The 72,089-nt window shown below is 44.4% G+C and overlaps 1 protein-coding gene across 3 annotated transcripts; it reads right to left on the bottom strand.

The window, feature by feature from the left end:
- Window positions 1–14,450: 14,450 nt before the first annotated feature.
- On the bottom strand, window positions 14,451–61,041 carry B4GALT5 (beta-1,4-galactosyltransferase 5). 3 transcript variants are annotated; one of them, XM_073682631.1, is made up of 9 exons: window positions 59,094–61,041; window positions 26,510–26,647; window positions 24,998–25,111; window positions 24,751–24,872; window positions 24,505–24,621; window positions 22,658–22,845; window positions 22,434–22,556; window positions 22,085–22,186; window positions 14,451–16,374 (listed from the first exon to the last, which is right to left on the bottom strand). In XM_073682631.1, exons 1-9 carry the CDS (start codon window positions 59,212–59,214, stop codon window positions 16,227–16,229), a joined length of 1,173 nt encoding a protein of 390 aa, XP_073538732.1. In that variant the 5' UTR covers window positions 59,215–61,041; the 3' UTR covers window positions 14,451–16,226. The 3 variants fall into 3 exon arrangements, with proteins under 3 accessions (XP_073538732.1, XP_073538734.1, XP_073538733.1); XM_073682633.1 differs by lacking the exon at window positions 59,094–61,041 and adding an exon at window positions 55,720–55,843; XM_073682632.1 differs by lacking the exon at window positions 59,094–61,041 and adding an exon at window positions 29,575–29,698.
- Window positions 61,042–72,089: the final 11,048 nt, after the last annotated feature.

Raw genomic sequence — 72,089 nt, 5'->3', positions numbered from 1 at the left:
TAAATCGGCCATGGGTTCCAGGACACTTGTTTACCCAACATCATGCCATGCTTGCTGCATTAAGCGCTTATCGCATTTTTTTAGCATTTTGCAAGCATGGTCTCGTACTGTTGGTCCATGGGGACGGATCTCCCATTACTGAATTTCAATCCCTTTTTTGACGTTGTCTTGTAGCCACTGGTTCCGATCCCTGTTTTGTGGTACTTTTTTAGAATTGGAGCTGTCAATTATTATGCATGATGAAAAGACTTGAGTAGTCTCGAAAGCTTGTGATATGTTAACATCTTTTCAGTCAGCCATTAAAAGGTAACAGCCACTGAGGACTCTCAAATTTTAATATTTTTCCATCTACTGGTTAACACTGTACTTAGATATATATTTCCTGTATTTTTATTTAATAAGCAAATGAGGCTGTTTCAGTACACCCTTGGCATGGCTTATACGTTGATGCACTGTAAAACCCTTCAATTTGCATGTACCGCCATTCCCTTGTCTGGATTGAAAGCGCTCACTTGGTAAGAGCGAGTGCTGTCTAAAATCAATACTTGTGCACTGACACTGGAGGAGCCCAGCTCACAGTGTCACTGCGATTGTGCACACAATGTGGTTGCAGGCACACTCTGACGCTTGTCACAAGTCTTCAAGTCATCCTCCGTAAAGTTGCTCACTTGATACCCTTCCGTGTGTAAATAGCGATGGTCACAGACAAGCAAGCGCCAGGTGTCAGAGCTAGGACTGATTTTTACTCTCTTAATTAATGGGTAAAAGCTGTCTTCATTGATATCCATAATGGATAATTAGTAAATCACCATCCTACACCCCGATGCGCGTTTCGACCAAGCTTCATCCGGAAGTCCTTATATTTTCATATATTTGGTTCATATTTGTTTTTATTACTCTCATGAGGCTTTGACCACTTATTTAAATATTGTCTCATTTTTACTGTGCCACCTAGTGGTTATACTTTATATTTGCATCCTATATTATCTGTACTTATGCCACTGTTTTACATCAGCCTTTTTACCTCTCTTTCTTGAATTGATTTTAATTGTTGTGCTATGTTTTATTTCTAATAAATGACATTTTGCCATACATTAATGTACTAGTTTGTACATAATTAATAAAAGGGGGGTATTTTGGGAGGATTGAGGTCTTATTTTTTTTTTGGCCCATTCTGAAAGCCTTATCTACATCAATATATTTCCAATTCTACAGTTTTTTCTTCAGTTCTGTCACTGATTTACCTGAACACAGTTTTTCCCCTTCCTTGACTTAGTCAGCCATTTCTTCCTCTTCCTTGACTTAGTCAGCCATTTCTTCCTCTTCCTTGACTTAGTCAGCCATTTCTTCCTCTTCCTTGACTTAGTCAGCCATTTCTTCCTCTTTTGAAGTTTTTTATATTATGTTTTACAACTCCGTCAGCTTCACTTCTACTTTTTATCATACCTTTTATTTTCAGACTTCTTTTTTATTACTGTTTTTATCATAGTCTATAAAATTACAACCAGGGCCGAGAGGAGTAACCTTATCAATGTAGCGTTATATGATAGCGGGCAATAAGAAGGGATTGTAATGTAAATCGACCTATAGCTTAAGCTCTTTAATTGGCACCTGAAAATAATTATTTATTATTATAGCACCATTTCTTCCATGGTGCTTTGTATGTGAAAATACGTAGTATAAGATATGATGGTGTGAGTACAGTCCGTGCTCCTCCGTGTACAGATGATGATACCAATGAATAAGGTTACATCTTTTATTTAATGGCTTAAAATACAACGCGTTTCATGGACGTCCTGTCCACTTCATTAGGTAAAAAGCCGATCACAAAAGTATGGCTCTGTCTCTATATATACACACCTTAAATGAAAAAAATGGGCGCCAAACAGACTTGGCTCCTCCCAGCGGCAGTTACTTTTGCAAAAAAAGCAAAAAAAAAAAAAGGAGAGAGAAAAAAAAGAGGGGGGAGAGGGGAAAAAGAAAAAAGAAAAACAGCACTATTTTATATTGTTATCAAACATGAGAATTATTACATATTTGTTATCAATATTGAGTAGTGATGAGCTCCCGTGTGCATGATTTGCAACTGTTTGACAGCTTTATTACATGGGAGGAATGTCTATTTCTTACACATTCCTCACATGTATTAAAAATGTCAAACAGTTGCAAATCATGCACACTGGAGCGATTCAAACATAACACCCGAGCAGCTATAAATACTCGGTGCTCGCCCGAGCATAGTCGGCGAAAGGGTTAACAGAACTTACTCGCTCATGACTAATATTGAGGGCAATTATTAAGCAACCCCGTATACTTATTTCTTTGTTTGTGAATATATTACCTTAATAAAACTTACTCATTCTGAATGGGATTGAACCTGTTAATTATTATTCTTTCTCTAGTTAAAGGGCTGTGTGGACATAGACCGCTGGGCTATCAAACCACATTCCCTGTTGTGTGTGTAAAATGCCTTCTAAGAACCTATATTCTTCTTACAAGTTAAAAAAATATTACATACAAGATACCCTTATAAAAAATTGTCCAAAAGAATTAGATGCACACAACAAAACAATATTTAAAATGGATTAATAATGAATTTTGGAAAGACCTACTGTCATTTTTTGATAATGAAAATAAAATAGCTAGGGAACATCCTTTGCTCTTTCTCATGGTGATTGTAATTGATCAAATTCCTGTTAATCCTTTGCATTAAATCATGAGCTCATCTATAAAAATTTGAAACCTATATGCAAAAAAATATATATAAAAAGTGTTGCATCTCTATAAGGTGAACACTTGCTATATGCAATACCGTATACTGCCGCTAGATGGTAATCTTTTCAGTTTCCTATTCACCATTATATAGCACAGGGTGGTTCAGAAAATCAATCAATCTGATTTTACGTGAACACTTCCGTGATCTCGTTAAGACCCTCTGGCTTCAGAGTGTTCAATTTATATATCCAATAAACCTCTTTACAGTTTAAGGATTGGGCTCTGTTAGTGTTCTCGATAGAGACATGCTCAATGGATGATATCTTTAAACTCAAAGTCTTTTCCGTGGTGTGTAAGCATGTGTCTAGATAGACCATGTTTAAGAAAGCCAATGGTCACATTGTGTCTATGTGAATTTAACCTTTTATGCAGGGGCTGAAACATATTGTTTCGGGCAACTACACTCAATAACATAAATGATAAAATCAGTTTCACAGGTCATGTGGCTTGTGATATTAAAATTCTCTCCAGTGGCCACTGAAGTGAAACTGTCGATATTATGTGTTATAGATTTACAACACATTCATCCTCTTTTTCTGCATTTGATGATATTCTTTTTGACCCTATTGTCATTATTTCCAGAATAAACATAGGGACTGCGCAGTTTACTGGGGGCTACAATGTTCCTTAATGTAGGGGCTCTTCTGAAGATAAGGGACAGGTTTTTAGGTAAAATCTGCAGTAAAATTGGATCATTCTTAAGGATATACCAGTTTTTCTGTAAAACGTCTCTGATTTCATTATGTTGTTGGTTGTAAGTTCTGATGCACTTTAAGTCATGTTCAAAAGCTTCATTGTCCTTTTTAGCAGTACCTGTAAGAAGAGAGTTCTGATTGCTGTTTTCTTTGACACTCAAAAAGTGATTTATGTGCCAAACCTCTTGGGTATTTTTGTTTTAAAAACCTCTGTTTCAGAATGTTAGATTGTTCTATAAAATCTGTTTTCGTAGTTCAATTTCTTCTGATTCTCTGGAACTGATTGTCAGGAATATTATTAAGCCATTTTCTATAATGATCACTGCTATAGTGAATATAACTATTAGCATCCACTCCTTGAAGAAGGTCTTAGTATAAATTTGTTCATCTTTTACAGAGTTAGGTCCAAAAAGTTAATTTTCTCTTCGTTGATATCTGAATTATGAGTTATGCCCCAATTGTTGGTGTTTAAAAATCTGATAAAAGATATAGGGTCAACAATGTCCCTATCTATAATAAAAAATAGGTCATCAATATATCGTTTATAAAAAAACGATGCCCCTATTAAAAGCCCAGTCTTGTATAAATATTTTTTCAAACACCCCCATAAAAATATTTGCAAACGAGCCCATTGCTTTGCCCTTCACCTGATGGTATGTTTTATTTATAAAATTAAAAAAAATATTTTTCAAAACAAAGGATAACCCAGCTAAGGGTATGTGCACACGATGCAGAAATGAAGCAGAAAATTTCTGCATCATTTCTGCATCTCCCTGCCAGAAAAAACGCATGCAGATTGTGCATGCATTTTTCCTGCAGAATACATGCGGATTCACATGTGTTTCCACATGCGTTTCCGCATGTGGATTGACAAGCGCTTTCCAGGCGATTTTAGCATCACTTGGAAAGTGCTTATGACAACCAGGTCACACTATATAAATCCATGCAACCGGCATGGATTTATATAGTGTGACCCGAGAGAGTGGTAAAAATAAAAAATAAATGTATACTTACCCTCCGATGGTCCGCGCTGTCCTGCTCAATCCGTTCTCCCTCGCCGGCAACTTTGAATTGAAAGACCTGCCGACGTCAGCGGCACGTGACCCGTCACATGACTCTGACGTCAGCGCAGGTCCTTCAACTCACTGCAAAGTGCCGGGAACCAAGCAGGAGCGGAGCGCGGGCCGACAGAAGGTAAGTATACATTTATTTTTTATTTTATTCATTTTTTACAGCGTTTTTAATGGTACCTGGGTGTGGATGAGACTCTCCTCTCCTCCACACCCGGGTACCATCCGCACATTAGAACACGCCAATAACGCAAGTACAAATGCAGTCTTGCAGAATTGGTGCGTTCTAATGCAAGTCAATGGCGGCGAAAATGCCGCGTTTACGCATAATTAATTGACATGCTGCGGATTTTTGAGCGCAGCATGTCCGCATCATGGGCACAGCACATGCGGATTTCAATTGGGGAACATTGCTGCCCTTCTACCATGCGTTTTTAATGCGTTTGCGCGGCGTTTACGCAACTGCAAAAACGCCGCGGAAACGCATTAAAAACGCATCGTGTGAACTCAGCCTAGAACAAAAGATTTATGCTTGGAAGACAAACATTCGTCCCTGGATATAACATACTCAATGCACAGCAAGCCGATGTCCAGTTCTGTATTAGTATCTTGTATTAGTATCATCCAAACTTAAGAAAACATACTGTTTTTTTCCATTTAATGTTATAAATTAGTTTAATAAGATGGCTGGAGTCACGAAGGTAGCTACTAAGATTTTTCACATGTAGTTGCAAGAGTACGTCCAAGTATTCCGCTAAATTGCTGGTGACAGAACCGATCCCTGATATTATTGGTCTCCCTGGAGGATTTAGGGGATCTTTATGAATTTTCGGCAAATGATAAAAAAAATGGCATACTAGGACTATGTGTAGTAAGAAATTTCTTTTCATGTTCATTTAGTACATAATCTTCTACTCCCTGTGTAATAAGTTTCTTGTATGCAATTTTTAGTTCTGGAAGAGGATTGAAAAAGATCTCCTTGTAGTAGTTGACATCACTTACTATTCGATAGGCTTCCCCCACATAGTCACAATAATTCTGAATCTCTATGCCCCCTCCTTTATATTAATCTATATATATATTCTTTGCATGTGAAAAGGCATATACAGTATAGACCAAAAGTTTGGACACACCTTCTCATTTAAAGATTTTTCTGTATTTTCATGACTTTGAAAATTGTACATTCACACTGAAGGCATCAAAACTATGAATTAACACATGTGGAATTATATACTTAACAAAAAAGTGTGAAACAACTGAAAATATGTCTTATATTCTAGGTTCTTTAAAGTAGCCACCTTTTGCTTTGATGACTGCTTTGCACACTCTTGGCATTCTCTTGATGAGCTTCAAGAGGTAGTCACCGGAAATGGTTTTCACTTCACAGGTGTGCCCTGTCAGGTTTAATAAGTGGGATTTCTTGCCTTATAAATGGGTTTGGGACCATCAGTTGTGTTGTGCAGAAGTCAGGTGGATACACAGCTGATATTCCTACTGAATAGACTGTTAGAATTTGTATTATGGCAAGAAAAAAGCAGCTAAGTAAAGAAAAACGAGTGGCCATCATTACTTTAAGAAATGAAGGTCAGTCAGTGCGAAAAATTGGGCAAACTTTGAAAGTGTCCCTAAGTGCAGTTGCAAAAACCATCAAGCGCTACAAAGAAACTGGCTCACATGAGGACCGCCCCAGGAAAAGAAGACCAAGAGTCACCTCTGCTTCTGAGGATAAGTTTATCCGAGTCACCAGCCTCAGAAATCGCAGGTTAACAGCAGCTCAGATTAGAGACCAGGTCAATGCCACACAGACTTCTAGCAGCAGACACATCTCTACAACAACTGTTAAGAGGAGACTTTGTGCAGCAGGCCTTCATGGTAAAATAGCTGCTAGGAAACCACTGCTAAGGACAGGCAACAAGCAGAAGAGACTTGTTTGGGCTAAAGAACACAAGGAATGGACATTAGACCAGTGAAAATCTGTGCTTTGGTCTGATGAGTCCAAATTTGAGATCTTTGGTTCCAACCACTGTGTTTTGTGCGAGCAGAAAAGGTGAACGGATGGACTCTACATGCCTGGTTCCCACCGTGAAGCATGGAAGAGGAGGTGTGATGGTGTGGAGGTGCTTTGCTGGTGACACTGTTGGGGATTTAATCAAAACTGAAGGCATACTGAACCAGCATGGCTACCACAGCATCTTTCAGCGGCACGCTATTCCATCCGGTTTGCGGTTAGTTGGACCATCATTTATTTTTCAACAGGACAATGACCCCAAACACACCTCCAGGCTGTGTAAGGGCTATTTGACCAAAAGGGAGGGTGGTGGGGTGCTACGCCAGATGACCTGGCCTCCACAGTCACCAGACCCGAACCCAACCGAGATGGTTTGGGGTGAGCTGGACCGCAGAGTGAAGGCAAAAGGGCCAACAAGTGCTAAGCATCTCTGGGAACTCCTTCAAGATTGTTGGAAGACCATTTCCGGTGACTACCTCTTGAAGCTCATCAAGAGAATGCCAAGAGTGTGCAAAGCAGTCATCAAAGCAAAAGGTGGCTGCTTTGAAGAACCTAGAATATAAGATATATTTTCAGTTGTTTCACACTTTTTTGTTAAGTATATAATTCCACATGTGTTAATTCATAGTTTTGATGCATTCAGTGTGAAAGTACAATTTTCATAGTCATGAAAATACAGAAAAATCTTTAAATGAGAAGGTGTGTCCAAACTTTTGGTCTGTACTGTACATAATGAAAACAAGTACAATAATCATGAACAATACAAGTCACCGACTAGAACAGAAGGTGAGATGACCCTCCCAATCTACAAGGGATGAGTGAGGATACAGTAGGTGAGGGTAGAGGTGGTTGTGCAGGTTGTAGGCTTGTCGGAAGAGGTAGGTCTTCAGGTTCCTTTTGAAGGTTTCCACGGTAGGAGAGAGTCTGATGTGTTGGGGTAGAGAGTTCCAGAGTAGGGGGGATGCATGGGAAAAATCTTGGATGCGATTGTGTGAAAAGGAGATAAGAGGGAAGTAGAGAAGGAGATCTTGTTAGGATCAGAGATTGCGTGTAGATAAGTAATGGGAGACTAGGTCACAGATGTATGAAAGAGACAGGTTGCGAATGGCTTTGTATGTCATGGTTAGGGTTTTGAACTGGAGTCTCTGGGCAATGGGGAGCCAGTGAAGGGATTGGCAGAAAGGAGAAGCCAGGTAATAGCAGGGCGACAGGTGGATTAGTCGGGGAGCCAAGTTTAGGATAGCTTGGAGGGATGCAAGATTGTTAGAAGGGAGGCCACAGAGCAGGAGGTTGCAGCAGTCAAGGCAGGGGATGATGAGGGCATACACTAGTGTTTTTGCATATTTTTTGTTAAGGAATGTATGGATCCGGGAAATAGTTTTGAGTTGGCGTCGGCAGGAGGTGGAAAGGGCTTGGATATGTGGTTTGAAGTCAAGAGCAGAGTCAAGAGTTACCCACGAGACAGCGGGCTTGCGGTTCTGGGGAGAGTGAGCAGCCATTGACTTTGATGGATAGGTCTGTTGAGGGGGTTGAGTCAAATTAGGGAAAGATGATGAATTCTGTTTTGTCCTTGTTAAGTTTTAGAAATTGAGCAGAGAAGAATGATGAACAGACATTGTGAGATTCTGGTGATATAGGATCCAGAGATATAGGAGGTGATATAGGGTCCAGAAAGGTAAATCTGTTTGTCATCAGCATAGAGATGATATTGAAAGCCGTGGAACTCTACAAGCTGTCCCAGGCCGAAGGTGTAGATGGAGAAGAGCAGAGGTCCTAGAACTGAACTTTGAGGGACATTGACAGATAGGGGGCGAGATGAAGAGGTGGTATGTGAGTGGGAGACGCTGAATGTCCAGTCTGTTAGGTATGAAGAGAGCCAAGATAGGGCCAAGTCTGTGATGCCAAGAGATAAGAGAATCTGTAGTAAAAGGGAATGGTCCACTGTGTCAAAGGCAGAAGACAGGTCCAGGAGGAGGAGGACAGGCTAGTATCGCTTGGCTTTAGCAGTTAGTAGATCATTGGTGACTTTAGTTAGGGCAATTTCAGTTGAATGACGTGGTCAGAAGCCAGATTGTAACTGGTCAAAGAGGGAGCAGGAGGAGAGGTGCGGGGAGAGTTCGAGTTAGACATGATGTTCCAGTAGTTTTGAGGCATAGGGTAGAAGTGATATGGAGAGATAGCTAGACACAGATGATATGTCAAGGGAAGTCTTTTTGAGGATGGGTGTGATTGGGGCATGTGTAAAGCATGGGGGGAAGACAGTTGTTAGTGATAGGTTGAAGAGATGGGTTACGGTTGCGATGAAGACTGTGTTGAGATTTGAGATGAGGTGGGACGGGATCGGGTCAAGTACACAGGTGGTGAGATGTGATCTGGAGAGTAGAGAAAGTGTTTATCTTTTGTAATGGCAGAGAAGCTGGTTTTGGAAGAAGAGGGCTGAGTACTTATGAGGTGAGGCTGTGGGGACTGTAGGCCAAAGCTTTCTCTGATGTAGTCAATCTTCTGTTTGAAGAATGAGGCAGTCTTCAGCTGAGATGAGAGGGAGTAGGTGCTGAGGGACGGAGGAGAGAATTGAAAGTGTTGAATAGCTGTTTAAGGTTTTAATACAGGGAGAATATGAGAGATGACAAGTAGGTTTATTTTGCAGCAGTAAGTGTGGACTTGAAATTGGTGAGGGACTGTTTGTGCTTAGCAACCCTAGAAGCCCACCTCATTTCTTCAGCCAGGCTGGTGTGCCAGGGTTGCCTGTTGTTTGTTCAAGCTTTGGTATGTGTGAGGGGGGGGGGGGGACTGATTTGAGAGCTGCAACTGCTGTGCTGTCATATAAAGTGGCAGCAGCATCTGCATGGTGTAAGGAATCTATGTCTGCCAGAGGGAGAAGGGACTTAGAAAGTGAGTGTAAATCAAAGCGTTTGAGATTTCTACCAGGGTGTGCAAGTTTGTGGAGTGGGGATTGTACACTTGGAAAGGAAAGGGAAGAGAATGTGAGTAGGTTATGGTCAGATGGGGAGAGGTGAGTTAGAGAGGGCAAAAAGGAAACAGAGGCGGGTGAAGATGAGTGACTGCGGACGACCATTGAGAGAGGCCGAAGGAGGAAGTGACTGTTAGAAACCTAGAGACAGCTGAGTGGGAAGTGTCAATGTTGAACTCACCCAAGATGATAGTGGGGATGTCAGCAGAAAGGAAATGAAGTAGCCAGGTGGTGATGTGGTCAAAAAAGGTGATGGCTGCCAATGGGGGTGGTACATGACAGCCAGTTGGAGGTTGGAGGGGGAGTAGATGCGGACAGAGTGAAGCTCAAAAGAAGGGAGAGTAACGAAGGGGGCAGTGAAATTGGGGTGAAGGAGCAGTAATTTGACAGGAGAAAACCAACTCCTCCACCATGCTTGTTGCTGGGCTGGGGTGTGTGAGAAAGATGGAATCCATGACTTCTTTTTTTTTACTATAGCACTTACTTCCCTAGTTAACCATTGTGGTTTCCTCATCACTTTACTTCTGCTGATTTGGTAATTTATATTAGCTTCCTCTGGGCTGTGTTATCTTATATTTTAAACCCTTCCCAACATAGGACGTATTATTAATTCCTATGTGGGGTGTGGGTGTTGTGGTAGATCGACTCACTTGGTTGCAAATAGAGGTACACAGGAACACTGTCTCTTTAAATCTTCTGCTGAGTTTATTAAGATGACTGCATAAACTACAGCAATGTTAGCAAAAACAAACATGGCCTTCCTGGCCTAACAGAAAAAAACAAAACATAACCATAACGTATGGCGCAGTCCTTGTTGCTTCAGGAACAATCAATCCCAGGTTTGTCTTTCCTTCATATGACCATAACAGATAAGTGCTTTCACCTCCAGGCCCACCCCACTCCAAATGAACTGAAAGGCTGTTATTTTATCCTCTGAGTTTCTCCCTTTCTACAGATGTTTAATCACCCTAGCACTAAGATGGCTGATTAACCCACTTGTGTGCTGGAACCTTTTTCCTATGTATAATTACTACAGCTATTAATCTCAGTGCTACATATCTCCACTCCAGTACTTTGCCAGTGACTTTGCAACAGTGTATAGAGAGGACTTAGGTGCCCCATACCCAGTAGGTGCCATCTGTGTTATGCAGCCACCAGGGGCATAACTTGAAACTTGTGGCCCCAAAGCTAATTCGCCAACATACCCCCTAAATATCATGGGGCTGTAATAGTATTGCTCCTCACTTATAGGCCAAAGGGACAGTTTGGGTCCCTTAGGTTCCAGGGCCCGGGTGCGATGATAATCATACCCCTGACAAAAAGCCCCTGACGCTCATAGCAGTGACCAGGGCTATTAACCATTTGAATAATACTGTCAATCTCTGATAGCCGCATTTAAATGGACCGTTTGCATGGCACAATTGTTGCAACGTATGTACCCTAAAATGCTATGGATAAAATGTGAGCTCAGCACATTAAAAAACAATCTCCATAAATGAAATAGTTAAAAAAACGTTTAGGGTCTCAAAAAATAGTGCCACAAATAATTTTTTTACAAAATTCAGAATTTTTTTAATTACCAAAATATGAAAAAATAACTACACAACCCTACTAATCTGGAGAACAACACTGCCAGGATATTTTTATCATACAATGAACAGGGTAAAAAAAAACTTTAGACATAATGGTGGAATTGCTGTTTTTTTCCCCCCATTTCATAACACTCGGAATTTTTTTTCCTGGTTTTCAATACTTTCTATGATGTAATGAATGGAGTTATTCAAACCTACAACTTGTCCTGCAAGAAAACAAGCCCTCGTTATGGCTATGCTGATGGAAATATGAAAAATTATTTTTTTTGGAAGAGGAGTAGGAAAGAAAATGATTCCCCCCCCAGGAAATCAGATATGAAGGGGCTGCATACCCATTTCCTTAAGACAGGAACCCAAATTGCATCCTCCCGAAATAGAAGTATTACACCGGGGGGCGGTTCATTGCTGTCCCCAACCTGTAAGCGCTCTAGAGAGAGCGGCGTCAGCCTGGATGTCCACCAGTTGTGGTCACACTGCCAGGGCAGAAGATTCTTCAACACACATAAAGATATATAAAGAAGGCATCACCAGCGACTGTCTACTAGGGAGTGACAAAACCCAACAGCAGAACTATAGCAAAAGAAAAAAATATATTTTAGGGGACCTCAAACAAAGGGATAGGCTGCTATAGGTGGTTGTTACTTATGCATTACACTAGTGGTGTCACCATTTCTACCGGATTGAGAGAAATTATCAAATATGGAAGTTGCCAATGACAGAAGAAGCCAGGGATGTCATCAAAGTCCCAACTATGATCATTACTGTAAGGAGCAGAGGACATCAGGGGCAACAAGATTTCTGCACTAACGTTTAGTGTAATCCCACTACCAGTCTGTGGAGGCGCGGTATCCAGGGCTTTTGAGGCGCTACACATTTTTGGCTAGGTGCAGCGGAGAGAACACATTTGATAGGTGGTTACACCGTTCAGCCCTCTCTCTGGCTCCAAAAGTTGTAAAAGAATTGACTAGTTTTCTGCTCATGATCACATTACTCCTGGTCAGTGGCATGGACATTAGTCATCAGTGAGATCTATCAGACCATTGCGCCCCCTCTAGGTTACTAAAAGGTTAAGGACACTGTTGAGAGGCTGAAGCCCTAGGTTCATTTCCATGAAGTTGTTGCATATTATTGCTTGTTCTGGCAGAGCCTGGAGGTGCTGAGGGGTATTCAGGAGCCTGATGGTGGGAGTATGAAGGGTTTAGATTTGGAGCTTTCATGCACCTATTCATGTCTGGCCTTCTTTTTCCAGTATTAAGACTTGTGTCTTGATGTCCATAGCGGGTACTGGCCAGGAGAGCAGCAATATGAGTGAAGCTGTGACTGCATATACATACAGTGTATACACATACATTGTGACCCTTATACACTGATATTGAGTATATACTGCATAGATGTAAACTCCACTTGTCTCTTACTGTGGGTTTAAAGGGCCAGGATTTGTGCTCATTCTCGGGGCACTTGCAGCACCACATGCTTAGTTTATGCCAGCTGATATCAGCTTTTTACCACTATGACTACACATTCATTACAGACATGGTTGCTTGCACAGCGCCGCCTCCTTGAAATATATGGTGCACATTTCCAATAAGGTAAAGGTACAAAAGTGATTTCACATAAAAAAATTACATTCGCTGAAGAATGCTTAATAAATTTACCTCTTGTCCTCCTTTTGTATGCTTCTACTTCACATCCCCCGATTCCCAGGCCTGTCTTCTTTCCCCCAAGAATTCAACAATGCTTCTCAGGCTGTTGAATATATGTTGTGCAGAGGTGGTCTTAGAAACTCCCAGCATTGGCCAATCCCATGCTGACATCTCTGCTTGAGAGCAGTCATTAGACTGGAGGGCTATTGGGGTTGTTGTAGTTGGGGCATCTTGCTTGACCCAGTGGGTGGGAATGTGGGGGGATTGAGTTGGCTGCCTGCTTCCACCAAATAATGTAGGCCTCAGGCCTGTGAGCACATCTGGATTTCTAGGGTAAGGATACTGAAGATCCTACAGCATGCAGTGTAGGTTCACAAGTCTGTAGTCACATAGAGTGACTGCAGCCTTATAGCCTAAGGCCGGACAACCTCTTTAAGGAATGTGCTCCTCTGACCATTTGGGAACATCGCAACTCAGACTCTGACCATTTGGGATCATCGCAACTCCGGACCAGAATTCAATCAGTGGACGATAAAATTTTCACAGTCCTTATCTATGAACTGTTCCAACATTTACTGTCACAACTGTTTTTTGCCACCCCATTCTGATAATTCTGCTTCCCATCACTAGTCTTATTACTGCACTATTCTATGTTCTGTTGTGTATTAGTATTTGACTCTTCATAGTTTGTGTTACACTGTGCCTGATGGAGATCAAAGTGATATGTACCCCACAAAGCCCTGATCTCAAATCCTCGAGTTTGTCTGGGGTTACATGAAGGATTGGCACAAGCGACATCTACAGAAGATCTGTGGTTAGTTCTCCAAGATGTTTGGAACAATCTTTCTCCCGAGATCGTTCAAAAACTGCGTACAAGTGTACGGAGAAGAATTGATGAAGGCAAAGGGTGGTCACACTAAATATTGATTTGATTACGATCTTTCTTTTGTTCATTCACTTTGCATTTTGTTAATTGATAAAAATAAACTACTAACACTTCTATTTTTGGAAGTATTACTCTGCAGCATTTTTACAACACCTGCCTAAAACATTTGCGCAGTACTGTATATGTAATGAGAGGAAGAAACGTTGATCAAGCGAGCGGGCTGCAGAAGACAATGCAAGTGTACCTTGCTTTCTACTTCATTTTTGCGTTCACTATTACACATGCCTGTATTACCTGATAACTTGTAATTCAAGGGCACAGCATTTTCCAGATTCCTGTAGCTGTAATATCTCGCTCTGTATGTAACATTTAATGGCTGAAATTTACAGCTTGGATGTTTATCTCGGAGATCAAGTGATCACATGTCATTAAGATAAGGCTGCTCAAGAAGCAAAGGAAAGTGAAAAAAAAAACTTAAAACTTTGGACCTGCAGGGTTAATGTCCTTCAAACCTTAGATACATCATATATGTAGAGAATACCAGCGGCCATAAAGCAGAGAAGCCGACCATATAAAATATCCGCAGCTACAAGGCTGAGAACCCGATTGTACAAAGTATGGAGCAGCGTTGGCATCCCATGAGATCACTGTATACTAGCTTTTGTTTGGGGGGCACTGGTGCCCCATCTTGATGCTCCACCAGAGAAAGGACACATCTTAACATGAATTGTTTTGTCAAAGAGAATTTTACTGAAAAACAGATACATAAATTAATTCATATAAAAATGTAGAAAGGCATCAAATAATAAGAAAAGAATATGACGACATTTTACATTTCAGTGCAAGTCCTCCCCAACATTTGTCTTTAAATGCAAATGGTTGGGGCAGAATATATGTCCCACAGGAGATGACCCCAAATGCGTAGAAGATCATATATGGCTTGTTCAAGCATCGAAGACTCTCCATGAACCTGGAGACTAACTGCATGTTCCCCTTCATTGGTCTGTGATGATATGGTGTAATGTGAACAGCACAGAATCTTCCATTATCTCATATTCCACACATTGCAAAGTCATAAAAACACCAGAAAATGTAGATGAATCAATAGCGGGAGTCACTCCGAAAGAGTGACAGCAAAACAAACCTCATGATCCTGGGGTACTGCAGCAAATGAATCCCCCAAATTCTACTACATCCAATATCCTGCTGATCTCTGTGTTTACTTAGAGCTGGGTACCCCCTAATGCCCTGCTGATCCCTGTGTTGACCCCAAATGTCCTGCTAATCTCTGCATCAGCCATTTATGTACTGCTGATCCCTTCGATCACCCTCTATGTTCTGCTGGTCTCTGTGTCTAACCCCAATGTCCTAATAAACCCTGCTTGCACCCCTATTAACCTGCTAATCTCAGCATCCTCCTAATCCATGTTTCCACCCCATAATGACTGTGTCTATCTCCAAAGTACGATTGGTCCCTGCAGCCACTTCCTAATTTCCAGCTGAGAACTACCTTCACCTCCAATATCTTGAAGATCCCTGAGTCCACCCTCAACATCCTACAGATCCCAAGCCCACTGAAAATATCTTGCAGGTCAGCCTTTCTTCTCCTGCAGTATCGTCACAGAATTATCATTAAACCTACCACCTAAGCATACAATCTCCCCAGCCGGGTTCAGGGCGGAGGCCGTTCCCTTCATTTTGGCTAGTGAAGATGGGGTTGTCCCGCTCCTGTCAGGAGGATCATTTACCCCGAAAAAAAAATAATAAAATAAATCCAATAATAACCTAACAGCACATAGGTTCATCTTGTATTTCCCATAAATCAGTGCTTCACAACCATGACAGAGGTCATGTACTCCTAATACGAGTCAGGGTCCTGTCCAGCCATATTGCCATGCAGAGGGCTCAACCGGAGCTCACACCATATATATGGTGTTCAGAGCTTCCACAATAAAACAGGCAGCACATATAAAGGATCATGACATCATTCCCTGCATGATGACATCACAGCCCCCTCATTGTGTGACTGAATATACAGTATCGGCGCTTGTCAACAAACAAGCATAAATGAGGCAATTATTTGGCATTGCACAATTTGGGCAAGGTACAAATGAAGCCCCTAATGGTTGACAGTCTCATGGAGAAGCCAAACCCATGATTGGGAATAAAGGAAAAGGAGGACTGGGGTCAGCTCCAGCATCTCACTATGTAACAGACAAAACTGGGAGGAATTAGTAGATGGGGGTCGACATCCATCCACCCAGTAGTAGTAAAATGCACCAATCCATACAATGTAGAACGAGAAGACATTAATCAGCTAGGAAAAAAAGTTTATCATGATGTTCCTCCTCAGTCCCAGTCACCCCCTCAAGTCATAAAATGAATGCGGACCCCCTAATACTGATAACTGTCACCGGACATCGGGAGAAAAAAAGCAGCATGACGTCCGTGTAAACAGCAGGGTGAATTGTCCATGTTCTGGGATTTTATAGTGATATTGCCGGGGAACAGGAGATGTTCACTCGCCCTTATCATGTCGGCACAGCCTGCAGTGATGGAGTGGACACTGTGATTTCCAGACCACGCTCAGTAATCGCTCACCATGGCCAGCTCAGGGCTCAGATCTACGGTGATATTCTTATACAGGGCGTCATACGTGATGTTTGGGGAGTAGTTCAGGTTATTGAGCCCATCCATTTTCTGACGTTCTTTGGATCTTCTCAGCAGTCCGTACCTGAGAAGAGACACGTATCACCATCATGGAAGACGAAAAATATGGACACAACCATGAGCTGCACTTTAGCCTCTACTGTATATATGGGGCCTGGTGTTGACAAGTTTGTAGAGGAACAGTCTAAAGTCTCAAACAGTAAATTCATTTTACATGGGAGGCACAGACGTAGTGGGATTGTGTGCACCACTCGTTAACTGTCAACTAAGACGTTAATTTTTAACTGATGAATATATAAAGTTACAGAATTTGTATGGTAAGAACTGCGATGTTAGATGATGCCTTGGGCCGACAGCTATTCCTCCTGCCCTAACCATACCAATGCACACTCACCTCACCTGGCGTGTAAGTGTTGTAAGGTGGCTAATGGTCGTGTAGTCTATGGGAGGAATGTATCAGAGATGGCTGGTCTCTGTGATGTAACCCGGAGTATTTTCTCTAGTGCACACACGCACTAAGAGGAACGTTTGGTGCACATGGGACCAGGTTTCGGGTAGTTTAGAGAGATGGGCGGGCCTAGCTACCCACATACCTCACCTCATCTCTGGGTGTGGTTAACAGCCTGTTTAATGGAGGCTGTTGTTTGGCACATGGTCTGTGTGTTTGGAGGGAGAAGGCCTCCTGTGTTTGTTTGTCTCCAGACCAAGCAAGGATACTGGAGGCTACCCCAGCCTGTGTGCCACACAAGCCTGGCTGAGCAGAGACCTGCTAAGGACATTTTACTTTGTTTGCCTGATCTAAAGGCTGTTTGCTTTTCTGCTTGGTTTCTGGGTTTATGATGTAATAAACCACATGAACTTTTAAAGGAACAAGCCTCCTGTTTCCCTACCATCGCACCTAAGTGAGTAAAACCCCTAGTGTTGGAAAATATGACTAAGCTGCTGCTACATACCTCTGTTGAGGGCTTACCTTCTATGAGAGCAAAATAATTGGTAGAAAATCTTTGGTCAACCCAAGTCTAATGTGTATTGTGTCTGAAACCTGTAAAAGACAGGCAGATCTCCTGGCCAGGCACATGTGCCATTAAAATGAGCATTGATTGACTTTACATTGACAATCTACACTTGTTTAAAGGGTCAATTCAAACTGTATGGAGATGATAGTTGATAGTGCATTTTTATAAAATTATACAACCTATATGGAGAAAATATTGCGACACACATCTGACTCACTGGATTCAGACTTCTCATTCAGGCCCATTGCCCTCGGTGTATAACATCCGGGACCTTGGCCTCGGTGTAAAACATCTGCCCCCCCCCCCACTATGCTGTCCACCTATACTAACATGTGACAGAATGGCTGGTGGTAAAGAGCTCACTTAATGCCATGTAATAGAAGCCACAGGTGTAACAAGTCTGTTCATGACATTTCCTCCTCCTACATCTTCCTCCATCACCTGTGGGTGATATTACTGAGAAGTGGAAAGAACCGTGAAGTGGAGACCACGTAATGCTACAGAGCGGGTTTCACCGAGTGATGAGAGCCAAGGGCAGAAAAGTCAACAACACTCTGCTGACTCCATAACTGCAGAGTCCAAACCTCCTTTGGTATTAACATCAGTACAAAAACTATGCCCCTGAAAGGAGCATCATGGCTGAGCAGCTGCATGCAGCCTTACATCACCAAGCACAATGCCGAGCATTGGATTTAGTGGTGTAAAGCCACCACCAATGGACTCTGGAGCAAGTGAAACATGTTCTGTGGAGTAACGGATCACACGTCTCTATCTGTCATTTGATGGATGAGTCTCGGTTTGGCGAATGCAAGAAGAACTTTACCTGCCTGACTGCATTGTGAATGCTATGGGGGTGTTTTTCAGATGTTGTACTACTCCTCTTAGTTCCAATGAGGGGAAATCTTCATGCCTCAACATACAAGACATGGTGCACAATTGTAGCTTCCAGCTTTGTTAATACAGTTTGGGGAAGACCCTTTTCTGTTCCCCATAAAGGCATGGTTGTAAGAGTTTGGTGTGGAAGAACTAGAATGGAGATTGTGAGCCCGGCCCTCTCCTTCAACATTAGTTTCTGACCTCACAAATGCTCTTCTCGAAACTCTCGTAGAGAGTGTTCCCAGAAGTTTGGAGGCAGGGAAACCACATCTATATTAATGCCTGTGGATTTAGAATAGGTCATAAAAGCTCCGATAAGTGTAATGTGGGGGCACATACAGTTAGGTCCATATATATTTGGACAGAGACAACATTTTTCTAACTTGGGTTCTAGACATTACCACAATTAATTTTAAACAAAACAATTCAGATGCAGTTAAAGTTCAGACTTTCAGCTTTCATTTGAGGGTATCCACATTAAAATTGGATGAAGGGTTTAGGAGTTTCAGCTCCTTAAGATGTGCCACCCTCTTTTTAAAGGGACCAAAGTAATTGGACAATTGACTCCAAGGCTATTTCATTGACAGTTGTGGGCAATCCCTTCGTTATGTCATTCTCAAGCAGATAAAAGTCCTGGAGTTGATTTGAGGTGTGGTGCTTGCATTTGGAAGGTTTTGGTGTGAAGTAAACATGCGGTCAAAGGAGCTCTCCATGTAGGTGAAACAAGCCATCCTTAAGCTGCAAAAACAGAAAAAAACCATCCGAGAAATTGCTACAATATTAGGAGTGGCAAAATCTACAGTTTGGTACATCCTGAGAAAGAAAGAAAGCACTGGTGAACTCATCAATGCAAAAAGACCTGGGCGCCCACGGAAGACAACAGTGGTGGATGATCCCAGAATAATCTCCATGGTGAAGAGAACCACTTCACAACAGCCAATCAAGTGATCAACAGTCTCCAGGAGGTAGAAGTATCAATATCCAAATCTACCATAAAGAGAAGACTGCATGAAAGTAAATACAGAGGGTTCACTGCACAGTGCAAGCCACTCATAAGCATCAAGAATAAAAAGGTTAGACTGGACTTCGCTAAAAAACATCTAAAAAAGCCAGCACAGTTCTGGAAGAACATTCTTTGGACAGATGAAACCAAGATCAGCCTCTACCAGCATGATGGAAAGAGAAAAGTATGGCGAAGGCGTGGTACAGCTCATGATCCAAAGCATACCACATCATCTGTAAAACACGGTGGAGGCAGTGTGATGGCTTGGGCATGCATGGCTGCCAGTGGCACTGGGTCACTAGTGTTTATTGATGATGTGACACAGGACAGAAGCAGCTGAATTAATTCTGATGTATTCAGAGCCATACTGTGTGCTCAGATCAAGCCAAATGCAGCCAAACTGATTGGTCGTCGTTTCATACTACAGATGGACAATGACCCAAAACATAAAGCCAAAGCAACCCAGGAGTTTATTAAAGCAAAGAAGTGAAATATTCTTGAATGGCCAAGTCAGTCACCTGATCTCAACCCAATTGAGCATGTATTTCACTTGTTAAAGACTAAACTTCAGACAGAAAGGCCCACAAACAAACAGCAACTGAAAACCACCGCAGTGAAGGCCTGGCAGAGCATCAAAAAGGAGGAAACACAGCGTCTGGTGATGTCCATGAGTTCAAGACTTCAGGCAGTCATTGCCAACAAAGGGTTTTCAACCAAGTACTAGAAATGAACATTTTATTTACAATCATTTAATCTGTCCAATTACTTTTGGTCCCTTTAAAAACAGGGTGGCACATGTTAAGGAGCTGAAACTCCTAAACCCTTCATCCAATTTTAATGTGGATACCCTCAAAAGAAAGCTGAAAGTCTGAACTTCAACTGCATCTGAATTGTTTTGTTTAAAATTCATTGTGGTAATGTCTAGAACCAAAATTAGAAAAATGTTGTCTCTATCCAAATATATATGGACCTAACTGTACACTACCATTCAAAAGTTTGGGGTCATTTAGAAATTTCATTATTTTTTAAAGAAAAGCACATTTTTTTTCAATGAAGCTATCATTAAATGAATTAGAAATACACTCTATACATAGTTAATGTGGTAAATGACTATTGTAGCTGCAAACGTCTTGTTTTTATTGCAATATCTACATAGGTGTATAGAGGCCCATTTCCAACAACCACCACTCCAGTGTTTTAATGGTACATTGTGTTTGCTAACTGTGTAAGAAGGCTAATGGATGTTTAGAAAACCCTAGAAAACCCTTGCACAAGTAAGTTAGCCCAGCTGAAAACGGTTTGGCTGATTTGAGAAGCTATAAAATTGACCTTCCTTTGAGCTAGTTGAGAATCTGGAGCATTACATTTGTTTGTTCTATGAAACTCTCAAAATGGCCAGAAAAAGAGAACTTTCATGTGAAACTCGACAGTCTATTCTTGTTCTTAGAAATGAAGGCTATTCCATGCGAGAGATTGCCAAGAAACTGGAGATTTCCTACAACGGTGTGTACTACTCTCTTCTGAGAGCACAAACAGGCTCTAACCAGAGTAGAAAGAGAAGTGGGAGGCCCCGCTGCACAACTGAGCAATAAGACAAGTACATTAGAGTCTCTAGTTTGAGAAATCAACGCCTCATAGCTCCTCAACTGGCAGCTTCATTACATAGTACACGCAAAATGCCAGTGTCAACGTCTACAGTGAAGAGTCGACTCTGGGATGCTGGCCTTCAGGGCAAAGTGGCAAAGAAAAAGCCATATCTGAGACTGGCTAATAAAAGGAAAATATTAATATGGGCAAAAGAACACAGACATTGGATAGAGGAAGATTGGAAAACAGTTTTATGGACAGACAAATCAAAGTTTGAGGTGTTTGGATCACACAGAACAACATTTGTGAGACGCAGAACAACTGAAAAGATGCTGGAAGAGTGCCTGACGCCATCTGTCAAGCATGGTGGAGGTAATGTGATGGTCTGGGGTTGCTTTGGTGCTGGTAAAGTGGGAGATTTGTACAAGGTAAATGGGATTTTGAATAAGGAAGGCTATCACTCCATTTTGCAACGCCATGCCATACCCTGTGGACAGCGCTTGATTGGAGCCAATTTCATCCTACAACAGGACAATGACCCAAAGCACACCTCCAAATTATGCATGAACTATGTAGGGAAGAAGCAGGCAGCTGGTATTCTATCTGTAATGGAGTGGCCAGCGCAGTCACCAGATCTCAACCCCATTGCGCTGTTGTGGGAGCAGCTTGAAAGTATGGTACGCAAAAAGTGCCCATCAAGCCAATCCAACTTGTGGGAGGGGCTTCAGGAAGCATGGGGGGAAATTTCTCAAGATTACCTCAGCAAATTAACAGCTAGAATGCCAAAGGTCTGCAATGCTGTAATTGCTGCAAAGGGAGCATTCCTGATGAAAGCAAAGTTTGAAGGAGAAAATTATTCTTTCTAATAAAAATCATTATTTCTAACCTTGTCAATGTCTGGACTATATTTTCTATTCATTTTGCAACTCATTTGATAAATAAAAGTATGAGTTTTCATGGAAAACACAAAATTGTCGGGGTGACCCCAAACTTTTGAAAGGTAGTGTACTTTTGTCTATGTAGAGTATTTCCTGCTTCTGTGGGGAGATGTACTACCAACAATGATGATTTTAGGTCTCCGCCGTGTTCACATTGGCAAATGATCAGGTACGAGCCTTCTTACGAATGTTCTTTTGGGCTGATTATTGGTCCATGTACAATCTAACGCTGGGCAATATCCAATTAAGGAACACTATCACACCTGTGGCCTGGGAGGGACCAGCAATAAGTCCTGAATGAAGTCAGCAGATATCTACATGTCACACACATCCAACAACGCCTAGAGCACTTACCGTCCAAGAAACTGGACTTCACCTCGGTGATGGTGGGGGATGGACTTGTATTTCCCAATATCTCCATCTGGCCGTGACACTGTGTACCCTGCATTCTGCACCCTGCAGGTAGATGATTAGGACATCCATTAGTAATACAACACTATGACTTATTCCTATAAGGCTGAGTTCAGGTCAGGGGACATCGCGGTCTATACTTTGAATATTGGTTGTGTTAAACTGGCCTATTTCAGAGTCCTCAGTTACATTGCTCACCACTAAGAGCAGAAGAGAACATGAGAAGCTCAGAGGAAATGCTGTTTCTCCCATTAAGATAAGGTCTCAGATAATGGACACCCAATTACATTACCTGTTCCAGAGATCATCATCTTCCCCACCCCAACCCCAGAACGCATTGGGGAATCCATTAATGTTATGAAACTGCTCCACTGTAAGACCGCTAACGCCTCCAAAGAAGTCATTGTACGGTAGCCTGTGGGAGGAGAGCATGGAACATGTCAGCATAACGTCACAGCTCCTCCATCTTCTGTGATGAGGTTTTATAGGACAGTGCGCTAGATGATAGTAACTTACAGGTACATGTATTTGTCCAACTTAACAGCAAAATGTCGTGGCATGTTCTGGCAGCCATAATAATTGCGGTCGTTCTCTGGAATATGGTCGACGTCATGAAATATCAAACAGTCCCATTCGAGGTCCTTCATGGCTTCAAGGAAGCCGATATTAAAGAGCATTGCTCGATTAAATGGTTGATTCCCAGTCTGCAGAGATAAACATATAAGGAAAGCCATGTTAAATGCGAACGGCTCCCGTAACTGCGAGTGATAGCCTGAACCCACTCTCAACCCACAGCTGATCACTAAGATTAGGGCTATACCAACACTGAATGTCCAAGATAGGGATGAGACCAATACTCTTATTATTTACAGACTGCCAAAGGCAAAAGATTATCCCTTTTCAGGACTTTAAAATAAAGTAAAATATAACCTATATTAGTACAATTAATAATTTATCTTATATTTTATACATACCTTCCCGGAGAAATTTATAATCACAATTCGGGAACGATCTGACTGTAATATAATCATTAATGCATTACATGCCACTTATAGAAACTCTCCAGTGGTTAAATCTCACTGTAACTAACTATTCTGTATATATACTGGTATTTAAACACTAGTTATCATTCAAATCAGGCATTGTAGTGTTGCAGTCTACAACACTACTATATATTACTTTGCTGTAATTTTCATAGTTTAGTTCCCCTGATGGCACCAGCAGGCGAAACATGTTGGGGAGATTATGAGTGTTGTATAATAGCCTCATTCCCTTGATGACACGAGCAGGCAATACATGTCGAGGAGGTTATGAGTGTTGTATAATAGCCTCGTTCCCTTGATGACAACAGCAGGCGAAACATGTTGCGGAAGTTATGAGTGTTGTACACTAGCCTTGTTCCCCTGATGACACACGCAGTTGAAACATATCGGGGAGGCTATGAGTGTTGTATACTAGCCTGATTCCTCTGATGATGTGAACAGGCAAAATATGTTGGGAGGCTCTAAGTGTTGTTTTAAAATAATGGGTGTGACTGATCTTGAAAATGCAAAAAATGATTTGAATGATACCTGGTGTCTCAATGCTAGTATATTCACAGAATAATTAGTTATAATAAGATTTAACTATTGGGGAGTTTCTAAAAGTGGCATGTAACACACTAATGATTACTAGCAATATCTTACAGTCAGTTTTGTCCCAAATTGTGTTTTTAAATTTCCTCAGGATGGTGTGTATGAAATATGAAATAGATTATTAATTGGACTTATTAAGGTTATACTTTAATTTATATCACAGTCCTCAATAAGGGATAATGCTTTCAAATCTGAAAATAATAGTCTAAGCTTATAATAATAGTGAAAATAATAGTGTAAGCTTCTGACATTGTCTATTTTAGCAAATATTTAGATTCTACGTGAAATAAGAATTCTGGAGCTTCTTTTGTTATAATTGTGTGTTGTGCCGTTTCTCTTCGTTTCTCCTAGAAATGTATACGTTAATTTCCAAGTGGGTGTTACTATTTCCCTTTGTTAAGGGGGTGTGTCCCCTACACTGGCAGTACTGATTGGACAGTGTTAGAGTGTGTAGGGACACACGTCCAATTGGTAACACCCAGATGTCCTTTTATTCATACATTTCTAGGAGGAATAACAGAGGAATAGCATGGTTCTAAAAATATGATCCAGAATTTTTGCATTAGGAGAATACAATTAATTTGGCAGCCTCGTGGTGAAGGGAGACTTCTAGGTGGCTAGTCCTGAAATACTTGAAACATTAGGGACCAAATGACAGAAAACCTGCTGTGGCCACAAACAATAATGTTAATCTGCTCATCAATGTGAATGAGAATCTGTGACACTTACTTGCTCAATGACGTAGAAGGCAAATTGCAAACGTTGATTCTGCAGCATTGGGATCAGATGTTTGAACAGAACGGGAAGATGCTCATGACGATTCCGAAATGGGATGAGAATGGCGACCTGGATGCACAGATATGAATATCAGAGCAATACTGGATCCCTAGACAATACAGATCATGAACCCCCAACACTGCATTACTTTACAAATATTGTCACATTAACGCATCTGCCATCTTTTCAGGTTTTTACCTTCCATTGTGGAACACAATCACTTGGCTTCCAGTGACCTCCCATTTTTATAAAGTCCTTGGCAAACATCTTGTGGACGTCGGCCATCTCCACCTCACTCATGTTCACATCAACTGCACCTCCTAAATATTAATACAACCACAAGTAAGAGGGAAACCCACAGCAGAGCAAAAGGAGAGCAATAGTCCCCAGCCTGGAACTGAAAAAGACAAGAGACCAGGTTCTGCTGGGTACACTGCCTACTTACTCATGAAGGGGAGACGCTCCGGGCACGGCTGGTGAGGGAGAAAAGTGAAGAACGGAGGGAGGAAAGTTGTCGCCTGAATAAATGATTCATTTTGGTTCAAATTAATAGGGATTTCTGAAGGAACAAAAAACATAAATAAGGAGCAAGCATTAAGTCCTTCACATGATGGTTGCAAAACAGAAGCAGATGTCTAAAAGCAAAAATTCACATCTTTTGGAGTAGCTATCCACGAAGGGTATGTTCACTCAAAGGTTTTTTTTTAAGAAAGTCCGCTCTGTAACCCACCTGGAAAAGCACCAACTAAACGCTCAAAACAATGAACATATGCATTTCTCTTCAAAAACAACTTGCTGGTCATAAGTTCAGTCTTTTGAACAACTTTAAACCACTTCAGTCTTCCAAAAAAGCCAAGTAGTTAAAAGAAGTGACCGGTCCATTTTTCAGGAGTTTCCTGAACTGAAGACACTTGCAAATACAAACTCAAAAGACACTGAGAAGATGACCAAGTGTCTTTTGAGCGTTTTGCCAGCATTTCTGCTTGAAAAACCACTAGTGGTTTCTTCACTGTTAAAGTTACAAATGTCCAGAAAATGCAAGTTAAAAGGATACCCTAAAACACTTGAAAAACGCTAAAAGAAAAAAACACCATTGCCCATAAACATTGAAAAAATGCTTAGGAAACAACCCCAAAAAATGCTAAAAAAATGCATAAAAAATGATGGGGTTTCTTGAAGCGTCTTCTTCTTGAAAAAAAAAACTGCGGGTTTACGCTTTTGGAAAAGACGTTGTGTGCACATATCTTAATATAGTGTTTCCCAAACTCCAGTCCTCACGGACCCCAGCAGATCATGTTTTCAGGATTTCCCTAGTATTGTACAGGTGATGGAATTACAGAAATTGCAACAGCTTTGGTGCAATACTAAGGAATCCTGAAAGCATGATCTGTTGGGGGCCGTGAGGACTGAAGTTTGGGAAACACTGTCCTAATACATCAACTGTTAATTCAACTGTACACATTAATCCAAAAGTATCTCACACTTGTCCTTAACACTCAATGCCCCATCATAAAAGTAAGAACTATGGAGCAACGGAAGATGAATTTAGGCACAACCCTCTCTTTAGACCGCGGGCATCGCTTCTGTCATACCCGCTGTAACGTTTCAGATCAAGTCTCCTTGAGTCTCTGTTGAACTGCTATACAGGAGCTTATTACATTCTTACCTGCCTTCATAAATGATACCTCCAGTATCAGAACAATGCTTTGAAGCATGTGACGTTCCTGGTGATATACGGTACATATGGTGGACTTGCCTACCGTAGCGTCTCTATGACGTAACCTAAAACCTCTAATATTTCCCGCTGAACCTCAATTCTAGCCCAATAACTGCCTGTGGATGTGGTGTGCACACATAGTTACATGCAGGTCGCTGCAAGAAACTGCAATCTATACAGGTCATGCAGGACTGCAGGTTACGGTGGTCAACATGTTACTGCAGGAATCGGGACACAAACCTGTGTCATTAATGCTGCTGTTGTTCCTCAAGGCGTAAGCTCCACGCACCACTTGTTCATACATTTGGACTCCCATCGTCCGTATGTTCTCCCGGATGATCATCCCATGAGCTTGCATCATAAAAAGGTAAGTGTTTACTGTGAAGATAGAACAGGGATAAACAATTAAATGGTGGCCCACCAGTTAATCCACATTAAGCTTCATTGTGGGGAATACTCCACCAATTTATACCAATGGTGGTCCTCATGTTCTCCTCAGACACCTCTGTGACTTCTCCATATCAGTAAAACCATCAACAGTAGACATCTTAAGCTGGACATAGACATAAAACTATGACCAGTCAAAACACAACTGATCAACCGAGTCGGATTCATACCGTTCACATGTAGTTTCAGATGACTACAGCCCAAAAAGAAAAATCCAACTAGTCAGATCACATTTTTGGTAGACAATAGGCAGCCATCGGCCACTGAGAAGATAGTTTGTGCATAATTTACAAATGATCGTTGACCAAAGTGATCAAAATTTGCTATTTCCATGACTTTGATCCAATGTGATTGGGCGACTTTCGGAGCAGCGCAGCATCTTTACAACATGAATGATCCTGTGATTTTTATAGTCTTGTAATTCTTCTAAAGAGTAATACTTTGTGCAAATATAAAAAAAGAATAAAAAACGCACATATCGACATCATATGTCACCCCGAAAGAGACAAAACTTATCCTGTGCCAACAGATATACTGATTCTCACGCTAATCCATCAGCAGCAGTGCACATACATAGGGGCGCCAGGCAGTCAAGGCAGAAATCTTCTCCTAGTCCAAAAAGTTACATTTACACCTATCAATAATAACGATTAGTAGCCAATGAACCCCTGAGACTGTTACCAGAATTAAGGCTAAGTGCCCACGATGCAGAAATGCTGCATATTTTTTCCGCTTCTCCCTGGCAGGAAAAACGCATGCGGATTTTAGATGCATTTTTCCTGCCAGGTAGCAGTGTTTTTCAAGCGTTTTTGCATGCATTTCTGCATGCGGGTTATCAAGCGCTTTTCCAAGCGATTTTAGCATCACTTGGAAAAGTGCTTGACAACTTGGTCACACTATATAAATCCATTCAACAGGCTTGGATTTATATAGTGTGACCAAGCAATAGTTAAAAAAAAAGAATAAGAATGGTAAAAAATAAAGATTATACTTACCTTCCGATGGCCCCTGGTGTTTTCTCCGCTACGTCCAGTCTGTTGTATGGCCTGCGGTGGTGTGAAAGGACCTTCCATGACGTCATTTAGTCATGTGACAGGTCACGCGACCTCCGACGTCAGCGGTCGTGTGACCTGTCACATGACTATATAAGGTCATGGCAGGTCCTTTCACACCACCGCGACCCATACAACAGACCGGATGCAGCGGAGAAAACACCGGGGGCCATCGGACGGTAAGTATAATCTTTATTTTTTATTTTAAATTCTTTTTTTAACAGGTTCTATGGTACCCGAGTCTGGAGGAGAGTCTCCTCTTTTCCAGACCCGGGTACCATAGGCACATTGAATCGCATAATATCGGCTTGTGCACATGTGCTCATACAGATATTATGCGATTCAATGCAAGTCAATGGCGGCAATTACGCTGCGTGTCCGCAAAATTAACGGACATGCTGCGTATTTTTCCGCAATGATTTTCGGCAGCATTTGCATAGCACATGTGGATTATCAGTGGGGACCATGGGGCACGTATTACCAAGTGTTTTTTAAGCGTTTTCACTGCGGAAATTCTGCGGCAAAAACGCTTGAAAAATGCATAGTGGGCACGCAGCCTTAAAGTCTTTAAACCATTGGAGTATTGAGTGGGCTGTCTTCCCAAAGAACCTTCAACCCCCTGGTATCTCTTGACCAGTACGACCAGTTCATCCACATTCCGGGGATCAACCTGGGCAACCCAAGTATGTAGAGGCCTCGGTAGGGAGTGCACAAACCGGTCCATCACCACCCGCTCTACCATCTGCGCAGGCGTAGATGACTCCGGCAGCAGCCATTTCTGGACCAGGTGCAACAAGTCAAACATTTGGGAGCGAGGTGCTTTGCCCCGGTGATACACCCAGCGGTGAACCCGCTGCGCCCTTATAGACATTGTCACCCCCAAGCACACGAGAATCTCAGTTTTTAGTTTGCCATACTCTTAGGCATCCTGAAAAGCCAAATCATAGTACGTCTTCTGGGGCTCTCCTGTCAAGTATGGCGCCAGTACCTCTGCCCACTGCTCTGGCGGAAGTTTTTCCCTCTCGGCGACCCTTTCAAACACGGTCAGGAAGGCCTCAACGTCATCCCCCGGGGTCATTTTCTGCAAAACCTCTTGTTACCGTATATATACCTTACAGTACATAGACATTTCTGGTAAGATTCCCAAGATGCAGTCCCAAGCATAGTCACTTATTAGATGGCTGAGATACGAATGAGTATAAACCTGTGTATACGAGTCATTGTTTTGCGACTAAAGTCCATCAATAATCTCTATCAGCTTCCATTGTTTCTAAGAAAGTCTAGCCGGCTTCTGCGGTGAACCTACTGACCTATGTTCACCACCAGCTACAAACTAGATGGGCAAATCATGTACAGTACAGACTAAAAGTTTGGACACACCTTCTCATTTAAAGAAGCCCATCAAGAGAATGCCAAGAGTGTGCAAAGCAGTTATCAAAGCAAAAGGTGGCTACTTTGAAGAACCTAGAATATAAGACATATTTTCAGTTGTTTCACACTTTTTTGTTAAGTATATAATTCCACATGTGTTAATTCATAGTTTTGATGCCTTCAGTGTGAATGTACAATTTTTATAGTCATGAAAATACAGAAAAATCTTTAAATGAGAAGGTGTGTCCAAACTTTTGGTCTGTACTGTACTTCCTCGTTTTGACAATCCAGCAGAAATGTCACAGACACTAATTTAGTCTGAAAAAGGCAAAATAAGTTTGGCTTCCCTAAAATCACAAGTGCTAGTCCCTTGCATCCTCAACGACCTTGTTACATCATGTCACTTCAAGAACGGCGTGAGGAATCACTTGTTACCTGGAGGTAATTGAGTCACGAGGGAAGAACCGGCACTGTGCTAGAAATGCAAAACAAGACCCAGCGTCTCAAGAGGAAACTAGTTCTTGTCTTTATAATCCCAGAGCCGTCATTATCTTCATGTTTTCCAAGATCTACCGAAAAGAATAAAACACTTCCGATATTAAAACTCCTCACCTCTTCTATCTGACTCCTTCATTTACCACTTACTTACGTCTAAAAGCAGAAAAATAAAACAGAATCAGATATCTCAGGGCTTTTCATCATGTCTCCAGTGAAAGCATCAGGTAAATATAATATCCATAATTTTTGGCAAAAACTTTAAAAAAGTTAAATAGTCATGAACTAACATACTTCTCAGTTCACCTCATCCTCTAAAACTCAGGCTGGATATTTTTGTATCGCAAAGTACCAACACGGCAATACTGAGGTTTTAGTTTAGAAAAAGAACTCAAACATTAGCGCTCTATAGAGTCTATAGCAAATAGCTTGTAAGCTCTGCACTCCAAGCCTAAGATACTAGCCACCAGAGGATGTCTGTTCTTGAGAATGGAGAGGATTTTTAATCAAAAGTAAAATTGCAAAGTTGTTTGTTTTTACAACCTCTTTTCAATTGTAACCCTTTATTATGGTGAGAATAACCCTTTAAGACAGGGATGTCAAACTCGAATGCACAGAGGGCCAAAGTTAAAAGCTTGGACAAAGTTGACGGCCAACCTTGATATTTGTTAAAAAAAATGACTACAATTGAAGTTTTTCCTTATCAAATAAAACGATTAACTTTTGGAATTATAGTGGAATAATATAATATGTTATGTAAGAGCAGTAAAAGGCATATAACCCAATGGCCTAATTTAAATATGTAATAATAAAGGATAAAAAATCTTGAATAAAACAGATAAAGTATGATGCAAACAAAAGTGCCCACAAACAGAGTATAATATCCCCACAGTGAATTCCTCCACACGCACAGTATGATGACCCTACTGTACTCCACCTCCCTCAATCCCCCCAACAAAGAATGGTGACCACATTACAGTATGATTCTCCAACTGTAATCTCCACACAGCCCTCAATACAGTATAATGGCCAGAAAAAGTGCTCCATACAGTATAATGGCCCCACATTGTCCTCCATACAGTATAATAGCCCACCCACATAGTGCTCCATACAGTATAATGGGCCCCACATAGTGCCCCATGAAGTATAACGAGCCCCACATAGTGATCCATACAGTATAATGGGCCCCACATAGCTCTCCATACAGTATAATGGGCCCCACATAGCCCTCCATACAGTGCAATGGGCCCCACATAGTGCTCCATACAGTGTAATGGGCCCCACATAGTGCTCCATACAGTGTAATGGCCCCACACTGTGCTCAATACAGTGTAATGGGCCCCACACTATGCTCAATACAGTGTGATGGGTCCCACATTGTGCTCAATACAGTGTAATAGGCCCAACATAGTGCTCCATACACTATAGTGAGCCCCACATAGTCCTCCATACAGTATAGTGGGCCCCACATAGTGCTCCATAGAGTGTAATGGGCCTCACATAGTGGTCCATACAGTGTAATGATCCTCACATAATGCTCCATACAGTGTAATGGGCCTCACATAGTGTTCCATACAGAATAATGGCCCCACATGCTGCTCCATACTGTATAATGACCCCTCATGATGCTCCATACTGTATAATGGCTCCACATAGTGCCCATATTGTATAATGGCCCCACATGATGCTCCATACAGTATAATGGTCCCACATAGTGCTCCATACAGAATAATGCCCCACATGATGCTCCATACAGTATAATGGCCCCAGATTAAAAAAAATAAAAATAAATAACTCCTCACCTCTGCCCGTTCCAACGCTGTCTTGTCTCTTCATATATCACAGTCTTACCTGTGGGCACGGGTGCCATCCCCTCACCCTCCCCATCACTAGTGCCGCGCGGCCACTCTCCTCTGCATTCAGCCGCGCACCCTCCCATCAGGCCGCGCACCCTGATGGGAGGGCGCGCATGCAGGAGAGAGTGGCCATGGCGCTAGTGAGAGGAGGATGGCGCGTGTGCTGAGGAGAGTAGTGGCAGCGGCAGTGCTGAGTGGATGGCACACGTGCCCACCGGGAGGGTTCTCCGTGCCCCCTCTGGCACGCGTGTCATAGGTTCACCACCACTGCTCTAGAAGAACCTCTACCACTTTTTATTTAATTTCCACTAATTTGCGGAGGCACTGACCACAATCAGTCTTTTTCATCGACTTCTACAGTCTTTTGTCCAGTTTCTCCTTTCTTGATTTACTCATCACGGCATCTTCATAAAAGTTTAATTAAAATTCATAAGTCATCTGTTGTTTATAGTATTTTCAGTAGCCACTCTGTTGATTCACTTTGGTGGACAGTAATGGGGGTCTGACAGTTTTGCAGTCATTGCTCTAATGTATTACACAAAATTTCTATCTCGTTTCGCCACCTTTGGAAGATAAATGTCCCCTACAGATAGGATGTGAATACGTTGAAATCTGCATTATACACTCCCCACCTCTTAGGCTATGTGCCCACGATGCAGAAATGAAGCAGAAAATTTCTGCAGCATTTCTGCATCACCCTGGCAGAAAAAACGCATGCAGATTGTGCATGCGTTTTTCCTGCAGAATACATGCGGAATACATGCGGATTCACATGCGTATCCACATGCGTCAACGCATGTGTTTCCGCATGCGGACTGACAAGCACTTTCCAGGCGATAGCATCACTTGGAAAGTGCTTGACAACTAGGTCACACTGTATAAATCCATGCAAACAGCATGGATTTATACCAGGGGTCTCAAACTCGGCTGGGTATATGGGCCGCACATGGAAAAAATTTGAATTTGGGGGGCCGCATTCTTTGTTCAATGTGCCATTTTTAGTGATACCATTTTTTTTGTATACACCTTTTGAACATTTTTGCCGTGTTTATTTTTTTATGGCTTGGGTCGTTATGGATGTGGTGATAATAAACGTGCACTTTTTTGTGTTTACTTTAGTTTACATATAAAACAGCATTTTTAGTGCCCAATATTTTTTCATGCTTTATTTTATTTTTTATTTTTTTTACAATTTTATTTCCCCCAATTGGCCACATACAGTAATATTGTCTTACAATTAGCATCATATAGTAATAATGGAAAACATCTTGTAGTAATGTTCCCCATCCAAGTCCCCATCTTGTACTAATGTGCCCCATCCAGGTCCCCATCCTGTGGCTATGTGCCCCATCCAGGTCCCCATCCTGTGGCAACGTGGCAACGTTCCCCATCCTGGCGCCCATCTTGTACTAATGTGCCTCATCCAGGTCCCCATCTTGGGGCTATGTGCCCCATCCAGGTCCCCATCCTGTGGCAATGTTCCCCATCCAGGTCCCCATCTTGTGGCTCTGGTCCCCATCTTGTGGCTCTGTGCCCCATCCAGGTCCCCATCTTGTGGCTCTGTGCCCCATCCAGGTCCCCATCTTGTGGCTCTGTGCCCCATCCAGGTCCCCATCTTGTGGCTCTGTGCCCCATCCAGGTCCCCATCTTGTGGCTCTGTGCCCCATCCAGGTCCCCATCTTGTGGCTATGTGCCCCATCCAGGTCCCCATCCTGTGGCAACGTGCCCCATCCTGGCGCCCATCTTGTACTAATGTGCCCCATCCAGGTCCCCATCCTGTGGCAACGTGCCCCATCCTGGCGCCCATCTTGTACTAATGTGCCCCATCCAGGTCCCCATCTTGGGGCTATGTGCCCCATCCAGGTCCCCATCCTGTGGCAATGTGCCCCATCCAGGTCCCCATCTTGTGGCTATGTGCCCCATCCAGGTCCCCATCTTGTGGCTATGTGCCCCATCCAGGTCCCCATCTTGTGGCTATGTGCCCCATCCAGGTCCCCATCTTGTGGCTATGTGCCCCATCCAGGTCCCCATCTTGTGGCTGTGCCCCATCCAGGTCCCCATCTTGTGGCTCTGTGCCCCATCCAGGTCCCCATCTTGTGGCTCTGTGCCCCATCCAGGTCCCCATCTTGTGGCTATGTGCCCCATCCAGGTCCCCATCCTGTGGCAACGTGCCCCATCCTGGCGCCCATCTTGTACTAATGTGCCCCATCCAGGTCCCCATCTTGTACTAATGTGCCCCATCCAGGTCCCCATCCTGTGGCAATGTTCCCCATCCAGGTCCCCATCTTGTGGCTATGTGCCCCAGCCAGGTCCCCATCTTGTGGCTATGTGCCCCATCCAGGTCCCCTCTTGTGGCTCTGTGCCCCATCCCGGTCCCCATGTTGTGGCTCTGTGCCCCCTGTGCTGTTCTTCACACACATAAAATAGAAAAAAAAAAAGATGATTCTCACCTGTCCTCCGTTCCCTCGGCGGCCTTCCTGCAGATGTGGCCCGCAGGCACCACAGAGTCCGACCCCTTGACGATCCCGACCTGGTCCAGGAGGAGCCGCCGACAGCAGCGCTGCATTGCCGCACAGAGACTGTCTCCCAGCACAGCATTTTCAATGTCAGCCGCCGGCCAATCAGAGGCCAGCAGCTGACATCTGCATATGGCAATGACGTCATACTCGCTGCGCCGACATGCAGATATCAGCTGCTGGCCTCTGATTGGCCAGCGGCTGGCATTGGAAATGCAGTGCTGGGAGACGGTCTCTGTGTGGCAATTCAGCGCTGCTGTCGGCGGCTCCTCCTGGACCAGGTCGGGATTGTCAAGGGGTCTGTGCCTGCGGGCCGCATAAAGCAGCCTCAGGGGCCGCATGCGGCCCGCGGGCCGCGTGTTTGAGACCCCTGATTTATACAGTGTGACCGTAAAAATAAAAAAATAAAAGCTATACTTACCTCCGATGCCGCCGCGTGTGCCGTCGCGCTCCTTCCTGGTTCCTTCCTGGCTTGCCGGCATCTCGCGAGACAGGCTGCGGTCACATGACCGCGACGTCATCTCAGGTCCTGGAAGGAGAAGCACTGCAGGGGCCGCCGGACAGGTGAATATAAACTTTTATTATTTTATTCTTTTTTTCACAGGTACAATGGTACCCAGGTCTGGATGAGAGTCTCCTCTCCTCCAGAACTGGGTACCATCCGCACATTGAATCGCATATTATCCGCTTGTACAAATGTACAGACACGGATTCTATGCGTCTCAATGCAAGTTAATGGCGGCGCTTCCGCAAAATTAATGAACATGCTGCGGATTTATGAGCGCTGCAGAAACGCTGCGGAAAAATCCGCAGCATGTGCATTGACATTGCGGAATGCCATTGGGGACCATGGGGTGCGGATTACCATGCGTTTTTGATGCGTTTCCGCTGCGGAAATTCCGCAGCATAAACGCATGAAAAATGCATCGTGTGCACGCAGCCTAATGCTATCCACATCGTTTGCTCTTTAACTTAATGTTCTTCATTGTATGTCTTCACCTCTTCCATTAAATGCCATCATCCTCGCTGTATAACAATCACCTCTTCTATCAAACTTCGTCATCCTCATCTTATACTTTTCATCTATTCTATCACACTTCAACATCCTCATCAAATAATCTTCACCTCTTCTATCAAAATGCATGATCCTTATCAAAAACTCTTTACTTTTTTTATGCAACTTCATCATATTCATGTCTTCTATCAAACGATCTAATTTTTCACTGTATACTCATAGAATCATAGAATCATAGAATGGTAGAGTTGGAAGGGACCTCCTGGGTCATCTGGTCCAACCCCCTGCTCAAAGCAGGATTCACTAGATCATCTCAGACAGATGTCTGTCCAGCCTCTGTTTGAAGACGTCCATTGAAGGGGAACTCACCACCTCTCGTGGCAGCCTGTTCCACTCATTAATCACCCTAACTGTCAAAAAGTTTTTTCTAATATTTAATCTGTGTCTCCTCCCATTTAGTTTCATCCCATTGCTTCTAGTCTTTCCTTGTGCAAATGAGAATAAAGATGATCCTTCTACAATGTGACAGCCCTTGACATATTTGTAGACAGCTATTAAGTCTCCTCTCAGTCTTCTTTTTTGCAAGCTAAACATTCCCAAATCCTGCAACCGTTCCTCATAGGACATGGTTTGCAGACCAGTCACCATTCTGGTCGCTCTTCTCTGAACTTGCTCCAGTTTGTCTATGTCTTTTTTAAAATGTGGTGCCCAAAACTGTACACAGTATTCCAGATGAGGTCTGACCAAAGAGGAGTAAAGACCGATAATGACTTCACGTGATCTAGACTGTATGCTTCTGTTAATACATCCCAGAATTGTATTTGCCTTTTTTGCTGCTGCATCACACTGTTGACTCATGTTCAGTCTATGATCTATTAGTATACCTAAGTCTTTTTCACATGTACTGTTGCTTAGCTCTATTCCTCCCATTCTGTATATGCTTTTTTCATTTTTATTGCCCAGATGTAGTACTTTGCATTTTTCCCTGTTAAAAACCATTCTGTTGGTTGCTGCCCACTGCTCCAGTTTATTTAGGTCTTTTTGAATCCTCTCTCTCTCTTCTCTAGTATTAGCTATCCCTCCTAGCTTTGTGTCATCAGCAAATTTAATCAGTTTACCCTCAATTCCTTCATCTAAATCATTGATAAAGATGTTGAACAATACAGGTCCCAGGACGGAGCCCTGTGGTACCCCACTTGAGACATTCATCCAGCTGGATGTGAAGCCATTTACAACCACCCTTTGAGTCCGATCACTAACTCATCACCTTTTCTATCAAACGCCATCATCCTCTTCTAATAGTCTTTATCTCTTCTATCCAAGTTCCTCCCTCATTATTCACTGTATAGTTCTCACCTCTTCTATTTGACTTCCTCATTCTCCCCCTGGTACAATGAAGAATTCAATTCTATGCGGTTGATCTTTCCAAGAGTAGATGCAGCAAAGCAGTTGTAAAAAAGAACATCTCCATCAACAAGCTTTATAGTAATTTCTGGTGAGATGGTTTTTAGTGCCTTCTAGTCCTGTTAACTTCTTAGTCCACAGTTTATTGTTCCAGAGGTCCTGCTGCTCATAGGTAATGTTTAGTCTTCTCCTGAGGTTTTTCTAGACTGTGGTGGCCTCCTCCTGGCAACCCTTATGTAGATGTCAAGTGTACGATGTAGATGTCATACCTCTCTCTACTGATTGCCTCCAGTACTGTGAACTCATTAGAGCCAAGAGCCTGAACTAGTTCCCTGGATGATGATTGGACTTTCTTAGAGACGTCTGTCTCTTATGTTCTAAGAATAATAATCTTTTTATTTATATAGCGCCAACATATTCCGCTGCGCTTTACAATTCAGACAATTTACAGACATTATCGGCACTGTCCCCATTGGGGCTCACAATCTACATTCCCTATCAGTATGTCTTTGGATCAGTGTGTCTGATCTTACTGAGATGGTCTGATCTGCAGACATTATGTAAATGCTTCTCCATTTGAAGATGATTTTAAAGGGTGATTCTCAACATTGTAAGTTATCACCTAACCACGAGATAGGTAATAACTTTCTGATCAGTGGGAGTTCAATCGCTTAAAGGGGTTGTCCACTACTTTAGATTACCCCCCCAATGTACCCCCCGGGGCCCCTAAGCATTTTTGTAAATACCTTCCGTTGCAGATAATGCCTGTGAGCGGCGCTATCACTGGCTGCTCACAGGCATTACGTGACCCCCGGCTGCAGCCGGCTCTGACATCCACTGATGTCACGACAATTGCTGGCAGCAGCCGGGGGCCTTTTTCTTCCTGGTTCCAGGTGGATGCCAGGCTGTGGGCGGGGTTACCTCCCCACGTCACACCCGGCATCCACCGCGCTCGCTCTGCCTCTCCCCATTCATTGGGAAAGCGCGCGGTGGATGCTGGGTGTGATGTGGGGGGTAACCGCTCCAACATAAACAGCTTTTATTCAGCAACTTACGGGTAAACAGAAAGTCCTCCGGTTCGCAGCCGGGTTACATAAGTCCATAAATAAAGGTTTCCGTTAGAGCCTGATGGATGCAGAGCCTTCCCAGGCGTGGGTTCAGCTACACACAGGCCCGCCGGGCATTCCTGCTATACTACATTCCTGCATTGCAGCCGCAGGTTTGTCTGTGACTGCAATGCACTTCAAGGGGTTTAATAGGTCTGTGTACACATTCTGGGGGATATATAAAGTCCCTTATATACAATCCCAGTCATTGCCTCACATATCCCCCCTGTGTTCAAACTTGTGGGGTTGAACATTTGTCACCATACAGTGTGCCCTGGACAGGGCATCCGCGTTTGCCTGCGACTTCTACAGAGAGACTGAAATTTTGCAGAGACAGAAACCGCCTGGTGACTCGCGCATTCCTCGATGACTCCAAACTGGAGCATTTGTTTTACCTCAGCCATGCCGGCTTGCCTCCGGGCTTCGGGTACCCGGTACGGTCTCATTCGTACCCTTACCCCAGGTTCGGTGACACTGTCATGTTGGAGAACCGCAGTCCTACCCAGTAGCTCTGAGAACTCGTCGGTATTCTGCTGCACAAGTGAGCGAGCCTCCCATCGCTGCTGTTTAGGGAGAGCATCACTTATCCTGACCTCTCCCCCGGACGCACCCCTGGCTGAGAGTACACTTACTACCGATCGCCCTTGTTACAAGTCCTGACCGTGGCTCTTTTATTATATGTGCGCCTACGTGCTGCCTGGGCATCTAACAGATGTTCCTTCATGATGGGCATGACCGCTGCGACCCAGTCCTGCATACTAGCCACGTGTTCAATTATACTCCTATGTGAAGTCGGCTCTTGTTTCCACGTTTCTTTGGCTACGTCCAACAGACCCCTAGGGTGTCTGCCATACAATAACTCAAAGGCAGAGAACCCTGTGGAAGCCTGGGGTACCTCACGGACGGCGAACATCAAATAGGGTAGTAACATGTCCCAATCGATTCCGTCCTTAGAAACCACCTTTTTTAACATGGACTTGAGGGTTTTATTGAAACGTTTTACTAGCACGTTGGTTTGAGGGTGGTACGCCGAGGTGCACAATTGTTTTGTTTTTAGCAGTTTGCACAGTTCCCTCGTCACCTTGGACATAAAAGGGGTCACTTGATCCATCAGGATCTCTTTAGGTAGTCCAAGGCGCCAGAACATGGCAAACAGCTCCCGTGCAATCAGTTTTGCCGAGGTGTGTTGTAGCGGTATAGCCTCCGGGTACCGGGTTGCACAGTTGACGACCACAAGTATATGTTGGTGGTCAAGAGCGGATTTTACAATGGGCCCTACCAAGTCTATTGCAATCCGTTCAAAAGGTACCTCTATCACTGGCGGAGGTACGAATGGGCTAGGGAAGCTTGCGGTGGGTGTGGTCAGCTGACACTCGGGGCAGGATTCGCAGTACTTTTGAACCTCCGCGTAAATCCCCGGCCAAAAGAACCGCTGCAAGATATGCTCTTGCATCTTTTTAACCCCTAAGTGTCCACCCAGCAGGCGCTGCAAGATACGCTCTTGCGTCTTTTTAACCCCTATGTGTCCACGCAGCAGGTGTGTGTGTGCCATCTCCAGAACCGCCCGACGGTACGACTGAGGTACCACTAACTGTTCCACGACCTCGTCCTTGATTTTGACTACCCTATAGAGCAACTCACCGTTGACCACGTGTGGAATCACAGTATCTACACCGGTCTGTTGAGCTACACCATTTACCTCTAACACCCTTTTCCGCGCCCGAGTCAGGGTGGGATCCTGTAGCTGAGCTGTCCCAAAAGTGCTCCGAGACACCTCCTGCTCGGGGATCAATGGGGTCTCCTCGATCTCTCCTGCCAGCACCTCTAGGGGAAACCTATCAGGGTTACACTCTGTCCCTAGGTTGGACACCCCTACGGCAAGTACCCCTGACTCGGGTTCTTCGGGTACAGCGCCTGTAATAAATTTTACTTACCGGGGAAGAGTGTTTTTTGTTTTTCCACAGAGTCCAGAACAGGGGCAGGTTTCTTCCCAACACAGTCCCGTAGGGAAGAGTTTTTACCACCCCCACCACATGTTTCGTGTCCCCAAATGGAGTGGACAACACTACCTCCGTGGTTGGGTATTCTCGGAGGTCCGCATGGATACACACAACCCCGACGGTCTGTCCTCTGGGGTTCTCTCCTGCCACCAGCGACTCATGTACCAAAATCATTAGGCTCCCTGAGTCTAAGAGGGCCACCGTTGGGTACCCATTAATCAGTACCTGGCACAGTTAGGGTTCACTGTCCGGGGAGTCGGCACTCGCAGAGCAGAAGGTCTGGGTGTACAGTGAGACCCGGCGGTTATACCCGCAGTCGATGGGCTCCATAGTCAGGGGGCAGTTAGTAATCATGTGTCCCGGCCCCTGACACCACCAGCACCTAATGGCGGAGGTACTGTTAGATCTTGTGACCTTTTGGGAGGAAACTGGTCTCCTGCCACTCTCACTCCGGGGTTCCCCTTCAGCACGAGTATGGTGCTGACTGTCCTCAGCAGAGGGACGCGACCCCTTTCCCAGTTCCTGGTCTGGCAGGGTCCGATGTGACAGCCGCGAGGGGGCAGAGTCCCGTATAAAGTCCTGAGTGGTCGAGTACCGCTTGATCAGGCTGACCACCTGGTCGAGGGTGCCGGGGTCCCCTTGCCCCACCCAACGTTGGATAGCGGCCGACAGAGTCCTCACCGGCCAGTCGACCACCACCCTCTCCACCATCTGGGCTGGAGTCAAAGTATCAGGCTGGAGCCACCTCCTTACCAGCTACAGAAGGTCATAAGCCTGAGACCGGGCGGGTCGGGTCTCCACAAAGGCCCATGAAAACACGAGCTGAGCCCTCACGTACGTATTGACCCCCAGCCGGGCAAGGATCTCACCTTTGAGCCTCTGGTAGTCCTGGGCGTCCTCCCGATTGAGGTCGAAGTAGGCCTTCTGGGCATCGCCGATCAAAAACGGAGCCACCACTTCTGCCCACTGGCCGGCTGGTAGATTTTCCCTCTCTGCTGTACATTCGTAGATGGACAGGAGGGCTTCCACGTCGTCCTCTGGTCCCATCTTCCTCAATGCTGAGCGAACCCTGTCCCGGGCCTCTCGACGTTCCGGGGCTGGTGCCGTTGGCGTCTCCCGCAGGGCTGTGAGCTGCTGCATGATCAGCTCATTGGTGTGCTGCTGCTTGAGCTGCTCCTCCTGCTGCTTGAACTGCTCCTGCTGCTGTCACTGCGTGAGGACCAATTGCCTCAACAGCTCCTCCATTTTGTCCATGGGGTTGGGTTGAAAGGTGGCCGGCCGGATTGTGGTCATGCAGCTGCCGGTGGGGTATGCCTCAGTCACATTGCCCACATTCTCCATCAAGCTGTAAGGCGGCGGTGTTCACACCGTGCAGTAACTGAAGCAGTGACCCAAGCAAGTCCAACATAAGCAGCTTTTATTCAGCCAAACTTACAGGTAAACAGGGTTAACACAAGTCCATAACAAAGGTTACCGTGGGCAACGGCCGCGCCGGGCCGCTCAGAGCCTGACAGGTGCAGAGCCTTCCCAGGCGTGGGTTCAGCTACTCACAGGCCCGCCAAGCTTTCCTGCTATGCTTCTAGCAGGTCCCAACACTGAACAACACTAATCCTTAATGTTAGAATCTATGTTGTTTTACTTTTCAGCCATCTTTTTGTGGTTTGCTGGCTTCTAGTCTTTTCCTCTGGTGCTGGTTGTCTTGGTCACGTGATCTCCTCACTCTTTATTACTCAGCACCTGTCTCCCACTCCTTGCTGGACATCAGTGTTGTTACGCTTGTTCTCTGGCTAAGTAGCCTTGTTAGTTCTTTGTGCTTAGGACAATTGATATCCTGGGACTTCTTGTTCCACCAGTTTTTTTCCCTTTAATTTTCGTTTCTGCAACTAACTTTTCTATTAGGAGGTCTCCTGTTTTTGCTCCCAGTCCTTAGATCTTTTAGGGACCCCTTTCCCCTTCCTTCAGGTCTTCTTTTGAGTTCAGTGCAGGAGTGTCGGTGGGGCTATTCACAAGGAATAGGGCACCCACCCCAGCATAGGGTTTAAGCTTAGTCCTAGTGCAGGGACAGATTTTCCCCCCTAATCCTTAGTTCTTAGTTGCAGTACATAACAGTATGTCCAGCCACGTTTAAAAAAAAAAAGGGAAAAAAAAGTTGTTGTTTTGTTTTGTTTTTTTTCCCTGGGTTTTCTTCAGTATGAGTACCATCCAGGAGCTTGCTCAATGCTTGAAAGGGTTGACTCTGGAGGTTGCCGGCCCTCAGCAGTACGTGAGTAAATACCCTGTAGAACGCTATGAAGAACCTAAGGTAGGATTGCCTGAGTGTTTCTCGGGAAAATGACAGGATTTTTTTTCATTTAAAAACACTTGTTTGTTGTATTTTCAGCTCAGACTTAGATCTTCTGGGAGTGAACTACAGCGTGTAGGGATTATTGTGTCTCTATTGAATAAAGAACCTCAAATCTGGGCGTTTTCCTTGTCTCCTGATGATCATTGTCTGAGGTCTGTGGAGGCATTTTTTGATGCCATGGGTTTGCTGTATGATGATCCTGATCGGGTTACAACAGCTGAGGCAGAGCTCAGTAGTCTCAAACAGGGTTCTCTTGATGCTGAGAGTTATTGCACCCTGTTCAGACGATGGTCTGCAGAGGTCAGGTGGAAGGACCCTGCATTCAAGTTTCAGTTTCTGGCAGGCTTGAGTGAAAGGGTTAAAGATTTGCTCATTGCATTCCCTGCACCTGATACTTTGGAAGTTGCCATGCAGTTAGCTATCCGTGTGGATAGAAGGTTGAGGGCCAGACAGAATGAGGAGAAGTTTCCTGTATTGCTGGATTCTGTTTCTCACGATAATCCTGTGGACACTGGGGAACCTATGCAGGTGGGGGCAATGTGATCTCATTCCAAGGATAGGGGCAGGAGGTTCTCTGAGGGACTTTGCTTGTATTGCGGTAAGGCTGATCATTTTTTAAAGCAATGCGAGGTTCGCTTAAGAAAAGAAAAAAAAATGTTCAGTAGAAATAACACTCCCGCTCGCATTGCGTTTTTACGTTCTGCTGGGGTGTTTTTTCCTGGTAATACCACCTGTCAGGGTCATTCGACTGAGTTTCAGGTAATGGTGAATTGTGGTTCTGCACTTAATTTGATAGATCAACAATTTCTTGAAAAGTATAACTTTGGTTCGGAACCTTTGTCGTCTCCTTTTCCTGTGGTGGCGACTGATAATACTCCCCTGGAGCATGGGAGCATTCTTCAAAAGGTCACTGGGTTTCCGCTTACTATGAATATGGAACATCAGGAGCAGATTGACTTATTTGTACTTGCTAAATTGCCTTCCCCAGTCGTCCTGGGGTTGCCCTGGTTAAAAGTGCATAATCCTTTGCTGGACTGGTTGTCTGGTTCCATAAGATCCTGGGATCAGGGGTGTTATGGTAAGTGTTGTAATTTTTACATTGCGGCTGTTGTGAAGGGGGAATTACCTGAACCCATTCAGGATTTTTGGAGGATTTTTTCGGAGGTGGAGTCGAAAGCTTTACCACCTCATAGAGATTGCGATTGCGCTATTGAGTTAGTCCCTGATGCTAAGCTCCCAAAGAGTTGGTTGTTTAATCTTACAATTCCAGAGAGGGAGGCTTTGAAAGAATACCTTCAGACTAGTTTAGCTGCAGGTCACATAAGACCCTCTAAGTCTCCTGTGGCGGTTGGGTTCTTTTTTGTCAAAAAGAGGGATGGGGGTCTCAGGCCATGTCTGGATTTTCGGGAGATTAATAAGATCACTGTGCGCAATCCTTACCCGTTACCACTTAGTCCGGATTTGTTCAACCAATTGACCGGAGCTAAATGGTTTTCTAAGATTGACCTTCGTGGGGCATATAATTTACTGCGGGTGAAGGACGGCGATGAATGGAAGACAGCTTTTAACACCCCGGAAGGTCATTTTGATTGTTTGGTGATGCCTTTTGGGCTTACTAACGCTCCTGCATTTTTTAAAAATTTCATCAATGACATTTTGAGACCCTTGACTGGTAGGAGTGTTATTGTTTATCTGGATGATATTTTGATTTATTCATCGGATCTTGAGTCTCATTGGCGGAGAGTCCGCAAAGTTCTTCAGATACTGAGAGATAACACACTCTTTGCTAAATTGGAGAAGTGTCAGTTTGCTGTCCAGAAAATTTAGTTTTTTTGGGTTACTTTGTCTCTTGTGATGGTTTTGAGATGGACCCGGTGAAAGTTCAGGCTGTGCTGGAGTGGCCGAGGCCTGAAGGTTTGAAGTTCGTACAGAGGTTTTTGGGGTTTGCCAATTATTAAAGGAAATTCATAAAGAATTTATCTGTCATCGCTAAACCCATTACTGATCTCACCAAGAAGGGTGCTAATCCAGTCCAATGGTCCACTGAGGCTATTGAAGCTTTTAAGCATCTCAAGGAGAGGTTCAGCTCTGCTCCTGTTCTTATCCAGACGGATGAGACCAAGCCATTTTTGGTTGAGGTGGATGCCTCATCTATAGGCGTGGGGGCAGTTCTGTCCCAGGAGGGAGAAGATGGGGTGCATCCCTGTGCTTTCTTTTCAAAAAAAAATTCTGAGACAAAGCTCAACTATGATGTTGGGAATCATGAGTTGTTGGCTATTAAACTCGCGGTCGAGCATTGGCGACATTTTTTGGAGGGGGCTGGACATCCTATACAGGTTTTCACTGATCATAAGAATTTGATTTATCTGGACGCAGCTAAACGTTTGTATGCCCGTCAGGCTAGGTGGGCACTGTTTTTTGCCCGGTTCAATTTTTCCGTAACCTTTCTCCCGGGGACAAAGAATGTTAAGGCTGACGTTTTGTCTGATTGTTTCTCTCCAGCGGTGAATGCTGAGAGGGAGGAGTGTATTTTGCAGAGAGGGGTGGTGGTGGCCGCATTGGATTCTGAGTTGGAGAACAGCATCCTAGGAGCTCAGAGTGCGGCACCAACTAACATTCCGTGTGGTAAATTGTTTGTGCCTAGAGCCTTGAGGAGAGCATTGTTTGTTCAATGTCATGAGTCTCGGTTGGCGGGTCACCCAGGGATTTCGGAAACTAGGAAGTCTATCGGTCGGAGTTTCGGGTGGCAAAGGGAAGTCATCAAGTGAGTGCGTCAGTGTTCTGAGTGCGCTAGGTCGAAGGCCTCTCACACTCCGGCTGCGGGGTTGCTGTTCCCCTTGTTCGACATGGACGCACCTTGCCATGGATTTTATCACTGATCTGCCTGTATCGGAGGGTTTTTCTATCATATGGGTTGTTGTGGACCGGTTTAGTAAAATATGTCATCTGGTTCCATTCACCAAGTTACCTTGCGCCAAGACTCTTGCTAAGGCTTTTGTGAAGGAGATTGTCAGGCCCCATGGTGTTCCCACGGACATTGTTTCCGATAGAGGACCACAGTTTGTGGATCACTTTTGGTGTGCTTTTTATGACAGATTGAAAATTCATTTGTCATTCTCATCGGGGTATCATCCAGAGTCCAATGGACAGACTGAAAGGAAGAACCAGGATGTCGAGCAGTTCAGTTTTTGAGATGTTTTGTGGCAGACAATCAGGAAATGTGGTCGGAATTTCTACCACTTGCGGAGTTTGTCCTTAATAATCATACTTCTGCCTCGGCTGGGTGTTCTCATTTGTTTTGTTGTACTGGCAGGTATCCATCTTTTGGTCCATTTTCCAAAGTTGGGGCTGCTGTACCGGAGGAGGACAATTTTTCTGGTGATTTGGAAAGGGTTTGGACCAGTGTACGCCTGAACCTTAAAGAGGCTAACAGGAGATCAAAAAGGTATTTTGACAAAAAAAGAAAGGAGTCCTTGTTTGCTGTTGGGGACATGGTTTGGTTGTCCTCTAGGAATCTTCGTTTGAAAATTCCTTCTAAAAATCTGGGGTCTAAATTTGTGGGTCCTTTCAAAGTGGTTCAGATTGTCAACACGGCAGCAGTGAGGTTGGGCATTCCCTCGCCCTGGAGGATTAATTCTGTGTTTCATATGTCGTTACTCAAGAAGGCGGACACGGCTGATAAGCAAGCGAAGCCTTCTGTTCCTCCTGTTGATGAGGACGGTGAATTTGAAATTTCTCGCATTTTGGATTCCAGGTGGCATAGAGGGAGATTACAGTATCTTGTGTCCTGGAGAGGTTTCGGCCCCTAGGATAATTCCTGGGTGAAGGCTAAGGACGTCTCTGCCTCAAGGCTAATTAAGGCTTTTCAAAGGAGATTTCCTGGTAAGGCTCGGCCTAGAGGATGCGGAGGATCCTTGTAAAAGGGGAGGTACTGTTAGAATCTATGTTGTTTTACTTTTCGGCCATCTTTTTGTGGTTTGTTGGCTTCTAGTCTTTTCCTCTGGTGCTGGTTGTCTTGGTCACGTGATCTCCTCACTCTTTATTACTCAGCACCTGTCTCCCACTCCTTGCTGGACATCAGTGTTGATACGCTTGTTCTCTGGCTAAGTAGCCTTGTTAGTTCTTTGTGCTTAGGACAATTGATATCCTGGGACCTCTTGTTCCACCAGTTTTGTTCCCTTTAATTTTCGTTTTTCCAGCTAACTTTTCTGTTAGGAGGTCTCCTGTTTTTGCTCCCAGTCCTTAGATCTTTTAGGGACCCCTTTCCCCTTCCTTCAGGTCTTCTTTTGGGTTCAGTCCAGGAGTGTCGGTGGGGCTATTCACAAAGAATAGGGCACCCACCCCAGCATAGGCGTAGGGTTTAAGCTTAGTCCCAGTGCAGGGACAGCTTTTCCCCCTATTCCTTAGTTCTTAGTTGCAGTACATAACACTTAATGCAGGGTTTTTAAAGGACCTGTGGAAAGAGCCACTGGAAAACCTGGGTTGGAGGGAGGAGGCCGCCCCACTGCCTTCCTGTAGCCTCCCCCAAGAAATGAAGGCCCTGCCGGGTTTTACTTAATCTACCTTAGCCAGATAGCCTGACCAGGTCAATGCTCACCTTCATTCCTGCATTGCAGCCGCAGCTGTGTCTGTGACTGCAATGCACTCCAATGGGTTTAATAGGTCTCTGTACACATTCTGGGGGATATACAGTACAGACCAAAAGTTTGGACACAACTTCTCATTTAAACATTTTTCTGTATTTTCATGTGTATGAAAATTGTACATTCACACTGAATGCATCAAAACTATGAATTAACACATGTGGAATTATATACTTAACAAAAAAGTGTGAAACAACTGAAAATATGTCTTATATTCTAGGTTCTTCAAAGTAGCCACCTTTTGCTTTGATGACTGCTTTGCACACTCTTGGCATTCTCTTGATGAGCTTCAAGAGGTAGTCACCGGAAATGGTTTTCACTTCACAGGTGTGCCCTGTCAGGTTTAATAAGTGGGATTTCTTGCCAGTTGTGTTGTGCAGAAGTCTGGTGGATATACAGCTGATAATCCTACTGAATAGACTGTTAGAATTTGTATTATGGCAAGAAAAAAGCAGCTAAGTAAAGAAAAACGAGTGGCCATCATTACTTTAAGAAATGAAGGTCAGTCAGTGCGAAAAATTGGGAAAACTTTGAAAGTGTCCCCAAGTGCAGTTGCAAAAACCATCAAGCGCTACAAACAAACTGGCTCACATGAGGACCGCCCCAGGAAAGAAAGACCAAGAATCACCTCTGCTTCTGAGGATAAGTTTATCCGAGTCACCAGCCTCAGAAATCGCAGGTTAATAGCAGCTCAGATTAGAGACCAGGTCAATGACACACAGAGTTCTAGCAGCAGACACATCTCTTCAACAACTGTTAAGAGGAGACTTTGTGCAGCAGGCCTTCATGGTAAAATAGCTGCTAGGAAACCACTGCTAAGGACAGGCAACAAGCAGAAGAGACTTGTTTGGGCTAAAGAACACAAGGAATGGACATTAGACCAGTGGAAATCTGTGCTTTGGTCTGATGAGTCCAAATTTGAGATCTTTGGTTCCAACCATCATGTCTTTGTGCGATGCAGAAAAGGTGAACGGATGGACTCTACATGCCTGGTTCCCTCCGTGAAGTATGGAGGAGAAAGTGTGATGGTGTGGGGGTGCTTTGCTGGTGACACTGTTGGGGATTTATTCAAAATTGAAGGCATACTGAACCAGCATGGCTACCACAGCATCTTGCAGCGGCATGCTATTCCATCCGGTTTGCGTTTAGTTTGACCATCATTTATTTTTCAACAGGACAATGACCCCAAACACACCTCCTGGCTGTGTAAGGGCTATTTGACCAAGAAGGAGAGTGATGGGGTGCTACGCCAGATGACCTGGCCTCCACAGTCACCAGACCTGAACCCAATCGAGATGGTTTGGGGTGAGCTGGACCGCAGAGTGAAGGCAAAAAGGGCCAACAAGTGCTAAGCATCTCTGGGAACTCCTTCAAGACTGTTGGAAGACCATTTCCGGTGACTACCTCTTGAAGCTCATCAAGAGAATGCCAAGAGTGTGCAAAGCAGTCATCAAAGCAAAAGGTGGCTACTTTGAAGAACCTAGAAGATAAGACATATTTTCAGTTGTTTCACACTTTTTTGTTAAGTATATAATTCCACATGTGTTAATTCATAGTTTTGATGCCTTCAGTGTGAATGTACAATTTTCATAGTCATGAAAAGACAGAAAAAATCTTTAAATGAGAAGGTGTGTCCAAACTTTTGGTCTGTACTGTATACCGTCCCTCGTATACGATCCCAGTCACTGTCTCACAATATATATATAATCTAAATAAATCTATACCCATCTGGGAAAATTATTACAGAAATGCAAACTTATTGTTTGGCATGAATGCACAATGGCGCACAAAAAAATTGCTCAAGGCTCTTGATCAATCATTACAAGACTTACATGGAAACATCAGACCATTTGGGAACGCATTAATATAGCTTGCAGGAGATTTCAGGCAAACATTACCTGTAATTCCTCGATCGACACCAGCAGACGAAATAAATGCTTGCCTGAAATACTCTACTTTGTGGTGACACGTAAAGACGTTAAAATTAACTACAAATATGTGTGTCCAGCTGCAAAACGATCGATCAGCTGAAAAATTCTCACATCAATTGCTGGAAATTAGGAACGGAAAGGTGCCGGTTGATCTGACCTCAGGACGAATTTCATTGCCTCATAACTTCTGCAATTTAGTGACGTCAAAAGAACAATTGGTTGAAAAAATATTTCCCAATATTCAAACCAATTTTAAGAATCACGATTGACTGAGTGAACGAGCTATTCTTGCGGCCAAGAACAAAGACGTCTACAAGCTTAACAATATTATTCAGTCTAACATTCAAAGCGAGGCAGTCACATACAAGTCCGTCGACACTGTTGTGGAAGCAGATGAAGCGGTTAATTATCCAACAGAATTTTTGAATTCACTCGATCTGCCAGGATGCCACCGCACGTACTGCAATTGAAAATCAGCGTGCCAATTATCATGTTGTGAAATATCAACCAGCCAAAGCTTTGCAACGGCATGTGGCTTGCAGTAAAACAATTAATGAGCAACGTTGTTTAAGCAACAATCTTGACAGGACCTTTCAAAGGTGAAGATGTCCTCATTCCTCACATTCCTATGATTCCAACGGATATGCCATTTCAATTTAAGAGATTGCAATTCCTAATTCGATTGGGGTTTGCAATCACCATCAACAAAGCTCAGGGCCAATCTTTAGAATTGTGCAGTTTAAATCTAGACACGGATTGCTTCTCACATGGACAATTATATGTTGCATGTTCTAGAGTCGGCAAACCAGACAATCTCTATCTCTACACAAACAATGGAACAACAAAAAATATTGTATACCCACAAGCATTGTGAAATTAAATATTTTAGAAACGTGCGCTTTCTCTTTTCCTTCTTTTCCATTTAACCAGACTGAGCCACAGCAAAGCGTGGCCGGGTACAGCTAGTATAAAATAAAAAAGCTCCAGAGATCTTAAACCCTTCATATACTTTAGATAGCTGTTAGCTGGATGATGATTGAGCTGTTCATTCATCTAGCAATTATCTTGTCTGACTCTCCTATACACAATAGCATTCGCTCTGCCTAGGCATTCCTGTTTTCACTATGAGAAAGTCGCTGCCAGATATCTCCAGGTGGCAGCTTATCTCAGGGAGAAGAATGGAATCATCAGTCCAAAATCAGACATTCCGAATCCTTTTCTTCCCTGACACTATCAGTCGGTGGCACCAATCAGAGGAAGAAAGCCGACTGCAATAGCTCCAAGCCTTCACAAGGGAACATGTAAATATCACTGGCGCCTCCCTGTAGCAAACTGAAAGTATTTAAACAACCAGGCCAGGGTGTCAATCAGAGTAGGAGGGAGGTAGCCGCTGGGTCCTAAAGAAAGACAGATTTAAGAAGGCATCTGCAATGCAAAAGGAAGTGACCTTCTACAACCAACTGCAGAGGGACTGTGTATTACATCTGACACACCCGTGGCAGTACCCCACCTTCTACGAGTGGCCTCCGGACATTCAGGACCAGGTTTCTCAGAATAAGAGGAGTGGAATGAACAAACCAGCCTGGGAGCATTCACCTCTGATGCTGAAACCCACATCCTCTCCTCTGGACCATAACCCTTCCAGTGCACCAAGTATTGTAGGGAACGACGTTGGAGACGAGTATCTACAATCCTCGAAATCTGAAACTCCAGATTACCCTCAACCATTATTGGGGGCGGTGGTGAAGGTGAGGACTCAAGAGGTTCCACATATTTCTTGAGTAGAAACCTGTGAAAGACATTGTGGATCTTAAGGTCCTGAGGTAGCTCAAGAAAAAACGCTGCTGGGTTAATGACGGCAGTTATTTTATAGGGACCAATAAACCTAGGTCCCAGCTTCTAAGAAGGAACCTTAAACTTGATATTCCTGGTAGACAACCAAAGTCATTCACATTCAGGTCCGGACCTGGCAAGCGTTTTCTGTCAGCCATACGTTTGTACCTGTCTCCCATGATCTTCAAATTACTCAGAACCCCCCCGCCACACCGAGGAGAGCGACGAAGCAAAACGTTCTCCCGAAGCTCCTCCCCCACTAAAAGTATCAAACTGTGAATGGTAACCGTATGCACCAAAGAAAGGTGACCTGCCAGTAGATTCTTGACGATTATTAATGGCAAATTCTGCAGCGGTAAGTAGGATGCACAATCCTCCTGATTTTCGGAGACAAAATTCTGATTAATGCGCTTGGTCTGTCCATTTGACTGAGGATGGAAGGCAGTGGAAAAGGACAGCTGCACTCCCAGTCGAAAACAGAATGCTTTCCAGAACTTGGATCGGGTTGACTGAGTATAGGTGCCATGGCAAAACAGTTCTTTAAGGAGGAAAAAGCCAGCAGGGAGGCATCCGACCATTTGGAAAAGTCAGACCCCTTCCTAGTCATGTCCGTAAGGGGTTTCACAATTACTGAAAAATTTTGGATGAATTTCCAGTAAAAATTAGTAAAGCCAAGAAAACGTTGTAGAGCCTTCAGGTTCTGGGGACGGTCCCAATCAAGGACCGCACGGATCTTCTCCGGATCCATCCGAAAACCCGAAGATGACAACAGGTACCCCAAAAACTGCACCTTCTGGACGGCGAAAACACATTTTTTCTAGTTTGGTATACAGTTTGTTATCCCTTAATATCTGGATCACCTGTTTAACATGCCCAAGATGTGTCTCAAAATTAGGTGAGTAAACCAAAATATTGTCCAGATAGATCACCACAAACCTCCCCACAAAATGATGGAAAATATAATTTCTGAAATGCTTGAACACTGCAGGTGCATTGGTCAGACCGAAAGGCATAACCAGACTCTCGAAATGCCCTTCAGGGGTATTGAACGCTGTTTTCCATTCATTCCCTTCTCTGATTTTAACCATATTGTAGGCTCCCCTTAAATCCAACTTGGAGAATATCTTAGCTCCCACAACCTGGCTGAACAAATCTGGAATCAGAGGAAGAGGGTATGGATCTCGGATGGTAATTTGATTTAATTCCTGAAAATCTAAACAGGGACATAAGCCGCCATCTTTTTTCTTCACGAAGAGCCCTCCTGCCAGAGGTGAAGTTGAGGGTCTGATATGTCCCTTCTCCAGACTTTCCACAATGAAATCCTTCATGGCTTGCCTCTCAGGGCCAGAAAGATTATACAGTCTGGACTTTGGTAGTTCAGCTCCGGGGGTCAGGTTAATAGGACAGTCATATGCACAATGAGGAGGCAAATCCTGACACCCCGCTCTCAGAAAAAAACGTTCTCAAAACCAGACAGGAAGGCAGGTAATATTTCCGTAGAGACAGTAGCAAGGCAAATATCTGAACAGTTCTCATGGCAGTAATCTCCCCATTCAATGATCTATCTGGTTTGCCAATCCACCAACAGATTATGTTTCACCAACTAGGGTAGACCCAAAACAATTGGGGTGGGAAGACCATCCAGGACATAGCAAGGGATTATCTCACAATGAACCGACCCCACCCTCAGTTTTACATTATGTGCAATATGAGTTAGGGCTTTCTGTGCAAGTGGCGCTAAGTCGATGGCGAAGATGGGAGTAGGCTTAGCTAAAATACAGCAAGCAAGACCATGAGTTCTCACAAACTCAGCATCAAGCATGCTGACTCCAGTTCCACTGTCAACAAACACAGAAAGTTTGCTCTCTGGCACCACCTCTGCTGTCAGGACAAACCGGGAAACGCAGGTTGACGATAAATGCACTCTTTGATTATCCAACTCCCGACTATCAAGGGTTAATATAGTTTCCTTTTGCTTAAGAATCGAAGGACAGGCCTCAATAAAATGTCCCTTTTTCCCACAAAAAAAACATACGCCTTTTTTTTGCGAATCTCGGGGGAAATGTACGATGCAGAGGAACCCCTAACTGCATGGGTTCCTCCACCTCCCTCAGTACTGGTTCACTGCCAGACCGCTCCCCTGGCAAAGGGGCATAACCCCAACAAGAAGGCCCTGGAGAAGGTGGTCTCACCCACCTATCCTGAAGGCGTCTGTCAACATGTATAGCCAACAACATGGCAGCCTCCAAGGACTCAGGGGTTTCATACACTGCCAAAGCATCTTTCAATCTTTCAGTAAGGCCCTGACAAAATTGGCTTCTAAGAGCTGAGTCATTCCATTTTGTATCCGTAGCCCATCTATAGAATTCAGAGCTGTACGTCTCCACTGACCGATTTCCCTGCAGGAAGCGACGTAACCTAGACTCAGCGAAGGCGACTCCGTGAGGGTCATCATAGATGAGGGCCAGGGCCCCGAAAACCCCCTCCACAGACTGGAGACAAACCGAGTCCTGCGGCGAAGAAAAATCCCAGTATTGAGGATCTCTCTGCAGCAGTGAGATCACAATTCCCACTCATTGCTCCTCACTAGAGTAGGAGTAAGGACGAAGTTTAAAGTACAGTTTGCAGGCCTCCTTGAACACAAAAAACTTGTCCCTACCTCCTGAAAACCTGCTCGGGAGGGCAACCTTGGGTTCAAGCTGGACCGGCCTACCTGTAGAGACCCCAACATTAACGACCTGCAGTCGCTGATGCTGCTGCGCAACCTCACAGCGGAGGTTGGTCACCTTCAGAGACAGCGCAGCAGCTCTGCCAGCTCTGCAACCGAATCCATAACCAAAGGAGAAAAAATAAATCACGTCCGAAAAAAAAAACACACAAATAAACGTGTTCATTTTTTTTTCTAAATATGCACAGAAGGTGATAATGTCACGCACAGTGTAGGAAAGACAGAGTGCAACACGAAGGGATGAGGGGAAGTGCAGACCCCTAGGCTGATCTAATATAGCCCAGTCTCCCCTACCGTCCCTATATTGGTTCCTCACCAATCGCCGAACAAGAAACCTAAGCCCTGTATATCCCTAGAACTAGGCCCTGGATAGGGAAGGGGGGATGAGAACTGGTCAGTCCCCACTATAAACTAAAGATAACAAATGAGACAAATACAGGGGAAAGAAACTTAGCTTGAGCAGACTTCAGAGAAATTACACCAAACGTCCTCCAGAGCACCAAAGAGGAAGAAAGCCGACTGCAATAGCTCCAAGCCTTCACAAGGGAACATGTGAATATTACCGGCGCCTGCATGTAGCAAACTGAAAGTATTTAAACACCCAGGCCAGGGTGTCAATCAGTGCAGGAGGGAGGTAGCCGCTGGTTCCTAAAGAAAGACAGATTTAAGAAGGCATCTGCAATGCCCGAGGAAGTGACCTTCAACAACCAACTGCAGAGCGACTGTCTGTTACATCTGACACTCCCGTGACACCACATCCGTCCCTCTGTTCCGATACGGGCCGTGGACCAAGACAGCCTAGGGGCTGAAAACAGCCCCCGCCTGTCCGCCGCCGCCCACTGTCACCACTATCTGAATCCTCGGGATGCAGACAACGGTGAATGCATTGGTGGAGGAGGGGCCGCCGGCCCCCTCTTTCACTGATCAGCTTGTAAAACAGCTGACACTATGACATCATTTCACTGCTTCAGCTGTGCACTGCGGAGAGTCAGTGCATCGGAGACAGGAGAAGAGCGCCGGGGAATGGGAGCAAGGTATGTATGATGTTTTTTTTCATGTGTATGGGATGTTTGGCTGTACATGGGGAGGCTACGTGGGTCTCCTGCTGGACATGGGGAGGCTATGTGGGTCTCATGCAGGACATGGGTAAGCTATGTGGGTCTCATGTTGGACATGGGGAGGCTATGTGGGTCTCATGCCGGACATGGGAAGGCTATGTGGGTCTCATGCTGGACATGGGGAGGCTACGTGGGTCTCATGCTGGACATGGGGAGGCTACGTGGTTGTCATGCTGGATATGGGGAGGCTATGTGGGTATCATGCTGGACATAGGGGGCTACGTGGGTCTCATGCTGGACATGGGGAGGCTACGTGGTCTCATGCTGGACATGGGGAGGCTATGTGGGTCTCATGCTGGACATGGGGAGGCTATGTGGGTCTCATGCAGGACATGGGTAAGCTATGTGGGTCTCATGTTGGACATGGGGAGGCTATGTGGGTCTCATGCCGGACATGGGAAGGCTATGTGGGTCTCATGCTGGACATGGGGAGGCTACGTGGGTCTCATGCTGGACATGGGGAGGCTACGTGGTTGTCATGCTGGATATGGGGAGGCTATGTGGGTATCATGCTGGACATAGGGGGCTACGTGGGTCTCATGCTGGACATGGGGAGGCTACGTGGTCTCATGCTGGACATGGGGAGGCTATGTGGGTCTCATGCTGGACATGGGGAGGCTATGGGGCTCTCATGCTGGACAGGGGAAGGCTATAGGGCTCTCATGCTGGACATGGAGAGGCTATGTGGGGCTCATGCTGATTATGGGGAGGCTATGTGGGGCTCATGCTATATATAGGGAGGCTTTGTGGGGCTCATGCTATGTATAGGCAGGCTATGTGGGGCTCATGCTATATATAGACAGGCTATGTGGGGTTCATGCTGTATATAGGGAGGTTAATTAGGGCTCATGCTGTATATAAGAAGCCTATGTGGGGCTCATGCTGTATATTGGAGGATATGTGGGGGCTCATTCTGTATGTAGGAGGCTATGTGGGGCTCATGCTGTATAAAGGAGGCTATGTGGGGGCTCATGCTGTATATAGGAGGCTATGTGGAGGCTCATGCTGTATATAGGAGGTTATGTGGGTGATCATGCTGTTTATATGAGGCTATGAGGGGGCTCATGCTGTATATAGGAGGCTATATACGGGCTCATGCTATATATAAGAGGCTATGTGGGGCTCATATTGTATAAAGGGGCTATGCGGGGGGGCTCTTATGGTATATAGGGAGCTGTGGGGGGCTCTTGCAGTATATAGGAGCTGTGTGTGCTCATACGTTATATAGAAGGGGCTCAAATGGCATATATGGGGATGTTAGCATACTTAATTCTGCTCAATATTAAGTGATACAATATTAACTAATTATAATTAATATGTTAATGCTAATATTAAGCAGAATTAATTTCAGCCTATTGGTTCAGCCCTCCACAACAGTCACGGTCTCTCATGTGACCCTCAGAAAAATTAATTGCCCACCCCTGCATTAGACTGTCAATATTGTCTGGATCGGCAATATCAGTCTAATGTGTAAGGCGACCTGTAGGGTACCAACTTTCGTCAAAAGACATCTCTGCAAACCATCTTAGCCCAACAATCTACATAAAGTGCATAGATTGCAGTAAAGTGACTGAGATCATATTCTACTGACCTGTATGAAGTGTAGCGATCACATATCAGCATCCTATGAACAGTTTAAAGATTTCTGTCCACAGCCTACATATCGTGCAGTAAACCCTCCACCGACCTACTGTATGCACTAAGGGCTAAACAGGAAATAATAAGAAGTCCCATGCAGATAATGCAGCCATAGGATTATAGGTGGTGCATTGTGCCTAAATCATGGGTATACCAGTGTGAAATCTCTGAATCAGCTGCTCCATGTGCTGAAGACAACAACTACATAGCTGAAGCTGCTGAAGACCTCTGTGATTTTTTACAGTCTTTTGATCGGGTTAAGGCCTCGTCATGCTACTCTGGAGCAGGATATATAACATTTCTGTTAATGGAGCATGGCTTTCATATCAGCAGATCTGAAGGATGTTCCTAAACTTGCTCTGAGGACAGACATGACAGGAAGCACAATCTAGTCTCCTTCAAGACATCCTTTAGTTCAGGTCACCACCTTGTGACCTGTGTGTGTACCTGTGTTTATCCACCCAACATACACACATATAATGCTGACTTATGATCATTTCCCGCTTCCGCCATTGTTTCCTACATCTGCTTCCTGACACTCTTAGGTGACTGTCTGATTTTCAGAAAGGATTTCCACAGTTATGAGAATGGTATATGCTTCCAACTCCTAGTACCCAAGTAGGTACTCCTAGTAGTTCAATGCAGTTTGTGGGGAATATTTTTTCATAAGAATTTGGGAAAGTTATGAAATGTCCTATAAATGTCTGTCCTATTCCTGATCTAAGGCTCTAGACTTTTAGCTGAGATGAATCTGTGCTACAGTGAATTTATCACTTAAACATGAGCCATGTATGAGGGAGTCGGAGTTGGAGTCTGTGTCATGGAAATTGAGGAGTCGGAAGTTTGGCTTACCAACTCCACCGCCCTGTTCCTCCCACACTCCAAAGAGATACTGATAGGGAATGTAGATTGTGAGCCCCAATGGGGACAGTGCCGATAACGTCTGGAAATTGTCTGAATTGTAAAGTGCTGCGGAATATGTTGGCGCTATTCTATATAAATAAAAAGATTATTATTATTCAACGTCAGAAAACCTTTGACATGTCAAAATAGAGAGTTGACAAGTTGGAATCTAGGTGCTGAATCCCCCGCTGTTTGCTAAAACAAAAGAACAGAAGTATTCAGCTGGCTCAGATCTTCTCCAAGACTGGAAATGGTCTCAATACAAAATCTATGAGCCCTTCTTCAGACTCCAAAAATAGCAAAGAGCAGTGCTTGGCTGAGCGCTAGTGACTATTCAATTTAGTGACCGGTAGGACGGAGTACTTGCATCCAGTACCCAAACAATCAAAACTAACCAGACATAGGTCCATGTACTTCCCTAACACTAACTGACATCAGTCTCTGTGCTGATCCATCAGTGACCATACTAACCAGTGACGTCTAAGTACTGATCCATGACTGATCAGACATGAATTCCCAAATTGTTTCTTCTTTGATCAGACATCGGTCCCTGTACTGATTCGTCACTGATCAGCCCTAGACTGATCCACCACTGACCAAACATCAGTCCCTAAACTGATCCACCACTGACCAAACATCAGTCCCTAAACTGATCCACCACTGACCAAACATCAGTCCCTAAACTGATCCACCACTGACCAGACATCAATCTCTAAATTGATCCATCTCTGACCAGACAGTTTCTTTACTGATGAATCACTGACAAGACATCAGTCCCTGTACTCCATCACTAACATGTACTGGTCCCTGTAATGATTCATTACCAACAAGACATTAGTCCATGCACTGCTACAGTACATCACTGACCAGACATTAGTCCCTACACTCACACATCACTGACCAGATAACGGTCCCTTTACTTTCACTAACCAAGAGTCTCTGCAGTAATTATCACTTAATGATCTGTTAATGACAAGACATCAGTTACTGGACTTAGAAACTACCATAATCCATATATTGTCCGGTCTTCACTCACCATGAAGCTCTGTAGGCAGAGGAACCTCTCACCACAGTTCAAAAAGAGAGGAAATAGTTAGCTGATGCATTAGACACCTTGAGAAAGACTACAAGTCAAAGCAAAGGGTGACCATCAAAAGCTAGAGCGCCCCCGGCTTGTCAGTCTACCCACAATAAACAAGATATTATATGTAAAATAATATACACACAGATTCTCGGTGGTACGTATATGATCTTCGATAGAAGCTCAGTCCACGTCAGTATATGCTACGACTGATCAGGACTCCACATCTTGTACAGAACATATACATAGATCTATAAGACCCCTGAGTATAATGACCAGGACTGACCATGTAATGCATATCACCAGGACCAGTGATAATATATAATAACCAGGACTGTACATCTAGTATAGATCAGATAATACAGTGGTATGTAAAGGTTTGGGCACTCCTGGTCGAAATTACTATCATTGTGAACATTTAAGCAAGTTGAAGATGAAATGATCTCTAAAAGGCCTAAAGTTAAAGATGACACATTTCCTCTGTATTTTAGGCAAAAAAAATACATATATATTTTCATCATCTACATTTTAAAAATTACAAAAAAGAAAATGGGCCGATGCTAAAATTTGGGCATCCTTGGAAATTTGTGTGCTCAGAACTTTGACCAAGGTTTAGCCTGTTAGGGTTATGGATGGCGCATCTCCCTCCTGCTCTCCTCCCCACGCCCACCTCTTCTTGGACTAATGTTTCGAGAGGAATTTTCAATTTGGCAGTTTTTTTTTTTAGAAAAAACATACGCCTTTTTAAAAGTTGGCGACTTTTGGAGCTAAAAAGTCATAAAAAATGTTACATTAAAAAATAAAGATCATTTTGGACTTTGCGCCAAGTTCATTAACCGTGTGTGCTATTTTGAAAAATCTGTTGCTAAAAAATTGTCAATGAATACCATAAGACAAAAAAGAGAAATGTGGCTTCAATAAAACCAAATTATGAATGGGGCCCTACGTCTTTAGGACCAGTTATAATTTCTCATTACCAGTAAGAACATCTTGTGAAAAACATAAAATATATCACCAGGACTCTACGGCTTTAAGACCAGTTACCAAATATAATGACCAGGACTGAATATCTCGTAAAAAACATATACCGTAATGCAAGACACCAGGGCTCTATGGCTTTAGGACCAGTTACCATATACAATGACCAGGACTGAATATCTCACATAGAACAGATAATACATGCCACCAGGACTCTACCATAGCATATATAATGACCAAGACTAAATATCCGGCCTATAAAGGATGATGGGTCCAGTCCTATTTGGTCAGTATTAGGGTCGCACACCACAGTTATACACACCCAGTGACAATACGCACCATTTCACACCACACATGACTCTTACCTATGCCTGGGGCAACATATATGAAGTAAAGGAATGAAGATGACAAGGAGAAGAGGAAGAGGACTGCGATGGCTGATCGATTTCGGATCTGCAAGATCTTCTTCATGGCAGGAAAGACCATAAATGGGGAATGTCAATGGAAAATGTTTCTAGAAAGTGTGGAGCAGTCTCTTGGATCCCAAACTGGAGGAGGCTGAGTGTTTCTCTAGATCACAAAGAGGAAGGGCGCTGTGTATTTCTCTAAATCATTGTTATTCTGGGAAGGCAACTTCTCCCCACCACTGGGATCCTTAAAATGTGTAGGCTGTGTAGTTTTCCAGATCACGGGGATCCTAATAAGGAGGAGATTGTCCACTTCTGCAGATCACCGTGACCCTTAGGATGTGTACTTCACTAGAACATTGGGACACAAAATGTGTAGGATGTGTACATCTCCAGATCACTGGGATCCTACAGAGGAGGCTGTGTAGTTCTCCAGATCACTGGGATCCTATAGAGGAGGCTGTGTACTTCTCGGGATCACTGGGATCCTGCTGAGACGGCTGCGCACTTCTCCAGATCACTGGGATCCTACAGAGGAGGCTGTGTACTTCTCGGGATCACTGGGATCCTACAGAGGAGGCTGTGTACTTCTCGGGATCACTGGGATCCTACAGAGGAGGCTGTGTACTTCTCGGGATCACTGGGATCCTATAGAGGAGGCTGTGTACTTCTCGGGATCACTGGGATCCTACAGAGGAGGCTGTGTACTTCTCGGGATCACTGGGATCCTATAGAGGAGGCTGTGTACTTCTCGGGATCACTGGGATCCTACAGAGGAGGCTGTGTACTTCTCGAGATCACTGGGATCCTACAGAGGAGGCTGTGTAGTTCTCCAGATCACTGGGATCCTACAGAGGAGGCTGTGTACTTCTCGGGATCACTGGGATCCTACAGAGGAGGCTGTGTAGTTCTCCAGATCACTGGGATCCTACAGAGGAGGCTGTGTACTTCTCGGGATCACTGGGATCCTACAGAGGAGGCTGTGTAGTTCTCCAGATCACTGGGATCCTACAGAGGAGGCTGTGTACTTCTCGGGATCACTGGGATCCTACAGAGGAGGCTGTGTAGTTCTCCAGATCACTGGGATCCTACAGAGGAGGCTGTGTACTTCTCGGGATCACTGGGATCCTACAGAGGAGGCTGTGTAGTTCTCCAGATCACTGGGATCCTACAGAGGAGGCTGTGTACTTCTCGGGATCACTGGGATCCTACAGAGGAGGCTGTGTAGTTCTCCAGATCACTGGGATCCTACAGAGGAGGCTGTGTACTTCTCTAGATGACACTTGGATGCTTAGGAAGAGGAAGCTGATACTTTCCCAGATTGTCGGGGCCCCGAACAGCAGGAAGCTGGGCTCTTCTCCTGGTAAGGTAGATCCTGATTAGAAGACTAGGACCCTGGCACAGATCGCAGGTTAGTCTAGTCTGGCAGGCTGGGTATTGGCACACACCACTATGGCCGAGGCTTTGGAGGCTGGAGAGTTGAGCACAGGATCATGGCATCGGAGGCTCAGGCAGGTGACAGCTCTCCAGCACTGGTGCTATGTGCTGCCGAGTCACAGGGGCTTCAGGTTTGGAAGCAAGTTAGTTCCCGAGATGACATGGGGACCTGATGTGAAGCTGGATTGTTCCACTGATCACAAGGGCTTGTGGTCCGGAGGTCGGATGGTGGCACAGATCGCAGGGGCCCGATTAGAACGATGTGCAATTAGTCCAGCGATGTCAGGAATTGTGATCGGCAGCAGTGGCTCCAAAATGAGAGGATGCTGTGGGTCCTGGCTGCTTGGTACAGGTGGACCCTGGGAATCACCTTGGGAAGGGAAAGCAAAGGAGGGAGGTCCCCGCGATGCCGATGCCTGGCAGAGCCGAGCATGAATGGGGAGACAGGCGAGTAGAGGGCGGAGCAGCAGCGGTCGGCGAGGCGAGGACATGAAGGTGGGCGGAGCCAGTATCACCGGGGGCGTGGTCTGAGGAGAGGGTTTACCACAGTCAGTGAGTGAGGAGCGCAGAGAGCGGCGGACTGTCACACACCGCTCGTCCCCGGGCGCCGCCTCACCCGCATCATCCCTTCCAGTGACTGTACCCTCATCGTCTCCTGCTCTCACCCCGCCATTCTCCATGTCCTCTATGTCTCCACTTCTCCTATTGTTGATATTCCCCCATCGTCCTGTTATTCCTCCGCTTATTCTCTGGTTTTCCGGTTATTATTCTGCTTTTTACATAATCGTCCTGTTTTCTGTTTCTTCCCTCCCTTCTGTGTTATTCCTCCCTTTCTTCCCTCATCGACTTGTTAGGCTGTGTGCCCACTATGCATTGTTTAAGTGTTTCCGCAGCGGCAATTCCGCGGCAAAAACGCTTAAAAAACGCTTGGTAGAAGGTCTGCCATGTTCCCCAATGATAATCCGCATGTGCTGTGCACATGCTGCGGAAATTTCCACTGCGGATTATCATTGCGGAAAAAACCGCAGCACTACCAATTATATGCGATTCAATGTGTGGATGGTACCCGGGTCTGGAGAAGAGGAGACTCTCATCCAGACCCGGGTACCATAGTACCTGTAAAAAAAAAAGAATTTAAATAAAAAAAATACATTATACTCACCTTCTGATGGCCCCTGGTCTCCATAGCGATCCGTCCTGGCTTCCCGGCAGCTCGCGATGGTCTAAAAGGACCTGCCATGACGTCATTTAGTCATGTGATGGGTCACGCGACCGCTGACGTCGGCGGTCGCGTGACCCGTCACATGACTAAATGACGTTATGGCAGGTCCTTTTACAGAACTACGGGACATCTGACACATCGGATAAGGACACTGGGGGCCATCAGAAGGTAAGTATTTATTTTTTATTTTTGACCATTCTTTTACGGTCACACTATATAAATCCATGCCGGTTGCATGGATTTATATAGTGTGACCAAGTTGTCAAGCACTTTCCAAGTGATGCTAAAATCGCTTGGAAAGCGCTTGACAACCCGCATGCGAAATCGCATGTGCAAAATGCTTCAATTATGCTTGTCCCTGGCAGGAAAAATGCATGTAAAACCCACATGCGTTTTTTCTGCCAGGGAGATGCAGAAACGCTCAGGAAACTCTTCCCTCAACGCAGTTATTCTTCCTCCGCTTCTTCCCTCAACACAGTTATTCTTCCTGCGCTTCTTCCCCATCGCTGTTATTCTTCCTGCGCTTCTTCCCTCATCGCCGTTATTCTTCCTGCGCTTCTTCCCTCATCGTCCTGTTATTCTTCCTATGCTTCTTCCCTCATCGCTGTTATTCTTTCTCCGCTTCTTCCCTCATCGCCGTTATTCTTCCTCCGCTTCTTCCCCCATCGCCGTTAATCTTCCTCTGCTTCTTCCCTCATCGCCGTTATTCTTCCTGCGCTTCTTCCCTCATCGCCCTGTTATTCTTCCTTTATCGTCCTGTTATTCTTCCTCTGCTTGTTCCCTCATCATCTTGTTATTCTTCCTCCGCTTCTTCCCTCATCGCCATTATTCTTCCTCCGCTTCTTCCCTCATCGCCGTTATTCTTCCTGCGCTTCTTCCCTCGTCATCCTGTTATTCTTCCTCCACTTCTTCCCTCATCATCCTGTTATTCTTCCTCCGCTTCTTCCCTCATCGCCGTTATTCTTCCTCCGCTTCTTCCCTCATCGCCGTTATTCTTCCTCTTCTTCTTCCCTCATTGCCCTATTATTCCTCTACTTCTTTCTTTATCGGTCTGTTATTTTTTCTGCTTCTTCTCTCATCGTCCTGTTATTCCTGCACTTCTTCCCTCATTGACCCATTATTTTTTGGGTTATTTCCTCATTGGCCTGTTTTTGTTTTTTTTGCTTCTTCCCTCATTGGCCTGTTATTTTACTTCTTTCTTCATTGCCCCATTTACTTCCTCTTCTTCTCTCTTTGCCCCGTTATTCCCCCACTTCTTTCATCATCGGCTAGTTATCTTTTCTGCATCTTACTTCATAGCCCCTTTATTCTTCCACTTTTTCCTTCATCTGCCAGTTATTTCTCTGCTTCTTCCCCCATCGTCCTGTTAGTTTTCTACTTTTTCTCTCATTGCCCTGTTATTCTTCCACTTGTTTCTGAATCGTCCTTTTATTTTTCTGCTTCTTCCCTCTTTGCCCTAGTTTCTCCACTCCTCCCTCATCGTCCTGATATTTCTCTGCTTATTCCCTCATTGCCCCATTATTACTCCGCTTGTTATTTCAATTGCCCCATTATTCTTCCGCTTCTTCCCTCATCATCCTGGTATTGCTCTACCGTTTTTCGTCATCCTGTTTTTATTATCATTTATTGTTGTTTCTGTATTCTATTTAATTCTCTTTTTTTATCATTCTTTATTTACTTTTTACATCATTGTCCTATTATTTCTCCACTCTTTCCTGAAGAGTGACATGACTTGTTGTGTTACGTGGAGGTTGAAGTCAATGACCAGCCGCTTGTCACTGACAGAATTTACTATTTTGTCAGAGCGGACGCCCACCGTGACAGAATATGAATGAGCTACTGCCAACAGCGGCTCCTGTGACACCTTGGAGAAATGGCCTCACCACTGTTTTCCACCACCATATCAATGTAATGCGAAGCTGTTAGTGTACCTGCAATGAAGACTAGAGGGGATGAGTTACTGTACATTATGCCACCCTGCACCGTAATCCTGAGAGTAGAATCAGTGTGTGATGTCCTATCTTCAAGGTCTCTTCATGGCATTGCCCTCGTGGTCTCAAGACCAATCTCTGACTATTATTGCATCCAAGACAAGAGTGGAATTCATCACTGAAGAGGGCAGACATCCATTCTAGTCTCCATCTGGAGACCACATGGCCAAACACATGAAGAGTCCTTCATGAGAGAATGTCACACTGGTCCTACTATAGGACATATACAGGGTGGTCCAAAAGTAGGTGGACAGACAATAATAACATTTATTTTGATTTCTATATAAAATGATATTTACTAACACAAGCATAACATTGACAATTAAATTTTATTCTGAACAATAATACAAAAGCCCTTAAATTTTATCAACGCAGGTGCTCAAACTGTTTTCCATTACAATTTGCACAGCTTTGAAGTCTTACTCTTACGCTTCGACAAACTTTTTTGCACAAGTCTCTTTGGGTATTAATTTCTTGAAATTCATCTCTTATGTAATTTTTCAAATCACTGACACTTTTTGGTTTTCGACTATAAACTTTGTCCTTGAGTACTCCCCAAAAGAAAAAGTCCATTGGGGTCAAGTCTGGTGAACGTGCCGGCCAATCAAGTGGGCCTCTTCGGCCAATCCATTTATTAGGAAATGTTTCATCAAGATACTCGCGGACTACTCTTGAATAATCTGGAGGGGCCCCATCTTGTTGGAAATAGAGGTCATTTGAATTAGGCTGTGTTACGCTCGCGCCTGGACTGACTGGCGTGAGCGTGATTAGTGATCCCACTGTACCATGAACCGAGGAGTGCCTGGAGGGGCGTAACTAAGTATCAACCCGATCCGACCAAGGTCGCACGGCGGCTTAGTCGACTCCGTGAACCAAGGAGGAACCGAGCAGAGGGTCAGACCCCGGTCACAGTTGTTGACCCACACCGGGGAATGCAGGAACAGGCAGGTTAGACTGGCCTACAGGCAGGTGGGTATTGGTAGGCACGGCTGGTATGCAGACAGGTGGATGCTGGTAAGCACGGCTGGTATGCAGACAGGTGGGTACTGGCAAGTACAGCTGGTATGCAGACAGGTGGGCCCTGGCAAGCACAGCTGGTATGTAGACAGGTGGGCACTGGCAAGCACGGCTGGTATGCAGACAGGTGGGCACTGGCAAGCACGGCTGGAGTGCAGACAGGGAGGTACTAGCAGGTTGGAGCGCAGTCTGGATAGGGTCCAGTACAGACTGGGAGACAAGTACAGAGCCGCAGATGCGGTAGACAAGCAGAGTAAAGCGAAAGCGCCGGAGCGGAGGACAAGGCAGAGCAGAGAGGAACTGCTGGTGCGGTGAGCAAGCAGAGCGGAGCGAAAACCGCAGGTGCGGTGGACGAGGCAGAGCAGAGCGAAACCGCAGGTGCGGTGGATGAGGCAGAGCAGAGCGGAACCGCCGGAGTGGTGGGCAAGGCAGAGCAGAGCGAAACCGCAGGTGCGGTGGACAAGGCAGAGCAGAGCGAAACCGCAGGTGCGGTGGACAAGGCAGAACAGAGTGAAACCGCAGGTGCGGTGGACAAGGCAGAGCAGAGTGGAACCGTCGGAGCGGTCGGCAAGGCAGAGCAGAGCAAAACCGCAGGTGCAGTGGACAAGGCAGAGCAGAGCGAAACTGCTGGTGCAGTGGACAAGGCAGAGCAGAGCGAAACCGCAGGAGCGGTGGGCAAGGCAGAGCAGAGAGAAGCCGCCGGAGCGGTGGGTAAGGCAGAGCAGAGAGAAGCCGCCGGAGCGGTGGGCAAGTCAGAGCAGAGAGAAACCGCTGGTGCGGTGAGCAAGCAGAGCCGAACGGGGCTGAAGGTGCAGGCAGAGAGGACAGGGCTCTGTTCACATGGAACAGACTGGAAAATACAGGAAGATGGCTAGAACACAGGAGGAAGATACGGAGGAAGGGAAAAGGGACAAGCAGAACCAGATACACACAAGGTACTTACAATGAAGTAGCGAGTGGACACAAAACTCACAAACAGAAGTACAGAGACAACGAGTTGGAGTTAGGTGCAGGTTCAGATACTGCAGGAAAAGGGAAGGTACGGACATAGAGACAAACAGGTAGCAGGCTAGGATACAGTTCAGACAGGAACTGCTACTGCAATGAGATACAAGAACGAGCCTGGGTATACAGCCCCCAGAGTGGCGGAAACAGACTAGAAGTCAGAGATAACAGGCCTGGGTATACAGCCCCCAGAGTGGCGGAAACAGACTAGAAGTCAGAAATAACAGGCCTGGGTATGCAGCCCCCAGGGTGGCAGAAACAGACAAGATAACAGGCCTGGGTATGCGGCCCCCAGGGTGGCAGAAACAGACAAGATAGAGACAAGACCTGGCAACTCAGAGGCAAGACGCACACTGAAAGTTAGTGTTGCTCAGGCACCTCCTTCTGGGTGGAGGGGGTTTAAATATCCAGTGACTCACAGCAATAGGCTGGAGACACATTAGGGGTGCACCCACAGCAGCTATAAGAATCAGGAAGTAACCAGGCCGCCGCCCTAAGCAGTCAGTCAAGAGACATGCACACAGCATGAACTGGAGCAAGGTTTGCAGGCTGGACTGACAGGTAAGATTGCGGTCTTGCATAGTGGGAGGTGGTGCACTATGCAAGCACGCCGCCAGGGATGTTACAGGCCGTTGCTGTAACTGGGGAACAACTTGATTCATTAGAATTTCGAGATACTTATCTCCTGTGACTGTTTCATCAAAAAATATTGGTCCTAAAACACCAAAACTTGAAATACCACCCCAAATATTGACACCAGGCTCATTTAGCTGTTGCTCTAATGTTAAATGCATGTTCTCATTATACCAGTAAATACAATTATGTCGGTTATTATGGCCGGATAATTTGAAAGAAGCTTCATCACTCCGCATAATGTTATCTAAAATTACTGGATTTTGTTTGATAAATCTCCCCCTTCATAACCTTATTACACTTTCTGTCCACCTACTTTTGGACCACCCTGTATATACAAATCTGAAGTACTCTTGGATAAAAAATATTTTTTTTATTCCAACATCTTAAAATCATAGAAACACACCACACATAATAAAACCACAGATACGTCTTATACGCAGGTCCTTCATAGTTGCTTGTAAAATTATGAATTAAAGGGGTGTTGTGTCATTTCCTGCAGGAAATAATATAAATGAAGTGCAAGGATTTCTGTTTGTGGTGCTTATACTCAATCGTGAATAAATCAAGATGTTTTAAAGATCTTGTTTGCATTTTTTCATAATTTGCATATCATTAACATGTCTGTCCAGCTCTGCAGAAAGGCCTGGTAACCCTCGGAAGTATCTGTTACAATGCAAGCCTATGGAGCATCAGATCAAGACTTTATAGGCTTTCATTGTGAAATAGACTTCCATCTCACACATAGCTCATAGAACGAGTCGGCTAGTCAGAATTGTGGTGACATTACAAAGAAGCAAAGAAAGGCGCCGGACCCGGAGAAAGCAACGGTAGATGAGTATATTAATACACTCACACTACATAACATACATGTGCAGACCTTTACTCAATAAAAAAGTTAGTGGGAGTGCATTGCAAAGGATAGAGGAAGCTTTGTAATTTATCCATTTCTAAACACTGATGACATAATGATGGTTAAAACGGACAAACGGACCAATCACTGGTGACACACTGATCCAAAACACTGTTGACACCGGAGCCATTTTTTCACATACTGTATGTCTTTAAACACGGACGTGTGAATGAGACCTTAAAGATACCTTTCATCCAATTTAATAAGCAGATTGCCCATCTTTCAACATTCCCAATACTTTCCAATATTCTTTTTAGCGTGTGGAGCGTACAACTGGACCTCATATTCAAGATATGGCCTTTCAGGGATTTATAGAGGGGTAATAATACATTGGGATAATGGCTTTCTATCTCTTTTTTCATACACCCCAAAATGGTATATTTTTACCGTTGCCGCTTAACATTGAGCACTGCTCCTTAGCTTACCTGTAACCAGAACACTCAATTTCTTCTTCTGTTCTGTAGTCCTAAGAAATTTCCATCAAAGGGGTTATCTGGCCTTAGGCTACAAGTCTGCAGTCTCTCTGTGTGACTGCAGACTTGTGAATCCGCACAACGTACGCACTGTGCACTGTGAGGGTTCGCCAGCACCCCAGGCCGACACTGATCGCGAGTATGCGATTTCCATACATGTGGTAATGTGCCGACTAGACATGTGCAATGCATCCTCGCTCAATGCAAGAGTACTGAGCGAGGTCAGACACATCTAGCTGGAATGTGGCTGGAAGTATGCAAGTCCCATACTTGCGGTCCCATGACTGTCCGCTCCCGGCGCCAGAGAATCCTCACGGCTTGCACTGTGCACGATGTGGGGATTCACAAATTTGCAGTCACGTAGAGTGACTGCAGACTTATAGCCTAAGGCTAGACAACCCCTTTAATACGTAAGCAGCAATACGCTTACCATGACAAACAACACAGCTCTTCCCTTAGCTGACTGAATTTTACTTTTCTAAAGTTCCAAGTATGTTTTTCCCTTTGTAATGCTTATTAATTATTTTGAAACTTCCTCAATTGATCAATGACTTGCACATCTGATATCGTATCTGGACTGTTTAACAGGACCAGATCCAGTAAATTATCTCCTCTGGTTGATTCATTGACCAAGTGAGAGAGGTATTTGTCTTGAATTGTGGATAAAAAGTTACAATTTGTAGTAGAACCAGCAGACTCAAGTCCCAATTTATGTGAAAATCCCTCATAAGAAGAACCCTATTATTATTTGCTACCTTTTCCATTTTTTACGGTTTATTCTCTCCTTGTTCACTTATGTTAGGGTTGTCCTCCTGGGGAGCTCCGCCTCAATTTCCTACTTGCCTACAGGGGATCTCAGCATATAGATGTGGCAATTATTCTGGATTTAGCTGGCAATTTTTAGGCTGCAGTTCAAGCCTTGTAGAAAGCTTGGGTATCCCCAACTGTCCTCAGATCCGTGTAGTGACCATCCAAAGTTTTGACATGTTGCCATCAGAAGAAACTTTGACCTCCATCACTTGCCTACAACTGTAATAGTGATCCAACTTCCTCTCACTTGGCTTGAAGGTCTTTCTGCTGACGTGCTGGAGTGTCATCTAGCTTTCTCAAATGTGAATTGCTTGAAAGGCAGGTTTTTAACCACCTTCTTCTGTAGACTTCTGCATTTAATGTCTCATGACTTGTTCATGCAAAATAAATTAACCTCTTTCAGACATTGGTCATACTGACACGTCCATTGTTGTGTCTTAGGAGCTGTGGTATAAAATCCCCTGAGTGAACTAAAACGAATAAAGTAGAAAAAACGTTTTTAAAAATATATAAAAATAAAGAAATAAAAAATAAACGTATTTGCTATTGTCGCATCCATAAAAGTCAGATCTATCAAAATATAAAATGAATAAAAGTCGCCAATGCTCTGCTGACTCAATAGCTGCAGATCTGCAAACCTCCTTTGGCCAGTATTAAAACTGTGTGATGGGAGGTTTGTGGAATAGGTTTCCATGGCCCATCATCTGCCTGTAAGTTTTACATCTCCAAGCACAATGCCAGTTGTTGGCTTGAATTGTGTAAAACTGCCACCTTTGGACTCTGGAGCAGTGGTAACGTGTTCTGTGAAGTGACAAATCATGGTTTAATGTCTGGCAGTCTGATCAAAGAGTCTGGGATCGGCAAAAGCCAGAAACTGTTACCTGCATGACTGCATTTTACTAACTGCACAGTTTGGTGGAGGAGGGATAATGCTATGGGCTTGTTTTGTGGGGGCTGGCATAGAACCCTTAGTTCCAGTTAAGGGAAATCTAAAGACACTTTGGATATCTGTATACTTCAAACTTTGTGGAAACAGGTTGGAGAAGGACATTTTTTGCTCCAGCATGACTGTGTCCCAGTGCACAAAGCAATGCCCGCAGATTCCCAACCTCAACTTCATATAACACCTTTGGATGAACTAGAACAGAGATTGTGAGCCCGGCATCTCCTCCAACATCAGTTTCTGACCTCACAAATGCTTTTCTGGATGAATTTGTAAAAATTCCCACAGACACTTCCAAAATCTTGTAGAAATTATTCCCGAAGGAGTGTAAGCGGTTTTAGCAAGCAGATGGGGGAAATCTCCATATTAATGCTGATAGATTTAGAGAGGGAAGTCTTAAAAACTCCTGTAGGTGTAAAGGTTGTGACAAAGTCACTGACAAAGTACTGGAGGAGAAATATGAGGCACTGAGATTAACAGCTGCAGTAAATAAAAAAGGTTCCAGCACACAAGTGGGTTAAACAGCCATCTTTGGTGCTGGGATGATTGAACACCTGTAGAGAGGGAGGAACTCAGAGGATAAATTCACAGCCTTTCAGAGCATTTGGTGTGGGGAGGGCCTGAAGGTGAAAGCTCTGAGCTGTTTTGGTCACAGGAGGAAAATACAAACCTGGGATTGTTTGTTCCTGAAGCGGGCGGTTACCCATAGCAACAAGGACTGTACCATATGCTATGGTTCTGTTTTGTTTTTCCTGCTAGGTCAGAATGGCCGTGTTTGTTTTTGCTAACATTGCTGTAGTTTATGCAGTGTTCTTAATAAACTCAGCAGAAGATTTAAAGAGACAGTGCTCCTGTGTACATCTATATGCAACCAAGAAAGCCGATCTACCACAGTGTCTTGATACACTATGTAGACAATAGTATCTTCCTACTCTATCAGAATCTCACAGGGAAGTCAGAGTGGACCTCCAACGCTATTGAATACCAAGACGTGTCACCGATCCCACCAAAAATCAATAACTGTAAATGATATGTAAGAGGTGAATGACCAACTCTGAGCAATGGGAACACAGCCAGGTACAGTTATTCAGAGCCGTAGCTAGGTTATTCTTCACCCAGGGAAAATGTTAATTTTGCTTTCCTACTCCTAAAGCTAAATACAGAGATCAAAGTGAGCATGTTGGTGCTTACCCACCACCTGGGGAACATGACCTGTAGCCCCCTGTCTAGATCTACAAAGTACATTCTGATCCAAATAAATCAAACACAGCAGACAATGCATAGGCTATGTGCCCACAATGCAGAAATGCTCCGGATTTTTCCTGAGCGATTCTACATCTCCCCTGGCAGAAAAAACGCATGTGGATTGTACATGCGGATTGTACATGCGTATTGTACATACGTTTTTCCTGCCAGGGACATGCGGATGTGAAGCGTTCTTCACTTGCATTTCCGCATGCGGGTTGTCAAGTGCTTTCCAAGCGATTTTAGCATCACTTGGAAAGTCCTTGACAACTTGGTCACACTATATAAATCCATGCAAACGGCATGGATTTATATAGTGTGACCGTAAAAGAATGGTTAAAAATAAAAAAAATAAATCTATACTTACCTTCCGATGGCCCCCGCAGTCTTGCTTCGCTCCGTCCTGGCTGCCGGCAGCTCACGGTACACTGAAGGACCTGCCGTCACATGACTATGACGTCAGCGCAGGTCCTTCAGTCCACCGCGATCTGCCGGCAAGGGAGGACAAGCACAGTGGGGGCCGTCAGAAGGTAAATATGCTATTTATTTTTTATTTTATTCTTTTTTTTTACAGGTTCTATGGTACCCGGGTCTGGAGGAGAGTCTCCTGTCCTCCACACCCGGGTACCATCCGCACATTGAAATGCTTGGATTCCGCATCTACAGATCCAGTGATGCGGAATCCAAGCGATTCAATGCAAGTCAATGGCGGCGAAAACGCAGCACTTCCGCAAAATAATTGGTAGTGCTGCGTTTTTTTCCGCAATGATAATCCGCAGCGGAAATTTCATTATCATTGGGGAACATGGCAGGCCTTCTACCATGCGTTTTTAAGCGTTTCTGCAGCGTTTTTGCCGCTGCGGAAACGCTTAAAAAACACATCGTGGGCACACAGCCATAGGATGTAACATCACTAGCAACTATTCAGACCCCGCTGCTGAGTGTAAATATGGTCAAGGGGGAGGAAGGAATTCAGGGACAATGATCAGAAATCTTAACCCCTTCATGAGAAAGAGATTTTTCATTTTTGCTTTTGTCTTTTCCTCCCTTTCTTCCAAGAGTCATCGTTTTTATTTTTCCTTCGACATAGGTGTATAAGGGCTTATATTTTGCTTAACAAGTTATATGTTTAATTGGTGAAAAAAAAGCAATTGCACCATTGCTCTCTCAATTTCAGTTTTATAGCCTTCACTTTACGGTAAAAATGACACAGCATCATGATTCTCGAGGTCAGTACGATTACAACGTTACTAAAAAAAAAATGT

Source organism: Phyllobates terribilis, unplaced genomic scaffold (genome assembly GCF_046119375.1).
Source record: "Phyllobates terribilis strain yellow unplaced genomic scaffold, ASM4611937v1 Scaffold_5__5_contigs__length_657084704, whole genome shotgun sequence".
Classification (NCBI taxonomy): domain Eukaryota; kingdom Metazoa; phylum Chordata; class Amphibia; order Anura; family Dendrobatidae; genus Phyllobates; species Phyllobates terribilis.
Note: the sequence above shows the minus strand (reverse complement) of the source record. Positions and strands in the feature narration are given on the sequence as shown.

Excerpts from the sequence above, each read along its gene's own strand:
- B4GALT5 (XM_073682631.1), bottom strand. The coding sequence starts at position 59,214 with ATGGTCTTTCCTGCCATGAAGAAGATCTTGCAGATCCGAAATCGATCA. Across the intron at positions 26,648-59,093 it reads ATATGTTGCCCCAGGCATAG|TAAACACTTACCTTTTTATG; the intron begins GTAAGAGTCATG and ends CTATCTTCACAG. Across the intron at positions 22,557-22,657 it reads TTGGACAAATACATGTACCT|GCTACCGTACAATGACTTCT; the intron begins GTAAGTTACTAT and ends CTCCTCCCACAG.